A 72,089-nucleotide genomic window follows, 5' to 3' on the forward strand; every position below is an offset into this window, starting at 1 on the left:
TCTACCTCTTACTATCAAACCATTGTAGCTGAGAGGCAACTATACAGCATAGAAATGGGAAATGGGAAAGGACAGAAAATAATATAAAGCATGAAAAATAACAAAAATTTACAAAGAACTTTTTAGTAGATATTAACCCAGTATATGAGTTTGCTAGGAGTGCTATAGCTGCTATATCACAGACTGGGTAGCTTAAACAACAGAAATCTATTTTCTTATAGTTCTGGAGGTTGGAAATCCAAGATCCAGCTATTGGCAAAATTGGTTTCTTCCAAGGCCTCTCTCCTTGAATTGGTAAGTGGCCATCTTCTCTCTGTATCTCCACATCATTTTCCCTCTGTATGTGTCTGTGTCCAAACTCTCTCTTCTTATAAAGACACTCAGTCATATTGGATCAGAGCGTACCCAAATGATCTCCTTTTACTTAATTACCACTTTGAAGAGTCTGTCTTCAAATGCAGTCACTTTCTGAAGTACAGGGGGCTAGGACTTCAATGTATGAATTGGGTTGGGGGGAAGGGCACAATTCAGTCCATAACATCCAGCAAAACACAAAAAGCCTGAGAATTTTGAAGTATGAATTACTACAATTTCAAGTTACCTCTAGCTTTCTGACTAAAAAACAATGGAGCAAATATATTGAACCAACTTGTCCAAAGCCAATCTACCAAGCAGGTTCTTCGGTCCATAACAAAAGTAAATAACTCTTTGAGAAAGTTGACTCATACTGTGATTAGCTATTGATATTAACATACACGAGGCTATACTTTCATTTTGAGTTTTTTTTTTTTTGCTTTGTTTTTTTTTTTTTTTTTTCTTTTTTGCCAACCTTATTATTCAATAGGGTCATTTCTTGCATTAGGTTAAAAAAGAGAAGAAAAAGTTGATATACCTATTGACATATAGTCATTTTCTTTATGACATTTAAAATTCATTTTTTAATGCCAAAGTTAGTCATTGTACTATCTTAGGCATTTGATTTGACCTCTTTGTAGATAGCGAAACTCATCCTAATTGTATTGAAGGGCTAGGTGAAGAATGTAAGTGACATAAAACACTCAAGGAAATATGCCATGGAGGAGTAAGTGACACACCCTTTATATCTGGAAAAGAATTGACTCATGAGGCATGGTTTGTAGGAACAGAGCAATGAGTTCATCCTTTCTATGAGGTAATTTACTGATTATTTTAAAAATGGATTGCAAGAGTACAACTTTGAATGAGTCTTCCTGTAAGCTTTGAAAGCATAAATTTACTCAAAATTATACTAAATAATGATTTCTTATTTCAAAGTATAATCACTTCTTCCCAAATCATATCAGTGCTGAAAGATTACTTATAACTTGTAACTTTCCAAGATGTATCATTAAAGAAATTAGAGACAATTACATCTATAGTGTGTCAGAACATTAAAATGTAAAATCATCTTCAGATATTCTTAAATACATGAAAAAATTAATAAAATTGAGTTTTAAAAGGCAAATGACTTTCATCTTTCATATTTTTGTAGGCTGTATGTAATTATAAAATAGTTTGTTACTTTGGTAAACATCCATAGTTATGCCTCTCAGAATTAAGTATTCTTACCACCATAATTTTGACTCAATAACATACATTCAGAGATGCTTAAAAGGAGATGTTTCGTGGAACTGGGATGAGTTACATGTATACTTCACTTGAAGGCTTCAAGTCAAACCACTCTTGCCCAAATTTCTCCCTCAGCTCTTCTCATTTCCAATGGGATCCTGTCATCCTTCAAGGGGATATTTTAGACATTTTTTTCTTTTCCAAATTACCTCTTCCTCATGACATTTTAATACCACAGATATATTACAGCTAATTTACTATATGGATATCTGTGGATTATCTGCAAAAGATTTTTTTACCTCCCAAGATCAAATATTTACCCCATTGGAGGTGATCTTGCCTCCATTGGGAATGCATGCTACAGAGTAACAAACAGCACAATATCTGGCATATGGTCCCACAAGAAATACTTAATGTCAAAAACATTAAGAAAATAGTTTCTTAACATGGTGTCCCCAGAAACCTCACAGAATTCTGTGTGGGTTCACCAAAATCCCGTGGAAAAAATTAGTTTATCAAGAATTATTCTGGGGCTTCACTATATTCTCAAATTCTCTTTGAGAAAGAAATTAAGAACTACTGGTTTCAGACCAATATGCAAAGAGACATTTGTAAGCTGGAAATACTTCATTTCTTCAGGACTGGAAGTATTTTAATGCCATTAACTGAGGGGGGCCTGGGTGGCTCCATCAGTTAAGCATCTACCTTGGCTGAGGTCATGATCTCAGGGTGTGGTGTCAAGCACTGCCTTAGGCGCCCTGCTAAGCGGGGAGCCTGCTTCTGCCTCTCTCTCTGCCCCTTTCCCTCTCCCTGCTCATGCTCTCTCTCACATAAATAAACAAAATATTTAAAATAAAATAAAATAAAATAAAGCCATTAACTGAATTAATGCATTCTATATAATAGTCTCTGTTTTCCTTTGTGGAAATCTCCATATTCAAGTTAGGTCACCAGACTTTACAGAGCACTGACTTTGTGATAATGGCTACACATGTAAACAAAGTGGAACACTGTCCCTAAGCTTTCTTAGAACTAGAGTTTTTGTTAGATAGTTTGCACTGTTAGTCTGTGTTAGCCTCAATGTTGCTGGTGGGATTACTAGAGACCTGTATGTTCCTTTGGTTCTGTGTGGAAAACATTGGATCACAGTTATGAATTTACAAAGGCCTTTGAGGTCTCTGAGTGGAAGAGCTAGCAAAGAAGTCTTATAACTCGAGTGCTTCAGGAATGTTTAAATTTTTAGAAATGCAGTAAATAAGACAACTTATATAAAGCTAACATTGAACAAAGAGATTAACTCATATTAGTGTGCTTGCTGGTGAATTCTTTTAAGAAATCCTCCCAATTCCCCAGACCTTTGCCTGAGTTGAAAAGGCTTAGCATAAGCTGGAAATACAAAGGCAGGAAAAGTGCTTTAATAATATTTCTCAATTCAAATTTCCATGAGTCATCGAATAAATAAGCAAATGATCTTGCAGCAATGAAAATGATCTACAACTACACACAATAACATGAGCGGACCTCACAAATATAATAATCAACAAACAAAAAGCCAAAAACAATTTTCATGCTTTATAACTCCGTTTCTATAATTTCAAAACTAAGCAAAACTAACCCCTGGTGATAGAAGTCAGGATAGTAATAGCTGCATTTTGTATGGGGGGCAGTGACCGAGGGGGAAGTGAAAGGGAGTTCTAGGTTATTGAAAATAGTCTCTTTATCTAGGCAATTTGTACAGTAGTATATGCACTGTGTATATGCTTCACTTATGACAAAGGCCCATTACATGTGGATTACCCTTTAAAAATTTTACTTTAAAAAAATAAAAAGTATTCTATTGAAGTTTCCAGATATAGGCACTATATAGTTAATTGGGCCTTTTTGTGTTTTTATATTAATAAAATAATTTGTGTGTAACATGTTTATAAGAAGTATATGTTCTCTGTAAAGGGTACTGTAAAAGAGAGACCAATAGAGACCACAATTATAAAAACAAAAATATCAAGCACACTGGATCCTTCTCTTACTTGAAAATTACTCCTTTGTTACTGAATTTTATCCAGAATTTTGCGTTTCAAATAGATTTTGCAACTCCTGGAATGGCTCAACAAATCACACTAAAAAAGATGAGAACTTAAAGTCTGGACCAGAACCTAAGCAAATGATTTCACACCTCTAAATTTTAGTTAGTTTATTTGTAAAATGACAATTTACCTGATGTGATTGCCACAAATATCAAATCAGATAATATATATATAAAGTAATTAAGCCAGTACCTGGCACATTCTAGGAACTTCAGAGAGATGGCTATACTGAGCAACGTTGCTAATAGATTTTAATCAAAAGATTTAAAAGCTCCTAATCTTCCTCAATTCTTCATAAAAAGTGCCTATATCTACCTCATTTTGTTCCCAGTGTAAATCACATTTTAATTAGGTTTTACCTCCAAATCATATTCAATACCATAAAAAATGGACTGCTCCTGCCAATCCAGGAAACCCCAAGGAAGTTTACCTCCTTTCTTTCTAGTGTCTTCCTGGGTCATACACTAGTGATGTCACACCGGAGAAAACAGCTCGTGCTCTTCCCAATCATCTAAGTAACTGGGCTCAACTCTATGGTGTGTTTTCCAGTAGGCATGATCACCCAGGTGATTAAATTATTATCTCAATCACCCAGTCTCTCTCTTTCCCTCCCCCTTGATGCCTCCATCCTGGCTCATGAGTTGTTTCTATTTTGTTACATTGCTTTTCTTTTACCACACTGGTCCCTGAGGCTTTTCAGGTCAACTGGAGCAAATTGGTAAATGTTTAACAACTAGCTCTCCAGAGGAGAAGATACCCTGATTTGTAACATTTACTTATTTTTGCATGTAAATACTTTCACTGTAATCTTATTTGAAGCTACCTGCATGAGATCACTGCACACAGAGTTGGGAAGAGATCCACACAATAGCTCTGGAAAACCAGTATTAGCCAGCTCTAGCATACTATGTTAACTCAAATCTGGGCTGAAATATTGAATGAAAAAATTCACTTTGCTCTTCCTTTCCCTCATCCCTTCCTGCCTTTCCCCTTTGTTAATTCTCTTATCCTCTTACTCTTTCTTTCTTTTCTTTCTCCTTCGGTGGCTGGATCTTCACCTCCTTTGGAAGTCATCTTGAACTTGCTCAAGCTATGAAAATGCCCTTCCTCATTGCACCCTATGGGGACTGCATACGTCCACAACGTGGCAAAGTATCTCTGTTCCTTAACACTCAGGTCTACCATTGCAGGTCAGATCATTGAGAATACTATGGGTAATTTTCTTATAATAGATTGGTCAATTCACCAACAATTTTAAACTTTTGGTATGGAACTTGTCCTCATTAGAGACTAATGAAATAAATAGAAGCATATAACCTTCAGAAAAAAAAGGTTACATTCTGACAACATATGGTTGGCAAAACTGCCCAGTACACTGTTTCCACAGAGACAAATGCAAGGCTTTTGTTAGGAAAACTCTAGAGGACAAAGTATTTGTTTTGCTTTGTTTTTTGCTTCTCTTTCTCTCTCTCTTGCTTACTCTTTTTACTAGAACAGTGGGCATTGTCAGAAAAATCTCAAATATTTTCCTAGTGTAAAAAACATTTATTCTATTGTTTGATATCTGAAGAGTTATTTTTAAAGTGAGACAAATTCCCTTTGTGAATTATATATCAAAAAGTTAAAATCTAAATGAAATTTCTTTGCAGTACTAACTGAATGAAGGATTTATTTTAACTACGATGGTGAAGACAAATCTGTCTTTGCTTGTCTTCATTTTCTCAAATCTTCGTAAGTATTTGTCTGTAGTCCTTAGATCTGTTGCCAACATAACAAATTAGTCAGGACATTTCTATTTTTAAAATTAGGTCCCACACCAGCCTACATTCACCAGAATTGGTCCTACCTATTTGACATCATTCTCTATAGAAAGAAAACAGCTTTTCTGAGTGGTGCTCCAAGCACACCAGTTTGCCTGTCAGTGTGGTATACATCATACGCCAATTGAAAGGTTTTCAAATTTTAAAAATTTCCTGCTTAGACATAAAATGAACTAAAAGAATGGAGACTAGTCATCTTATATTTATTACCATTGCTCAGGGGGAAAAATCCTGCTATAATAAATCAATGTTAGGCTCCCAAGGGCAATGATTATACCCTAATTATCTATCTGTCTAGTTACTCCTAGGGAGGACCCCAATCAATGTGTAAGGAAGTTGGGTAAAAATTGCAATATTTAATATGTGTAAGGATGTAGACTTTATATATACCAAGTCATTTTCCACTAAAAGCAATTACCTAGGGTCAGTATTGGTAGCTTTGCCTTTTTGCATATTTGCTTGTTGAGAGACTTCATCAATGGATATGAAAGATGCTGAAGTATTTCTTTTTATCTAGGATTCTCTAGTTATAATGAACTAATGGCTATTAATTAAACAAATCCAGGACTAGGGTGGAGCAAGAAAGATACCTAGGGTGTAGAAGTCAAAGAAGCATGTACTTTCAGTTCAGGATCCTGATCGTGGCTCTGTAATTAAGTCACATTAACAGAAAAACTCAAATGATATTGGCTATTACCTCCAACACTTGTCAGTGCAGGCCATCACCACATGTCAAATGTCCCTCAATTACACTGCTGTGACTCCCAGAAGATGCATTACAAGTGGTCAAGAATAAACCTACTGCTGCAGGACTCTCAAAATTTCACTGTGCTTTGTTGTAATGTGGGGAAGAAGTTTTGATTGATAGTGTTTTCAGCACTGCTGCTTGTGTTCAAGTTTCACTGAAGTTTAATGAAACCACTCTTACAGTCATCATTCACAGCTCCCTGATATCTTCTGGATTTGGACATGAATTCAGTGCAGCCACTTGGGATGGGAAACAAATATCAGGGACAGATCTTTTGCTCACTAGAATGCTCCACCTTCTGCTACTCCAGAAATGGATTTCATAGTCATTTCTACTCCTGTCTATCATTCGCAATAAGTGCTTTCTCTTTTATCCATACACTCATCCATCCTGCCATTAACCTATTGATTCAACAAATATCTATGGAGAAAATTCTATGAGCCAGGCACAATGCAATTGGGGGTCTCAGTGTTGGACAAGGATTTTACAGCCTTCTTGGGATGCTGTTAGACTTCTACATCCTGTCCCAGTAACCATCCAGACATGTTTGAATCTTTACACTGAATTTGGGATCTCAATTCAGTTTTACAAAAGTTAAATAAAATGGCTATGTAAAAAAAAATCCATTTTTTTATTTCAAAAATCTCCTATCAGCTCAAAATTGGGAGATAGTATATTTACTTAAAGGAAAAGTTTTCCTCAATCTAAGGAAAAAAATATTTAGCAAACAGTGTATTTAGTTGATTAATTCTGCTTTAGATAAAAAGATCATGCCACAGTTTGTTTTTTCTTGGACTACATTTGAACAAATGCCTTGAGACAGACAAAAGGAAGCAACTAAACTCTAAGCAATGGAAGAAAAAGGAAAAGAATTTATATTTGGGAGATCCTGAGGAGAAGGGAAACAATTGGATTACACTGACTCTTAGAAACAAACAAAAGCATCAAATGCAAGTTATTGAAACTTAAGCAGGAAGTGAAATGGCTATTGTTTGTTCTCTGGTATACTGTGTGCTTATTAAATATTATTATATTTGAAATGAAATATAGTGCAAGCCTTAATTTTCACTCCTATTCACATGGTCCTAAGTACCACCTACCTGGTACCATTTGCAGGGAATTTGGCAAACTCATAGAGTAAAAAGTAACTTCCCCAAACCAGCCACTTCTTTTACAACCTGTAGAATTTTTCTTCTTTATTGAAATGGTAAAGTTTATATGATCTGAAATCTCAATTTGAAAAACTCTAATTTTGACCTTATTCTTGAAAAAAAAAGTATCCCCCTTCTAGTCAAGGCTATGCACCCCTTCCCAAAATACCGTAATCTCTCCCAGCCTTTCTCTGAGATTTGTTCTGTTAATTGTCCTTTATGTTTTTATCTTCAGTCTTTATTAGTTCTTTCATACATGCTGATATGAATCCCTCAGGCCACTAACCCAAGAGTTAAATATAAAATATTTACTAATTCTTAATTTTCATTTCAAGTGCACGTTCTGTGTACAAAAAAAAAATGAATTTACTTAATTATGAGGGGGTTGTCTGGTCACTGGCTGATGGCTTTTGCCTACTTGATCAGAACTAAAATGTACAGTTCTTTCTGGTCCTAAACTGTAGTTTCTTCCAAAGTTATTTCACACAACTGTCCCATGTGGTAGCCTCTTTTCATAACTTTTAGGCCCCTTCAGTATCCAACAGCAGCTCTCTCTCTTTTTTCACTTGGCCTTCTGGGTAGGCATGGGGAAATTATTCAATTCCTCCATGGAACTTTGAAGGCACAGGAATTCCAGTAGAGCTGCCCAAGTCATCTTGGTCTTTGATATGCCAAACAACCATCCATCTTCTAACCTCTGATTCTCACAGACCTAGGGGACCCTCAGGGTTGCAGATAGGAAACAGGGCACGAGTTCCATCAGGTCCAGGGCCACGAAATTATCAGAAGAGTTCTATTGTCCACAAACCCCCTATCTGTCAAGCAGCCTACCCAGGGAAGCCAACCGCTCCTCAGACACTCATCTCTTTCACTCTTCTCTTCTCTGACTTGGATCACTTCCTGTGAGAAGAAAAAGAAATGACATTTTCATATCTGAAATTTGCATTTTGAGGCTTTTGAATTTAAAAGTTGAGTATGCTAGATATCTGCTGTCTGGTTCCTATTTCATTAGGGGAATGATTCTCTAAGGGCAAAAAGTCTGAATGAGGTCTATTAGATAATAAAAGAATTATGGCTAAAGATTATCAGTAAATACTTGAAATATTTCAATCTTGATACACAATTTCTATGTCCTTTCCCTCTCTGAAATTTATTATTTATTTATTTATTTATTTATTTATTTATTTAGAGCAAATGTGCTAGCAAGTATGCCTATGTGTAAGCTGGGGGAAGGGCAGAGGAAGAAGGATAGAAAATCTTAAGCAGTCTTCATGCCTAGTGCAGAGCCCAGGGCCCAAGGTGGGACCCAATCCCAAGACTCTGAGATCATGACCTGAGCTGAAATCAAGAGGCTTAACCAACTGAGCCACCCAGGTGCCCCTCTGAAATTTATTTTATTAATATTTCTCCACGACTACTTCAATGTTTTTTTTACAACTTCTCTTCCCTTTATTAGCTGTAAATTTATTATTCTTCATTGCTAAACCTCTCAAGTTGTGATGATTAAATAAGAGAAAGACCAAATGAGAGGATTTGTTTCAGCTGCTAATAACAGAAAACCCCATGTAACAATAGCTTAAATACAGTATTGTATTCCTTTCTCATGTAATAGAATTGAGTTGTAGGCTGTGTAGGGCAAGAATGGTGGCTCCATGTTTATCAGTCTTCTTTTAGCGTCTTCAGTGCCAAGGTCATCTCAAGCTCAAAGATTCAAAGAATCTTGACTCCAAAGCCAACTGGCCACAGGAAAGAGGAAGGGGAAAGGAGGATGACACCAGCTTTCACTACAGCTTATCTAAAGAAACTCCATCATCTTGTCACACAAAACTACCAGCCACAATCTTTTGGTCTCAAGTTCCACAGATCAGAAACCTATCCAAGATGCCTCATTACTTTTGAGGAAGAGGGTCAGTTATCCACACACCCCCCCCCCTTGGGTGGGAGATGTGACTACACCAAAGAATTTTCCAAACTAGTTCTCATCAAATCCTGCTCAATCTCCAGCAAACTTACCATTTTAGATCCTTGTGTATGACTCATCCAGTAGGTTCACAGACATGTTCTTTGAAATTTCAGCTTGTTAATCTGACTCATAGCACATGGTATCTTGGAGTTCAGTCAAAGCTTCCAACTTAACATCCTGTTATACTAGTATAAAAGGAAAGCCTGAATTTTTTTGTAGCCAGCCATCTTAATAAATTTTCCTTTTAGTTCAAATAGATTTTTAGTTCTGTTTCTTAGGTATTCAATATCACCTGAAAGCAAAACTTTACTTTATTTCTTCCACATAGTATTTTGTTTCATTACCATGTCAAATTATCACAGTGCCCATTAAAATTCTTGCCATGATCTTCATTTTAAAATGTGGAGGTTTTTAACATTTTACCATATATGTTTACTTTTGTTTTTTTTAAATATATTATTTATCTATTCACAAGACACACAGAGAGAGAAACAGAGACATAGGCAGAGGGAGAAGCAGGCTCCCTGCAGAGACCCTGGGATCATGGCCTGAGCAAAAGGCAGACACGCAACCACTGAGCCACCCAGGTATCCCTACCATTCATTTCTGAAAAGTTCTCTTAAGGGTGTTTAAGACCTTTACAGGCACTAATCATGTTCTATCTCCTTTTTTTCCCCATGAAATAAATTACCTTTCCTAATGTTGAGCTATCTTTATATAACTGGAATGTGGAAATTTCCCTTCCCTCCTACAACCACTTGCCCCCTTGCTTGAAAGTATTAACACTATTCACCCCCTCTTGCAACATACCTCATACTGCTCCTTACAAAGATCCCCAAAATTCTCCTCATTTTCAAATTCCTTTCTTAGTTCTCTTTCTCTTTCACCCTATAGGCATTTTGCTTGTCGGTTCGGTTGGTTGATTGGTTGGTTTGTTCAATTTATATGTCTGCATCACTGGGTAGATCCAGCTCTTTGAAACAAAAACTGATACATTTTTGCTATCCTCAGAAATTCTCCAGTGGGTTACAGAAGCTCAGGTGATGGAAGCAGAAGCATTAGCCAGGCAGCCCAGCTTTGAGAAGGCGTTGGGCCCTCAGGGTGCCACCGCCACAATGCCCTAGAGGAAGTTTAGCTCTATCCAGGAGGTGGCAAAGGAGGAGCCCAAGAGGAAATATGCAAGGTTGTGGGCCAAACCTGTTCTTGTGAAACTGGAAATGAAGCCAGAAAAGGCAACAGGACAGGATAAATCTTTAGACAAAAAAGTGCAAACATACAGCAGAGGGGAACAAAGAGAAGACAGGCTGATGTCGCTAACCACAAAACGAAGCAACACTTACTGCAGAAATGGAGAAACTAAAAATGAGGTGAGTCCAGCTTCTGATGCAGCAGGAGAGAAAGTAGTTGTCCCCCTTCTTGTACAATCCCAAGGAATATTTTTATCAACTATTGTGTATATGCAAGTTTTTTAGTAGCTCTAGAAACATTTTTAAGAAGGAGGGAATCCTACCTCAACCCATTTTTATAAGTGTAAATGCTTTTGGTTCTTAAGAGGCGACATCTTTTGCAGGTTGTGGGTTTTCTGGTACAACTAGAAAAGAGCTGGATACTGAATATGGGAGGCTTTGATTGCCTTGGGTGTCAGCTTGACATTCCACAGATGGGGTAGTTTTTCTATCCTATAATATTAGGCATACTAAAATGGCAGTTTGAACTCAATTGTGCATTTAATAGGTCTCATACATTTTAAATTGCTTCTATTTCTGTGTTGTTTTTGGTAAATTGTTTCCTAAAGAAACACACTCCTTGATTTTGGTTCTCCCTGTCGAAATATTGTGCACTCTGTAACCTCTTGGTTGTGGTATTCCAGTTTTCCAAAAACTTTGTTAATGTGCTGTGCAAAATTGAAAATTTGAGTATGTAATGTGTATGATATTAAATTGAGAATTAATGGGGCTTAACAATGTAACAGTGTATCAACCTCTGGATATACTGGTATTTGATAGACTGTTAAGGAAAACTTGCATCCACATTTTAAGCTGGAAGGTCACTGGCATAACTTTTAGAAAATAGTCACAACTACATGATTTTTTAAAGATTTTCTGTACATATATTAAGAATTGTATACAAATTGAAATGTCCGTATTGATCCTCAGAACAACCAATAAAAACTCAATTATGAAAGAAAAGAAAGAAATTATCATAATGCCTGGAATGTAATTGATGTTCAACAAATACCACAATGACTTCTGAACTTGGTGATGTTAAACAAACAATGGAAAATACAGGTCAATATCCATGATGAACATAGATGCAAAAATTCCCAACAAATTATCAGCAAACTCAATTCAACTACATATTAAAAGGATCATCTACAATGATCAAATGGGGCTTATCCCTGAGATACAAGGGTGGTTCAACATTTACAAGTCAGCAAGCATACAATACACCACATTCACATAATAAAGGATAAAAATCATATGATCATCTCCTTAAACGGGAAAGGCATTTTATAAAATTCAGTATCCTTTCATAATAAAAGCTCTCAACAAATTAAGTATAGAAGGAATGTAACTCAACATAATAAGGGCTGTGTATGACAAGCCCACAGTTAATACTATACTCAGTGGTGAAAAACTACAACCTTTTCCTTTAAGATAAGGAACAATACAAGGATACCCACTCTTCAAGAATCAACATAATATTTGAAGCCCTAACCAGAGTAATTAGGCAAAAAAAAAAAAAAAAAAAAAAAAAGAAATAAATAAAAGTTATCCACATTGGAAGCAAAGAAGCAGAATTAATTCTATGTATATCTGATACATAGATCTATTCCTTGCTTTTTTAGTAAGTATTTATATAGAATTATTTTTACTATGTCTTAGTTTCCAAACTTTCTTTTGTAAGGCATTATCATTTGCCAATAACACACAACTATTTATTTTTAAATCAAATCTGATAGTCTTGGTCTTCTAATAAGATAATTAACTTATTTATTCTGATTACTAATATATTTGTATTTATTCCTACATTTTATTCTAAGGTTTTTAGTTTACTATCCTTTTCTTAGCGTCTTATTTAGCTGGGTCTCCTACTATATACAAAATTGATGTTTGCATTATAGATCTTCATTTTGTTATTGTCATCATTTATTATACACCAAAATCAGATAGATTGTTTCGCTAAGCAAACCATGAGGATGAGTTAATTATACAGTGAAAACAATACTGGCATTCTGAATTCACGAATATGCTAATTTGTTTAGTTCAATTTATGTAAAGAATTTACTATAATCACATCTGGTAAACTTTGATGTTTAAGAAACAATTCTAAACATTTTTATTCAAATAATTGCTCAGCACCATGAGTACATCTGTCAATTACTTGTTAATTGACTGTAATAGGACTACGTAACTATGCCATCTGTCACTAACACTCATTCCAAATACCAGTTGATCCCGTGGTGTTAAATGAAAGTTGACCTGTTCATTGAACAAGTAAATTTTATGTGTTTGATTATGAATAATGCCACTTTGCCCCTTTTGTATGCCCACCACACATCTGGATTTATTTTTGCCATGGCAGTAATTATGTCAATAAACATCAAAATGTATATCATTCAACTACTATAGCCCTCTTCAATCTAAACATATCTTTAAAATAGATCAATTAGGTTTTAGCGCTATCATTTTTTTTACTATATCAATGCAATTCTTTATTATTTATAAATTTTAAAACCAGATTGATAGAAATATTTTTAAAAGCTAATATATGGTACCAACATCATTAATAATCTATTAGGAATAAAATAAAAATATGAAAAATCTTCAATGCCGTTTTGATAAAAGTTCTGAAAACAAAACAACTTAGTATTCATTTAAAGGATGAAATAAACAAAGGAAATGTTCAAAGCTTCCCATGTGGAGATGTTTTTAGTCTTTGTCTAACTCATGGGATTCTATACAAATTATTCTCATTAAAGCTAATGATAATCTTGATTGTAACTTCCCTAGGGTCTCAGTGGGAAATTAAAGGGGGGCATTTCTAGAGTTATCTAAAGATAAAGATAACATCCAAATTATTCTATAGCATGGTTATCCACTATTTACAAGCTATAGTTTACTTGAATGGTTTTAATGCTCCTGTATGTATAACACACAAGTAAATCATCATTCACAACTGGCATTACAAATGTCTTATCAAAAGTTAGGCATCTCATTATAGTGGATACTGTGCTGCGCTGCTCTGAAATCCTCCTCAGGACTTAAACACTCATTTCTTCCATTTCTGGAAATGTTGGTGGTCAACAGCTCTTGGATTATCTCTCTCCAGTAATTAGCCTCAGCCAAAGATGGCCCATGGTCAACCCCCTCCCCAAGGGTGGCCTGCATTCAAAGACTGGTAGTTACAGGAGATGAAATCCTGGCTTTTAGCCTCAAAACATAAAAACTCTGAAGGACCATTTCCAGATGGAGGGCTTTCTCTAGGATTGTCTGAAGCCACAGTTGCAACTGCTTCATATCTCACCTTGTTAATCTGCTCAATATTGCTCCAATAACATTTCCTAGTTATTCCTAAGAGTAATCCCCAATAAGCATCCAGCATGTAAATCTCAGAATCTCAGGGTCTGTCCACTGGAGAACCTGTTCTATGACACTTTATTTCCTTGATTTCCATGATGTTTCAGTAAAAGCAATGTAACATCTCATGTTTTATATGAAAAAAAAAAAAAGCTTCACAGTCAATAGAAGGAGCTAGAAAGAAAGAACTGAAAGACCTGTGTACAATAACCTGGTAAGCTGGGGACATTTTGAAACACATTTTCCATTATAAGCAGGAATTTGTTTTGGAAGTATTCATGAAACTTGTTTTCTCAAAACAGCAGGTGGAATTTCTACCAAAGAAATGTAGTAATACACCAAATAAACTGGAAATGAAGTTGGTGCATTTTGTAGTAGTGTTTAATTAGCTATATCATTTGCATTTACCCTGAATACAAGTGATAATTTGTCAGAGAAATACTTCATCATTAAAAAAAAAAAGAAAGGAAGGAAGAAATATCACATGTAGTATATTAATCAAAACATTTAGGGTAGGATAACTCTAACTCAGTTATATGAAAATGCACAAATACATAACAATTTGGGCCTTGGTCAGTGAAGTAGGATGAAGATAAAGAGAGTGAAATCAAATCTAAATCTACTCCATAACAATTTGATCTCCACCAAGGCTGTTGAAATGGTAGATTACTTTGCTGATATGACAGAGAAAAATAGCAGATCTATTAGAAATTCCATTTAAAGACCCCTAGATTCTGGGTCACTTCAACACCTCTCTCCTGCACAATTTGGGAATCTCTAAGGAAGTAGCTAATTTATACCAGCTAAGCATGGTTTCAGTCACAAATTATACAACTATAATTTCTTATATAAATAAGGTTGATCAAGCCCAGTATAAACATAGTTCCAGGTGTTTCAGATTTTAGTTATTGGGAAAACAAAAGCTCCCCATTAATGAATTGGAAACTGACAAATCAGCATTACATGTGTTCAAAATTTGTTTACTCAGATCACACACACACACACACACACACATCATTGCATTTTTGCTTTTCCAACAAGTAGAGAATAAACTCGCTAGCCAGTATCTGTGATGAGTCACCAACAGCTGTATATTATATAACTCTACCTGTGAACCAGAAGACACCAGTTCTAGGAATCCAGTGTCTTATTTACCATGCCTAAGGTTTGGGGGTATATTGATGAACACATTTATGTTGATGAACAAATATTACCTACTGAATTAATATTCTGCAGCTGAAGTTTGTCTTTTTCATCTTTAACAGTAGTGAAGACAAAAACACAGCTTTATAGAAAGCATTTGCCTACGAATTCATTTTATAAAGATAAGCAGTTATATTTTTGTAATAGATATATTCTATCTAGGTGTGTAGTACTATATTAAACCTTGGGTCTACCAAAATTGAAATGATACAAAGGCCTATAACTTATACTTGTCATTGACTTAATTTCTTATGTCAAGTTAGAAGGAGCAATCAGAGGCTTATTCTAGCGTCAACAGACAGCTAAATAAATGTTGCTAGCTACAATGGTAATCAGGCAAGAAATTATGATAGAGATTTATAGGTCCCCAATTACTAAAAAAGAACACAAAACCCAGACCACTGAAAATAAAGCATTAGATTCAAACTTGGTGACCAGATAACTAGTAAGGAGAGCAAATCTTGTGATAACAATCAGATCATATGATCTCATTTATAGCCCTAATTTTTAGACTTTATTTTTTTGGGTGGGGCATTGTCTTTGAATGATCATGATTTGCAAAGAAGTCATTCAAGAGGAATGTGTTTGCATCCCCCACTGTGTGTCAAGCATCACGCTGTTATGTGGAACACTAGGGTGATTAGGACAGAATCTTGCGTTCAAGGAGCTTCCAGTCTAAAGGAAGAAAGATAAGAAATAATGGCAATAATATAAGGGATACCTGGGTGACTCAGTGGTTGAGCATCTGCCTTTTGGCTCAGATTATGACCACAGGATCCTGGGATCAAGTCCTGTGTCAGGCTCTCTGCAGGGAACCTGCTTCTCCCTCTGCCTATGTTGCTGCCTCTCTGTGTCTCTCATGAATAAATAAATAAAACCATAAATAAATAAATAAATAAATAAATAAATAAATAAATAAATAAATAAAGTACTAACATAGGTAGTGATTTCTATAAGAGCACAGAAAGTAGGGGATTAGTTCTGCCAAGGTCAAGGGAATGCATGGATGTGGTTAAGACCTTTGAAAGGGAGAATAAACAGAAAATTTCAAGACAAGATATGGAAGGGAATTCCAGAAAAAGAAGCATGAGGGGCTAAATCACAGAGGCCTGAAGTATACACCGAGTTGTAGAATGAACCACAGAACAGTGACAGGAAAGGAGGCTAGAAAAGCCTGTATTAAAGTATAGTAATATCTACTCTCATACATCCCATGCTATCTTTTAATTTTTCATGACCTTCATATTAAAAATATCATTTCAAACAATTAATTAGTAATGACAGCTCCAAGTCAACCTGGTCACTAAATCCTCCCCTCCAAGAAATCGTCAATCAGCTTCACAATTGCTTGATCTCTGAATGTCTCATTAAGATCCATTGTACCACAGAATTCCACTGAGTTGAGAATTAGGAGACATGGGTCCCTCCCATAGTCTAGATAAATCATGTCACTTCACTGAATGTCAGTTTTTTACCCATCAGTAAAATGCTGGTTTGAAGTAAAATTTTGCCTGAAGGTCTCTTGCAGCTCCAAGAGGCCGATTACTATTGAACTGAGTTTCAACCCTAAAAGAAAATCCATTAAAGGGATATTGTTTTTCTAAAAATGAAAAAAAGGCAAGGTAAATGAAAATACAACAGGCAAGGACTCAGAGGTCAAATGGAGAACACACTGAACGTGAGTTGGAAATGCCATACATCTTAAAAAGTTACAATTTCTGTTAAATGGCAAATCCTGCTTTTTTCCGAAGGCTACATGTAGAAAGTTCTTTGAAGGTAATTTGAAGTATATTCTTATTCTTACATTTCCTTTTCATAAAAACAAACAAACAAACAACCAAAAAAACAGAGAAAGAGGGATTAAGGGATAAACTCTCTGGGGGATTTTGATAAACAAGAGTGCTAAAAGTTGGTAACAAGTTCTTATGAAAGGCAACATGGGATGAAAAAAATAGATACACTACCATTGTCTCCTGGCTCCATGACTTCTTAGTTGTATGATCTTGGACAAATATTACACCATCTTTCTACACTGCAGTTCTTTGATATGTAACAATGGGATATCAATGCAGAACCCACTCCATTGAGTTGTAAGTGAGGAATACAAGGGACAGTCTGTGTAATCCATTAGCACCTCCGGCAAAGGGGTGGGTACTTGCTAAATACTAATTCATAATGATCCATAATGATGAATAAATTCTAATTCATAATGATTCATATGCTTCATACAATAAAGCATAAAGACTAACATGCTTTCTATCATGCTGTATTAGGCTTCATCTTAAATCAGTAATTACTGTCTTCTTTAGATGAGGCCTAATTTAGGTTCTTCAAAAATAATTTTAAAATTTGAAACTTAAAAACACTGATAAGTTTAGAGATAGGCTAAAAATATTTTCCTATTGCCCTCCCATTTTTTATTCAAAACATTATACAACTTCTAGTATTTATTACTACATTGATTTTAAACTTCTGCTTGTGAGAGATAAATATATATTGATCTGAATACTTCCTCATCTTTTCTAGCTGCAAACAGGATTTCTCTCACAGTTGAGTGTTTCCTTCAAAGGAGAAATATATTCCAACATCGCTCTAAAAAAAAAAAAAAAGTTACATACCAGAGTTTAGGCTAATAAGGCTCTATCACAGTGCCATAAAAATGATAGACAAAGACAGAATTACTCATAGGTTTGATATTGTATAAAACTATCTTTTGTGGAGTATTTAATTCATGAGCAATCAATCATGATTTGGAAGAGATTTCTTTTTCTAGTTCCATAAGTGATAACAATTTAGTCACCTCCTAATTACCACAACTGTCATTATAGAGAAACACGGGTATAATCTTAATCTTAAAAAGGTAACTATCCAAAAATATCATATCTTGTATGACAATGTCTTTTAGAGGCACTTGCGTGGGTCAGTTGATTAAGTGTCTACTTTCAGCTCAGGTCATGATCCTGGAGTCCCAGGAATGAGCCCAACTGGGGGGGGGGGGGCTCCCCACCCAGCAGGGAGTCTGCTTTGCCCTCTGCTCCTCCCCCTGCTCATACTCTCTCTCACTCTTTCTCTCAAGTAAATAAATAAAATCTTTAGAAGGAAAGAAAGGAAGACAAAAGAAAGAAAATGTCTTTTCAGTCATTTTTGAGTAAGCAGGATATGCAAGAGACCATGTAAGGAACACTAAAGTTTAAGAGTCAATCACTTTGCCTGACAGCTTATCATGCAATAGGATATATAAGACCTTTACTAAAGGGAAGGGCAATACAAGACAGTAGGATAGAAAGCCTCTGAGTGGAATTGGTAATAAATGTTATGAGAGAGCAGAGATAGAAGATACCTGTCAGGCTGTATGATCAATACAGTCTTCATCAATGTGATGGGGCTTGAACTTGATCTGAAATGATAGGTAGGATACTGATAGTGCAGAGGACAAGCGGCAAGAAAAACAGGTAGTCATAAAACAGCTTCTGCTATCCAAGAGGAAAACCATAAATTAAAAAAGAGATTTGTATTAAAACCAAGGCAGCTGATTAAATCTTCTGAAGTTCTCAACACAGGGAACTTCTAAAGGAATTCAGAACAGTGCTAAGCACTTATAAAACTCCAACATGCTGATATATGATTGAAACCACACATTTTAGATAGGAATCACAAGACTTAACTTACGATATTCCATCACACACCAAAACATCTTAACAGAGTATTCAGTTGCTTGGGGGGAAAACAGTTTTCTGATTATAGAATGGAGTAAACACATTGGATTATCTAAGGGATACATGCAATATATATGTGTTAACATCTTCCTACAAATTCTGCATAGACCTAAATAAGTAGATAAGTAGGCATTTGGTACTCTGCCAAAAACATGCCTTTCCATTCCAAAAACAAATGAGCATGTTGTTTTGAAACTTTCTCATCCTTTCTTTCCTCTTTAAATATTTCCTAACTGCCACATTTTAGGCAGGTCTTGCTATGGAGTACATTAACTAGAGAATTTTCAAGGGAATGTGATTTCTTTCAGTCAACCTAAAAAAAAAAAAAGCTTACTTTACAAGTAAATATGCACTTCAAAGAAACTCTTTTGAAATCTTCTCTTAAATAACAGAACCTCTTTCTTTTTTACTTTATGTCAGGTTGATATCAAAAGCATAAGATTATTGAATTGTTTTTCCTGTTTGGAGCAACTTAGCTGGCAGTCACTAATATAGTTTCTTTCAAAGACTTATGAGACAAATAAAAAATTTATTTAGGCTAATTTCCTCCTCCAAGGACAATCTAAGAGAGTCTTGCCTGGGGACAATGGGCAGTGCCTACGTAAGACAATGTCCATCTAACTGGAGGGCAAGACAATGAGTGTGCCCATGCCGAAATAATCCATCTGTAACCTGCTGTTTTAATTACTGGGAACTGCAGTACAAATGACACAAATAACAATGTTATAACTTAAGAAGGGGAAAATTATCTTAATTGACCTTGGTAGAATTTCTCTGTCTTAAAATAGATGAAGTACATGAATTTTTGCAGGTAGTATTAACTCTGTTCTGCTTAAAATGTTTTTTTCCGAGAAATTGATAGTAAACAATGGCATGATAAGAAAATTTAAAAACAAGTTATTCAACATATTGATAGTTACTTATAAAAAATATTTTTATTCGTTCTGCTCATTATTTTATTTCATCTTTTGTCAATGTTCCCTTTATCCTATAAAAGATTCCTATATATTTTACCTTTTTGTCTTTAATGCACAATTAAAATTTCCATTTCCTTTTTATTTTTTATTATTTTAAAGATTTTATTTAGTTATTCATGAGGGACACAGACTGAGAAAGAGAAGCAGAGACACAGGCAGAGGGAGAAGCAGGCTCCATGCAGGGAGCCTGACGTGGGACTTGATCCCAGGTCTCCAGGATCAGGCCCTGGGCTGAAGGCAGTGCTAAACCACTGAGCCACCCGAGCTGCCCTCCATTTCCTTTTTAAATGTATGTTGTAAAAGGTTTAATATGTAACATATAACCTGTTTCGGCATTATCTAAGAATAAATGATAAATAATAACATTATATAAGCCAATAAAATTGCGCTAAGTAGCATCACTTAAAATCAGGGATTGGCGAAGTTTTTCCGGACCCAGAAAAAAAAAAAATATATTAGATTTTGTAGGCTACACAGTTTCTGCTGCTACCATCCAATTCTGTTGCAGTACAAAAGCGACCACAGATAAATGGGAGTGGCTCTATTCTAATAAAATGTATTGACAAAGTCAGATGACAGGCTTGATTTGGTGGTGCCAGTAGTAGCTTGCTGATCCCAGATGTAGGTAATTAAAAATCATTCTGTAGATCTAAAAATCCCTTAGAAATAAGTCATACAAGATCTAAGGATTCCTTAAAAATAAATCGTGCCATAGGAAAGAAATTCAAATGTAAAGGTTTTCTTCAATAACAATGAAACTCAATGCAGTACTGACTCATTTTCTTACAGCGCTCTTTTATATATTTTTTTCTTGTGAATAGAAAACCCTGACCAAGTATAAGTACTTCAAGATTTTAAAATGTATTCTTAATAAATGTCAGGTTAGGTGTGAAGGAAGAACTAGAGGAGGTGGATACTACACCAACTTCCTTTTTAGTAGAGAAAAAGGTTGCCAACGTTCAACATCAACAACCCCAGTGCAGAGTCAACTAATGAGATTCTTCAAAAAATACTGGTTAACAGGTAGAGTAATACTAAAAAGAACACAAGTCTATTTCAAGGTCCTAGTAGTGAAAGTAACCATCACAGAGCTGTGCTTTGACTCCTCTGTTGCATGTTTAGTCCACGTAATCACCCACTGCTGTACCTCAAGGAACAAAGTGGACAGAATTGGCTTCCTCTGAAAAGAGGTGCCAAGAGATCAAACATGCTCAGTCTGAATCTGTGTTTTCATGGCTTGAAGCATATCCGAAGAAACAGATAACCTTCTTCTGCTTTTCATCTCAAGTGTTAACAAGACTCAAGAGCCTGCTGGAGATAGCCATTACCCTCCCTTCAATGGTGCTTAATTCAGTAATACTTTTAGTAAGGAGAAAGGTATTTCCCTTTGAAGAAAAGAGCTTTAAGTGAGAAGACGAAGATAAAAGCAATTGTCTTAAGTAAATCTAGTACAAATTTGTTCCAAACACCATTTCATGGACAACGTTTGAGGAATGAGAAATCTATTTTTTTAGATTTAAATATGAAACAAAATATAAAACATTCAGGATAATAATAAACTAATATTGCATGAATTATTTATATTAAAACACCTTAATCTGAAGTTAACCTGTCCTCCTTTAGTATGAAAAAAAGACCTAAATAGTCCTGACACTTATAATTATTTCAATAGATATTTCTTCCCCTGAAGCTCTTCCTCCATTCACTGAGCCAACACAAATCTATTCAATGCCAACTATTTCTGGGCACTGTCCTGGGTCCTGCATAGAAACAGAAAGGCCTTGCATTCACAGCTTAGTCGAGAGTCAGAGGTCCAAAGATATAATGGCTGTCAAAGAAATGAGTATTTTTGTTATATTGTAATTTCAAGTGTGCCAATTGTCTTGTTGTATAGACAGACACAAACCAGCACGGAGGAAGGGGATGTAACCTCAGACTGAGGGAACAGCTTGTGCTAAGGCCTGAGGTTTCCCTAAAATGCCAAGTCATGGAAAATGGGAGAAGTTTGGTATGACTGAGCCAGGAAAGAGAAGGCTGGGGTGGTGGATGAAGATTGATCACGAGTGGTCTCCCAGACCCTGCACATGAGTTAGACCATGGACTCAGAGAGCAGTCCAATCAGGAGGAAGAAAATCAGATGGGAGGGAAGGAGACCAGTTAGAAGTTTCCAGTCTGTTTCATTTCCCATACAAATTTAAATGGAGACTCAGACTCCATCCTGCAGAGAACGGGAAACCAAAGCTCAAAATCCAGAATCTTACTTTTTCTTTCTCTAACACACGGATGCTATCAAGATGGAAGACAAGAGCAGCCGTGTTACTGGAACACTGGCAAATGTCTATGAACATAATGGTTGACTTGTGTTAACTCCCTTTGGGCAGTACTGTAAGGGCCATAAAATATAATTAAGTGTATCATTGTATTGGTTTTTTTTTTCCCATTTTTAATAGTTTTGTAATACTCCCTTGTTTCCTGCCTTACAAAAGCACCAAACACACAAACATTTCATTGAATACACCCATATTATTCAGTGTTCCTCTTCCTCCAACTAAGACATGCCTCATTCTCTACTGTCCCTTCTCACTAGTTTAAAAAAAAAAAATTCAATGTGCCAAGCTACTGCAAGAGGAAAGGGGAAACAAACAAAACAACAACAAAAACAATAAAGAAGGAAAGAGAGGGGACAAGAAGTTTGCGAGAAAATATGAGATTTTTATTTTTATAATCCACTCCCATTTTTAATTGTTTTTCAGATCATTGCATGGTTTGTTTGGTTTTTTTTTTAATGTGGTTTGGACACCAGTTAGGGAAACTCTATTTTCATATGGTTAAGTATTAAAACAACTGATAACAAGAATATTTCAACCTTACCTTTTTCCTCACCTCAATATAAAATAATCAAGGCTGTATTTACTGATTTCATTTCATGTATAGCAAGCAAAACTCTTAGCTTATGTTAGCGGTCCAGGCAAATTCCCCCATCCACTTGTGATCATTCCTGATAGGCTGTATCCCCTTCTGGCTCAGGGCTTTTCTTTGCTCCCTTCACATTCCTTCTCTTTCATAAAACATTGCCCTCCTCTCTGCACCTTTCACTATACCTGCCTTTCTGTCCTCCACACCTAGTTCACATGTCTGCTCTTAGGTGAATCTTCTCTGATTCTTTCTTAGTTACCACTTCTGGGGCCTCCTAGCCCTTACTATTAATCATCTTTCAAATGTAGCATTTATAAAGTTGATTATAATTCTTTGCCTTCTTTCTTGCAGTAAATCATAAATTCCTTGAGAACAGTGATCATGTGTGATTGCAATTTTTATGTATGCTATCTTTTAGTAAAACTACAGGCATATAATAGGCTTTCAGTAATATTCAATTAAATAAGTCACATGAAAAAATACAAGGACCTATGAAATTAGACAATTGTTACTCAAATTATGTAGGCAAGTTGTTTTTTTCTAAATTGATGCAAAACTTTTGCTTGGTTTTGCTTTCCAATGATTTTGAATAAGCCAAGGAATTAACATACATTGTCTCTTAACCTTAAAATTTAAAGGCAAAAATCAGAATTTTTACATATTTATAATATATGCATAACATATGCATAAATATATGTCAACAATGTAAATGATAGTGAATTTTTCTTTTATGTAATATTGATAAGAAGTTTTTAATCCTTGCAATTAGCATCAGAAGCTCCCTAACAAACTAAAATGATTAAACAATGAATCAATACTAAATATAAAATTATATATATTTTAACTATTCTGCATTTGAAGGTTTGGTTTTTTTTTTTCATTAGGTTTTCTTTGCCTGAATTTTATCTAGGAGAAGTGGTAAGCCATAAGGCTACAGAACACTCCTCTGTGGAGATGCAGCCATTATAGGTCCTTTGAAGACCTCTGGTGGTAAAAAGGCAGCACTGTTCACCTCCCACATCACTATTTATGAAGTTGAATTTCTCCTAATCCACTTTCTTTCTAATGTTTCATTTCTATTTTGCATAGGAAAAGTTCACAAACTAATAAAGCTTCCCAAGATTTGTACTCCTATTCTAATAATTACTTGAATCGTAACCTTTCCAACTATAAACTGAACAAACAAAAACATCAGCAGCAACAACAAAAACCCAAGCAATTAAAGCATAGTGAGGTCACTCTACTAATTGAGACATCTTCAGAATATGGAGATACAACCTTTCAAAAGAGGCAAATTTATTCAATATTGCTCTGGAGTAGCAGTTGGACCAGAAAGAGGGAAAGTTTTCTGGTTCCACATGATAATGCTTACCACCAAACATGGAAGGGAATATTCCCTAGGTTGAATTTTTAAGCTCTAGCTGAATAACCATTTGTCAAGCAAGCTATAGAAGGGAGCTTTACGTGTGATAAAGTGACCTCTGAATTTTCCATCTATAATTCAGCCCACTTTGGCAAACAGAGTCATATCAATAACTTTGCATTTATATGAGCTGTATACTATTACAAACTGTTTTACATGTAAATTTAGGTAAGTTCCCTTCTCAATCTGAGACTCAGTTTTCTCCTATGCAGAGATGTAGGGGTGGTGGTTGATTAAAATTCTGAGCATCATAAGGTGGGTACAATGCCATACTCATTGGCCTTGACATAGACTTGGTTTTGAGTACTAGCTCTGATTCAATTTGTATAGCTATTCAAATTCCCTGAGGTTCACATACATCGTCCTTCTACATTAACACCTGAAGTTATGGTAAACACTCAAAATGATTGCTATAAAGTTATTCTTAGTATACTCCTGAAATTCACCTTCCTGCAATTTTTATCCATCATCATATGTAACTCTGACAAGACAGATGTCTACTCTTCTTTTGTTTCATATCTCTCCGAAACCACTTATGCTTCTCCCAGTTAGCTAAAATTCCTTCCACTCTCCTCATAGGATATTTTTTCAAGTTTTCTTGCTGCTCTCACTCACCTATGAGCTTCCTGCAATAGAGAGCTAATATAAATTTAGAAGAGAGCAAACAGCAAGGTGAGAGGTTGATGGAGTTAGTAAAAGACTGTGAACTTTCTTTAATAGCCTTTAAACTCCATCCACCTTGAATGGTCCAACCAAAGTGAGAAGAAGGAATAAGAATAGATAACCTTTTATAATTTATTTTAGCCTCACATTACAATCACATGAATCTTCCATATAGAGTCCCCACTATTACAGTCTGAATTAGAAGAAACAATTTGGGTCATAAATGCAAAATAGATGTGCAGATTCACCTCACACATTGTCAGTGGCCTGGAAAAATTCTTGTGAAATCATTTTTAGAGAAAACTCAATTTCCCAAGGTTTTACTGATTTCATAGTTTCCAGTAAGTGAAATAAAAATGATCATATTTTTTATCCCTCTGCACACAGAGGATCTCTTTTGTATTCCTTTCTTTTTTTTTTCTTTTGTATTCCAATATTTTACTACAGGCAATATTCAGTTTGGAATTTTTTATTCCACTACTACTTATACATAAAATCTCTATCAAACTAAAAATTAGATGTTAATTTCATATTTCTAAGTTTATCATACAGACAATATTATTAGTGGATGGATAATTACAGAACACAAGCTGAAACTGGATTATAAAATGAGATTCTAGAGAAAATGTGACATAGTCAAGAAAAGGCCATTGGTTACTTCAACAAGGAATATTTATACCTTCTGGGCAAGATTCACTCTCAATACAGGGTTTCCCAGAAATAGTTGTCTGGTACCATATTAATAAGGCATATAAAATAAGTCTCCAAAAGGGCTGATTTAAAAACTCAATCAATGTAAACATTAAAAACCTTTATTCTGGGGTAAAACCAAGCTAACCAGCATTATAGCTAGGGCTTTGTCTTGAGCACTCATTATAAGAAAGACAACAGATATATAGAGTATAGCTTGAACTGAAGAGTCAGTATGGGAAAAATAACATTTTTGCACTTTAGCCACCCTATTATTACCTTGAAGATTTTCTGTGAGGGTTAAAAGAGATATCATAAGTAAGATGCCCATCACATCGTAATTATTATTCTTTATTCCTTCCACCACCTCCCCCAGATAGAAAACACCCTGTGGAACTCTACCTTTTTCCTTTGGGTTGTTTCAAAATCTGGACTAGTAACCACCAGATAAGTTTGGTTTTCTCAGACCAGAGAGAGCATACCTGTGCTCCTTCTGGCTTCCTGGGTTAAGCAGGGTTAGGTGTTCTGCTTTCCAGGGCCTTCGGTTTCTTCTTTGACAATTGGCTCTGGCACTTGGGTCCTGTGGTTATTCTTCTGGAGGGCTGGGCATCCAGGAGGGATTTTTATGTATTGCAGGGGCTCCACCATATGGCTTATCAGCTGTTCCTACTTTGAGGCTGCTGGGCTAGCCTTGGTTGTGCAGCTTCCCGGCCCCAGGTGCAACTTACCTCTGAGAGTGGTAAGTGAGCCTTCCGGTACTGGAGAGGTTTCAGCTGAGCTTCTCTGCCCCAGTCTACAGGATCTACTGTTTGCACACAGCCTCCGGGGCAAGGTTTCCCAAGTGTCATTGATTGTTAGGATCTTCTGGGGATCCAAGTAAACATGAAGATTCCCAGGATCATCTCCTAGACCTTTGTCTGCAGTAGGTCAAGGGTAACATCAAGGATCTGATTTGATTAACTATCATCACCAATGAGACTCATGATTAGCAAGTTGAAGAATCATCACTCTAGAAAAATATCTGTCAGAGTAGGGTCTGTGGAACAAATACAGAAATATCAGCCAGGGAGCTTGTTAAAAATCTAAATATCTGGACTCCATCCTGTGCTTATAACTGTAAAAATCACACTAGTCTTGCTAAGATGACACTCAGTACCTAGAAGAGCACCCTTCACCTTACTAGAAGGAGGGAGAAGATCTAGGTAAAAGCCCAGAGATAATGGTGACCAGCAGTGTAATGGTAAGATAGCAGTAGAAATGGTAAGAAGGAAATGGGTTTTGCTATCCCTCTTGAAAATATGCACAAAACACTTGACTTGGGTTTAAACATGTAAAATATGGGGTTTTTCTTCCTTTATATTAACATCATTGTTAGAGGCCATCTTTCTTTCCTTTTTACAATTGTAGGATATGTTTTACAAGTAAAATTTTATTTAACTCTTTGTTTTTCAAAATAAAGTTACACTCAGAATCATAAATAACAAAAAAATGCTAATAATGAAAAGAAACTGTTGTCATTATAATGTGTAATATATACAAAAATCATTCCTATAAACAAACATTATAAATATTAGGATTTGGGTAAATGCTGTAAAAAATAGACTGCAAACAATAAATCTTAGACTAATGCACATCTCAATTTCTTATTTCTCATTTATGAGAAATAAACATTGTTTACTGTTCATAAAATAGTAAGAGTAGATAAATTTATTTAAATTGAATATATAGCATCATCCAAAAATTGCCATCACCTAACAACTTATATCCCCTCAAAATTGGCATCTGTTATACAATTAGATTGTCTTTCCTGCAAGCAAATGTAACAATTCAGGAATGAATATAGAAATTTTCCTATTATACAGATCACAATGTTCAAAAGCTGTTATTTTAAAACTTAAAGGCCTTGATAAAAAAAAAAATGTTTGTGTTAAAAGGGCACCTGGGTGGTTCAGTCAGTTAAGTGGCTGACTTTGACTCAGGTCATGATCTCAGGGTCCTGGGATCAAGCCCCAGGTTGGGCTTCCCACTCAGTGGGGAGTGCTTATCCCTCTGCCCTCATCCTGTTCATTCTCTCTCTCTCTCTCTCTCTCTCTAATAAATAAACAAAATATTTTTTAAAAAATGTTTGGGTTAAGATGTTCTACCAAAACAATAAAGCAAAACAAAACACCTGACTAAGCTGCACATATATAAAGATTACTCTTTGGGTTATAGAGATGGATGCACGTATTATAGCTAAATCTTATTTATGGCTTTGGCTGTTAGCTTCATGGTTTGTCTGATTATGCCTAATAAAATGAGTCATGTTGTGTAATGGGTGCTAACACTGCTGAAACACTACAGATTTAAATATATTAGACTAAGATTTAGAAATGTGTATGCTTCATCCACTAGGCCTGCAATTGTGAGATTATGTAGTAGAATGCCACTATGATTACCTTCATTAGTTCCCTTAAATTCAAGTGACCTGCTTGGGAAGCACACTTTTTCCCATTTACTCAAACCTGAGTCTCTATTGAAATAATTAGACATGGGGGTACCTGGCTGGCCCAGTCAGTAGAGCATCTGACTCCTGATCTCAGGATCATGAGTGTTGGCCCCACATTGGATGTAGAGGTTACTTTTAATAAGTAGACATGGATATTTCTGATTTCCAAATGGAATTAAAATGAATATTTAGCTACTTGAGAAGACACAAAGAAAAGCAAAATTTAAAGAAACGTAGAACTTTTAATATGAAAGGGTTACCTTTATACTGAGTAATGTATAAAGGAAAAAAGGTTGCCTTTTAAATAATCCTTAAATATACATTAATAAAACATAATACATTTTCAAAGATCACACAAAATTGGCAAAATAACTATTATCCCAAATTTCAAGTGAGAAAATAGGAGTTCAGAGAAGTTAGTATCTAGTCATAAGTCACATTCTTAGTGAGGGGCAGGGTTGGAATTGGCACCCAGGTCTCCTGGCTCCAAAATCATAAGATGATTCTTCAGGGAAAAATTTATAGTAGGCTACTACAGACATGTTGTTAAAAATAAAGCCCATAGAATTCTATTATTCAATATTCCACTTGTGTCCTTTAACAATTTAGTGAATTTCAGGGCTTCCAGCAACCTCACAAAAGATTCAAACATCTACAACTTTGTTTCTCTCTTTTCAATATTTAGCTTCATAGTACAGACCAGAGCCATCCAAGAGAACTGTCTAAAATGATAGAAATATTCTATACCTGCACTATCCATGATGGTAGCTAAAAGCCTCATGGAACTATTGAGAAGTGAAAATATGGCTAGTATGACTGAGGAAAATTCAGCAATTTTCATTTTTTAGTTAATTTTAATGGATTTCTACTTAAATTGTCAAATGCAGTTAATGGCCACCATTTTGAATAATGTTGCTATAGACAGTATAGTGTTATAGTTCTGTTTCAAGACCCATTTCTTCTAAGTACAATCATCGGAAATAAAATTTAATAAACAATTTTTAATTACAAGAAATAGTTGAAATCTAAATAAGACAACCATCTCTGTAGCACAAGAATGGAGTCAAAACACAACACCATGGCAGAACTACAACCATGCGCCAGCCAAACTTGTAGTCTTTAAGAAAGCAGGTCAGCTGGGAATTCCCAACTCAGGAAGTAAGAGAAACTAAAGAGATCCATGCCCGCTTGGGCCATGAAATAAATTATATCATAAAATAAATTTCTAAGACAGTCAATTGTCCCAAACTGTGACCAAACTCCAAACTCTGTCTGAGCTAAAGCTTAGACTAAATAAGAAAAACAGATGGAAACACAGCCTAGAGGTCAGGACATAGGCCAATTATCAGTGGGCTCAGTAACTGGACTTTCCACGTTGCCAATATCTCTGAGGAACAAGAGCCTTGAGTTACAAATACAAGATCTAGTTCTGGTCTGGAAATCCTGAAGAGTTTGTAAAACTGCCAAATAAGAAGAGATAAAAGCAGAGGAGATAGAAAAACAAAAGGTCCTCTTAATATAAGCCAATAAATAATGAATAGGAAGATAGTTTACAAAAAAAAAGAAAAAAACCTGATTTACTACTGATAAAATGAAAACAAAGCAATCTGAAAATAGTTTTTAAATAAATATGTTTAGCATCCTTAAAGAGCACAGGAGAGATAGCATTCATCAAAGTGTAACAAGAATTTATGAAAAAAAAACTTGAAGAAATATTGCAAGAATGGGAGAATTTAGACAACAAATTAGAGATCCTAAGAAACAAATAATTTCACTGAACTTGAAAACTTAAAAATGAGGCAAACCCCAATCCAAAGTATCATGAAGAGAAAATTAATAAATTCAAAGCTGATACAGAAAAATGCAACCAAATGTAGACTAAAAGGATAACAAAATGCAAACTTGAAAAAGCACGTCAACGACAATAACTTGCGAGGCTCCAACATACACATAACAGTCATTCCAGAACAGAAGGAATTAAGTAAAACATAAAATGATGTATATGTTTGTTTGTTTTAATCAGTATACAACAAATAATGGTGTGTGCTCCAATAGATATGCCTTAAAAATGATGTGAGCAATTTGATGGGGAAGATTGAAAAATATTCTTCAAGAATATAATAATCAACAACTACCTTAATAAAAATGGAATGGAATTAGAGGCAAAGATTATTAATAATGAAGGAATTCATGTAATGAAATAATAAAAGAACATGAGAGAAAAATAATTTACATGGAAGTTCATAAATTACAAGAATAATTTACAAGAAATTGATAGAATTCACAAATTTAATTGAAGATTTAAATGTATTTCTTTAATCAGTGATTAGACTAGAAGTCAATTACTAACAAAGAGAATTTAAAGAACACAATTAATAAGCTCAATTACACATACCATGGAGACTCTTATAACCCAAAAATAATCTTTTTCAAGCTTGCATGAAATATTTTCAATATTTAGCTGCATTATCAAAAGATGATTTATATTCACTTATAAATTATCAAAATGAGATACCCTAAATTAATCTTTTCTCTGCTCAGCTTATAATAAAACAAAAACTATTCTGCCAAATAACACTGCTCTTTTCTGTGGATACTGATAATTTTAGTTTTCCTCTACTACAAAATACTGACTTTTGAATGTTAACAGAAATTTGCTTCTCTTTGGAAGATGGGGAAGGGGAAAAAATATCTTGCAGGCGGAAAATTCTCATCCCAAACTAGGAACTCTTCTGACAAAATCCTTGGTCTAAAATATCAGTAACATTTCATTTCTATTCTCATTTCTATTCTGAAAAATAAAGAATTTAGGTAAATTCTGATGGTAAGAAATATCCAGCCTCTTCTTGCCATCCACACACTTATCCCAGTTTCCCTAAGGATATTTAAGATTCTTCCCTACTGTCAGCATATTATTGACTAAAAGAAAGAAAGTTTATGGCCAAAGTAACCAAGAGTTTTCAGTGCTACTTAAAATTGTATTAGCATCATCAATATCCATCTTCTTTTAGAAATGACTCATTGGGATGAGAGATGCAGAGCCTTGACTGTGATGAGTTGGTACTTGGCTAGTTGGTTGGTTGGTTGGTTGGTATTTTTATCTTTGTATAAAGACAACAACTTATGTTGAGGACATAATCTACTTACATATTAGGCTGGTACTAAAGTACATTTTCAGTACACCGTTCCTGTATTGTACCTTTCACAATCCATTCTTGTATAACCAAAAGATGTATAACTACACTTAGCCTAATCACTGTATGATGTTTTTTTTCCAGTAGCAGATGTAATCACATTTTGAAATTAATTGATGATGTAGCAATATGAAAAAATATATATCTGAAGCTTGCTACCTTCTTCACTTACTGTTTTACTTATTACTCTGATACAGAGGGACACATATTTATCCTAAACTAATTGTGCCTTGCTCATTACATTTATACCAAAATATATGCCAAGTCAGTGTGCACAAATTTTTTCTAATTAGATTTTCATTTTAATCATATTGAGGTCCCAATCAATTCAAAATCTGCTGAAAATCCTAAACAGACACTAGAACCTTATGCCGTTATACCACAAATAGCATAACAAAATTGAGAAATAAATATATCCATAAATGTACTTTTATGGAAGGATTTTCTTCCAGATTTGGACTTGCCTTGTTCTTCACTCCATTTTTCTGTGTGCTGGAGTCTTGTGGCTGCACCTCAGTCCCTGTGGGTTGGCTCTCTCTACTTCTTAAATTCCCTCACTACCTGCCTTGCTAATATGTCAAAATGTATGATCTATCATGTGTGAAATCATAAGACCCTGGCAATGGTCAGTTACTGTTGCCTGAATCACCTCTGGCAGCTAGTGAGGAGGCTGATCTCCTGAGCAGCCTTCAATACCACCCACCCTCCCCTTGTCCTTTCATCAGCTGCCCCCAAAACCTGTCCCGGATTCTTGACCTGTTACGGTTCTTCTGTGCTACTTGCCAGGCCTAGCAACCCACCAGGCCTCTTCATGAATCCCAGTATGGACAAAAGTCTATTCAATCTGCTTTGTCATAGAAAACAGCATGGGAGGAGTTGTTTTGTTTTGTTGGTCTTCTAAGAACAGGTTTTTATTTTCAGAATGCTCTCCTTTTCTCCCAAAACAAAGCGAGTTGTGTTTAATAAAGAAGAGGGAAGAGGAAGAGGAAAAGGAGGAATTGGGGAAGCAGAAATTAAAAGAAAGTTATGTTAAAGGCTGTTTGTCATTGGAGGTGAACTTACAGAATATTCTCTGAAAAAGATGAATTAAAACTTCTAGTTTGCATATTTAGTGAATGATCCTGCCCTCCTTGAGGAGGCAAACGGGAAATGAGATATCATAATTTTTCCCTAGCAATTCAAGGAGCTTGCATTGTTTACTCGTGATTTATTGATGAAAAGATCAATAGCACTTTCTCTGTTTCCAGCTATTATTTCAACTAATAACAGTGTAACCTTGCTTGGATTCAGTGCTCCAGACACAAAAGAAAATGCAATTCATCAGTCTACTTTTCATTGACATTGTGTCCCAGACTGGTCCTTTTGTGGACAGATTGCAGAGTAAGTAAGATACAGAATTGGTTCCCACTATTCTTTTTCCTGGAATTTACTTTATACCTCACATGAAAATATTCAATCTCATGCATTTACCAAAATATAATCACATAATTCAAATTAGGAAAACTACTATTTTCATATAACATTTACCATTTAGTTATAAAACTTTTCAGATAATTTTGAAATTGGTCATTAATAAATATCAATTTTTAAAGTATCAAATCAATTATATCTAGTATTATTTCTCCAAATCATATAGCAATATAAGCTACAATAAGAATATCAATTTCCATTACCTAATCTAGATAACTACACCTAGCTTCATTTGAGAAAAATTTTGTTCTAAAGTTTGTTTATAGGCTCTATTTCCCTAAGGATTGAACTGTCTTGGCTAACACATAGAGTCATAGAGAAATGCAACATGTCTGTGTCAGAAATAGCTAAAGCTGTGCAAAAGCTAATGAAAGATCAGGCATTGTTTAACTGTCCAATCATAGAGGAATTATGGGGTGAATTATGGGGCATCAGCCCAACGAAATATTTTGCAGATCTTTAAAGAATTATGTTTGTGAGAAATTTATAATAATAGAGGAAAAATGTGATGTGTGCTGATTAAAAAAACAGTTAAATATTGTTTATTCACAATTGAAAATTTCTAGGGTAGGTATAGATAAAACCCCAGAAGGAGATTATTGAAAGCTAAAAGACATTGCCTAAAAATGGTAAAATTTAGAGTGTTTTTTTCCTCCTATTTTTCCTTTTTTGTATTTACTTTTTTAAATTTTCTGTTATAAAAAAGTAAAATATGTTTGAAAGATGAGAACCTATACAGCTCTTCTTCCTTTCAGCCAGATCTCTCAAGAGGGCTTTCCTATTTTATAACAATGGCATTCTCTAACATACAAAAAAAGGCAAAACTTGGAAGTCATATGACTTTTTATATAAATCCAACATAGAGTGCTCAGTGGGTAGCATGAAGAGTGTTATTTTGAAATCATGTTGTTTATTTTAAATTATGTTGCTGTTTTTAAAGGGCCAAACCACCAAATGAAAATAAAGAAATGTCCCAGAAAAAAAGCCATTACTAATATTGCTACATGGGAAAATAGCAGATTTTGCTCTGCAAAGACTAGACAAGTGATTTATATGTTTAATGAATTTACACAGGGAACAAGTTATTTATAGAACTATAGTTTAGCTGAATATGCTAAATTTTACTTCTATTAAAATTATTGTAACATAGTTATCATTTTCATTTTTTAAATTTATTATCCCTTTAATAATAATCACTTTTTGAGAAACTACCCTTCAGAATATATCTTATAATCTTCTTCCATGTAAAACATACGACACCTAATATCATGTGAGCTCTTAATTTGATCATATGAGAAATAATACAGTGTAATTACCTGCCATTTTCAATCTAAGTCATTTCCAAATATTCATGACCATAACTTACAATTTAAAAACAACAACAATTTAAAAAGGACTGACAAACCATATATCAGTTCTTAATAGAATATAAGGATAACAAAGAATAGAGTGAATTTTCCAAATAGTTTACACAGCTGGTGGCCCATCCCCAAAGTACTAGACAGATTAAATGCAAATCATTGTTATTTGGTACAACAAAACCGAAGTAGCTCTTTCAAAATAAAGCAAATCTCCCATGAACTGAATGTGAAACATCTTGGCCTCTATCTATGATAGAGATTACCATGAAAAGAGAATGTAATATATAGCACATTCTTGTTCAAGGACCTAGAGTTCATACTTGTTTATGTATATATTTGTTTGATTTATTTAAAGTAATAGACTTAAAACAAGAGGTGTACTGTCAAATACATACTACGTGGCCTAAGACAATTCATGTGTTGATATCCTGGATAATAATTGAAAGCAAAATATGATTTATCATAACCATGTTTGGAAAGACTTCTAATTTGTACCTAATTTAATTTCCCATAATGCGCTGACATCTCATTTTCTAATCAAAGGTTCAATTATCTTCGTCCATGTTCTACAACTTTTGAAGTCAAAAGCAGTCTCAGAAATATATAGATACTTGTTCAGAGAAACACTGATGCACTCTAAGGGAAACAGTTTAGAGTGTACATTGGGGTGGAGGTGGGAGTGAGAGCAACAGGAAGAAAAGTAGGAGAAAAAAATAGATATCTAGATGGATTTAAACTACATGGAAAAATATGCATACACAAATAAAAGACCACAGGAAATATTCCAAAAATCCTTGAAAAATCTCTTAGCATTATCTGGGGGTGAAGTAATCAACTAAATTCTATATGGTTAGCTTGCTTTCTTTGATGGTTAAGAGTTTAAAGTCTAGTGATCTTCATTTTGAACATGAACATTCCTCCTTTAGGGTGTAGAAATTGAAGGAGACTGAGCATTTAGACTTCTGACTACAAGATGCCTTCCAGAAGTGATTTTACTACATGCACATCTTCTCTACATACATTCATTTTCAGATGATTTGCCTCTTACCTTCAAAGAGGAATACAGAAAATAAAATCACTTTTGAAATAGTTTTATTGAACTTGTATGATAACACATATAGAGCTAAATCTAAATATCCTACTAACTGGCTTATATTAGGAATTCCAAAATGTGAATTTTTTGTTCCTCAGGACAAATCAGATGCCTTTAAAATGAGAAATTAAGATGCTGAATAAAGAAAAGTTAGAAGTAGTGAAGTAACAATAAATCCAATGTTATGGTTGGCTATGTAGTAAAATGAAGTTACTCCCACTCCCCTAGAGAGTTGGCAGTCAATTGAAAGATTACCTGAGGTCATTTTTATCACCAGGCAAATTTGGCAAATGCTATATTAAAGGAAATTGGATCCCAAGTCTGAAGCTCAGAGGAGTCTTCTTCCTAAAGGTGAAAGGCAAAAATGAGAGATCTCTTTCACTCCATAGCCCCTAATATTTTACTACACCAAACAGAACCCCATTACTGCCCACCTCCAACTCCTTCCAGTGCCAAAATCATCTAACTAAATTCAGTTAAGGATACCACACAGAATAGTAGTGGTTATTTACATTATAATGAAATGATGCCCTTGTCTGTGGAATTACAATTTGCAATTCTATCTCCATTTTCATTATAGTGACTTTTCTTAGACTAAATGGAAACTGTCTTGCCTCTGAAAATGCAGTTAATAAGCTATACTATTTGAATTTTAGGATGCCTTTGAAAAAGTATGCAGGCAATAGAGAACATATTTAAATTTGATATTGCTTTTAAAAAGCAAAAAAACCAGAAAAATTTTTGCCCTAATGTGCAATTGGACCCTTCAACATGAATCACAACAAAGAAATAATTTCCTCTTTTTCTCAAAGCTAAGTTGCTCTGAAGCCATGCTTCTGAGTCTTAGCTTAAGGCTTTTAAAAGACTTGGAAAAGATGTCATTACATAGATCCATTTTAAATATCATAAGACTTTATGGCTTATTCACTATAGTTACTCACAGGTTCCTAATCAACAGTCTAAAGGCCAATGGAGTTCACTAATCCCCCATGACAATTTTAAACAGATTGCAGATTTCAGTACTCAGTAGAAATTTAATGATATACCTTGAAAAGATCAGGAAGTGTTTCTTTTGGGGTCTCTAATCTGACCAACATAAAGCATAAAGAAACTTCCCACTTACTTTTTTATATTCACTCAGGCAGTGAGGAAAGTATATGGACAACTTCCATCTTCTGGCTTTATCTCAGCTGGACAATCTTACCTCACAGCAATTTCTTTTTAGCCTATCCTGTTCCAGACATGCTGTTCCTTTTTGTTTCTGAATCCTTCTTACCCTTAAGATTCCAACCCCAGTGATATATCCATGGAGAGGACTTCTCTGATAACTATAAAATACCCACTTCTGTTTATTTTCTATCATAGCACACATTTTTCTCCCATAGGACAGAGGATTTGTCTGTCTTGTGTACATCTAAATACCCAGAACATTTAACAGTCCCTGGATCACCGAAGATGCTAATAGAAAGTGAATGAATGGATAAATGAGTGAATTAGTAAATCTATCCTATATCCAGCATTCACCTAGACGTTAGAGATACAAAGTTGAATCAAACATGGTAAACTCGTGGAACTTACTGTACCAAAAGAATGCTAGACAAATTTAAAACCCAATGTTTATGCTTTAGAAAGATCACTGTGGATGGATAAAGTACAAAAAAATTGATCGGAAAAAAAGCCAGACTGGAGGTGGGCTGAATATTTTGGAGACTATTGCAGTAAAATAAACAAAATATTAAGAGGCCCTGAAGCAAGGCAGTGATATAGGGAAAGAAAGAAGGACTGATCCTAAAGACGTTAATGAGAGTGAATTAATTATTTGTAAGATATAAAGAAGTTGGAGTTTTGATTTAGATTATAGTCTTAGGTAGCTACATAAAGATGACATTGACTGAAATAAGGATACGGTAAAAGGCCATGTTGTGAAAACATAAAAAGAGGGAAGATATTATGTGTTAAGATTCTAATATATTGTGTTTTGAGCTCTGCAGTATGTGTGTTTTTTCCACACCATCAAGCAATTAATTCAATTCTCCATGGACACTGACAAAGAGTCCCACAGATTTAACTCCATTCTGACACTGTGGATCTGGAGTTAGCCATCCAATCCCACAGGTTAAGGACTCACGCTCAGAAGGCTGCCCTCCCCCCACCCACTTCAGACATCAATTCCCATGTACAGATTGTCAACTAGTTCTCTGACCAACAGGCTGTACGTTGGAGGTTGCAACTGTTGCCAGGTAAACTGGGGAAGCCTCATCTAACCCATCAAAAAGATATCACTGGAGGCTTTTGGTCTCATCCTCACAAGAAAGAATTCAAGGACATACACAGCATAGCGAGGAAGCAATGCAAGCAAGAAAGTTTATTAAAGGGAGAGTACACTTCCAAGATGTGAGAGCAGGTGAGTTCAAGGGAGAAGTGTACCCCCTGGGGTTTCCATTTCTATCTTTTATTGACAGCTGTTAATAAAGTGGATGCAATATTCATTACTTGAGGAGGGGAGTTTTTGGAAGAAGGATAGTCTCTTCAGGAATGGGGGTTATACATTTTTTTTCATTATTTGGTCAGAGGTTTCCCACCATGGCACTCTTAGAGAGGAGATTTTAGCATGATAATACAGTATAATGAAGGAATAATGTGAACTTTGGTCTACTTTGTCAGCTATCTTGGGCCTGCCAGGTTCAATCCAGTTTCTGGTGGTTTTGTTTTGGAGTGCTGCCAGGACAGGCTCTGACTTTCCCATGTTGGCCATGGTTGCCTCTTTGCTGGCCTCCATGCCTCCTGTTTTACAACCTAACTAACTGCCTACTCTAACACAGCAACCCCCACGTGGTGTTCAATTTGTTAGAGCAGCTCACAGAACTTGGAAAAACATTTACTTACTAGACCACTGGTTTATTATAAAGGATACCGATGAACGGTCAGAAGGAAAAGATAAGTCAAGGATGGAGAAAGGGATGTGGAGCTTCCATTTTCTCAAGTTGTAGCATTTTATCCAAATCTCCACATGCTCACCAGCCTGGAAACTCTCTGAAGCCAGTCCGTTGGGTTTTTATGGAGGCTTTGTTTCTCAAGATTACTGATTAAATCATTTGCCATATGTGATTGAACTTAACCTCCAGGGCCCTCCCCTCCCTGAAAGTACAGGTTTGGGGTGGAGACTGAAAGTTCAAACCCTCTAATCAGATGGAGGTTGGTTCCCCTGGCAACCAGCACCCATCATCTGGTAAGCCAGACTGGTTTCCCAAAGTCACCTCATTAACATAACAAAAGACACGCAAGCATTGCTAACAGCGTTTAGGAAACCCCAAGGGTATATATAAACTCTGTGCCAAGAATGAAGACAGACAAAATACTGTTTCTTTTTGTAAACCTTGATAACACAGCTGTCGGTTGGATATAGAAGTTGAGATATTCAAGAAACATTTAGGTATACGTATCTGAGTATTCAGGACAGAGATATGGGTTAGAAATTTAAATTAAGTATCTTTGGTACATAGAGAGCTAGAACTAGAAACCACAGGAAGAAAAATGTATTGATGCAAAAAGCATCAATAGAACAGGAAGGTCAAGGACAAAATCTAAAACTGTACGTGTAAACTGGCACTCAGAAACACATGCAACCTATGCGTGTGGGAGTAGCTATCTTAGCATTCATGAAAGGAGTAAAAAAATCCCATAGCACCTGGCTAATGCAGTTGCACATAACAGCATAATTATAAAGTAGAACAGTCCCCTTGGGAAAGCCATGCACTGAATGGAGTGTTGGAATAAAGCCAGAAACTATCTTCTGAGTAGAACAGTACCAATATATCATAGCCTTTGGTAACTGTTGGCCTTTAAGAAAGTGAAACAAAACAAACCTGACATTTACCCCAAATGTAAAATATTTTCCTTAGGAAAGTCAGAATTGTCAATATAGTTTGGTGGACTAGAAAAATAGAAAATGAGGTGACACAAGTTTTCATTCCGTGTGCTAATGTGTATCTGATCCTCCTCCTCCCAAAGGAGTCTTCTTACTCTATAACACTGTACAACTGAGCTACAAAATTATAAGGGTAACATGTTTACCATGTATGTGCAAATTTAAAAGCCCCATGATTAAACATTATGGTTTTTAATATCCAATAAAGGCTTAGTTTCACACCCATCACCTTGCTGTATTCTAAATCACCACATAAGAGACATGGATAGTCATAATGATGGTTTGAAATGATACCTGGAATAATTTCCTAAATGCAGAATTGTGAGTGAAAGCAAAAAAAATTAAAACTTAATTAAAATTTAAAAGCAGCAGCCTGTTTTACTTTATATAGAACTACTTATTTAATGACATTTTATTTTAGTGAATATAGTTTAGCATAGACTTTTGAACTTCCATACGACTTAGCTTTGCATATTCCCCTTCATTCTTTCATCTGTTCAAATCAAATAACCAAGTCAATTAGTAAACAACTCAGTAGCCCTGAGTTAGGCGGTGGGGTCATAGCAGTGAGCTAGATTGTGTGTCTGCCCATGTATAGCTCATTGTCAAGTTTTATAGCCCAGCTCCTGTGCGATTTCTGTGCTGCTTCACTCCATTATGGTTTACTTTGGCAGATCCTTGCTTTGCTTAGGGCTCTCACCTCTCCTACCTTCTAACAAAAGAGCACTATCCTGACCCAGGATGCTATACCACCTGATCCACCCATCCCTGAGAGTAGGCAAACTCACAAATCCACTGGCCTCTTCTGGTTCTATAACTAGGTCTGCTTAGCATTTGTGTTTTTCCTCATTACTGTTGGCTCCAGAGCAGGAGAAAGTCTTTTCAGGGGAGGTAACATTTGAGCTGGGACTTGGAAAAAAAGTATAGGGAAAAGAGCACGAAGAAAGGCATAGAGGCCCCAGAATTACATGGATAATTTTTCGACATTACCAATGTCCAGGCTCCCAAAAGGAATGGGATATAATAATGACATCATAAATACATTGAGAATCTATTTTGCTAGAATTTATTACAGTGGTAGATAACAATGTCTTCTTTTCTATTGAGCAATATTTGCTTAGAGGCATGCACTATACTTAATAATCTATTATCCCCATTTAATCCACACGGACTCAGTGAAGTGAGGCCTGTAATTAGCACCATTTTATAGAGGAGGAAACTAACATTTAGAGAACTGGAATTTGAATCTTGCTCTTTCTTACCCCAGAGCACTTGCTTTTGCATTAAATTTATTGGGCAAGCCATGACACCTTTTAGCACCCTGGGAATCTAAGTCCTATTTCTCACGTTGCTTCCAGAGGAAAATAGGTTAAAACTCCAAAAAATTAACTTTCAAATGAACTTCTAGAACACAACCTATTAATAACTAAATGGAATTGTCTATATAATTTAAAATTTCCTGTCTCCTTATGCAAGATATTTCCTACAAGTATAGCAAAATTGCTAGATATGTGAAGTCTTAAGGGAGAACATGTGAACTCAATATTTACTAATCCTAACCTTTTTGGAAGATGTAATTAAGCATTGTTTACTTATTGAGCACTGCTTGCTACTTGTTTACTTTTTCTTTTCCAGTAATTCATATTTATCTAAGGCATCTTGTGGTAACAGTAGACTTCTACAAATAAATTTTCCCAAAGAAGGTATTAAATGATAGTTAACACTGCGTGGACTTATTAACCATTCACACCCAAGTTTGAGTTCTGAATTCCTAATAACCTTTTCCTTCAAAGCCTTTGCCACTTAACACTTCATTTACAAACTTTTCTCTACTTGATAATGCATGAATGAGTCTCTCCCATCTAAAAACCATACCACCACCACCACCCCACATACAAAAATCACATTTATAATACTTACGTTAATCAGTCAGAGCTCACTCATCTAATAAATATTGAGATCATCTTATGTGTTAGACATTGTTCGGGTCCAGTGCTCTGTGCAGGATGCAGGATGTAGTTAATACATATGTGCTTCAATAGAATCACAAGTCCTCTTTAAGTTAAGGATTGAGACAATTGTGATTGAGACAATTGTCTCCTAAGGCGCAGAACTTACCAGGTTACAGTACACTGCTTAAAATGTAAGGGACTTCACGTTTCTCCTTTTTCCTGTGGGTACTTTACAGTTACTGATTTCAATACACACTCCAAAACAGTAAATGTTGGGAATGTAGAATTAGAAATTGTGAACCCCCAACTACTTCTAAAAACAAATAATATTGCCAGATATTGTCAAAAGAACTGTGAAGCATAAATCTTCACATTTCAAAGGGAAAAATATGCAAATCCAATATTGTCCCTTAATTTATTATCATTATAATATTTTGTCTGACTATAATTTATATAAGAGCTTTAGTGGGGATCCCTGGGTGGCGCAGCGGTTTGGCGCCTGCCTTTGGCCCAGGGCGCGATCCTGGAGACCTGGGATCGAATCCCACGTCGGGCTCCAGGTGCATGGAGCCTGCTTCTCCCTCTGCCTGTGTCTCTGCCTCTCTCTCTCTCTCTCTATCTCTGTGACTATCATAAATAAATAAAAATTAAAAAAAAAGAGCTTTAGTGAAATTTTAACCATAATTCTTTTATGATGGCTGTTTCTCTAGCACTAGGGATAAGTATTAAATTTTGAGACATGTGTATTAATAAAATCAAAGGGATTCTGGTTTTTCCATTCAAAACATTCATAACTTTGTGAAGTTGTCCATCAGATCAAGATTTTTTATTGCAACAATAAAGGGAAAAAAAGAGTAATTGATTTCTATATTGTTAAATAAGAAAGCTTTTAGTATACCAGAAAATTCTGTTGAAAACATGGCAGAAATATGTTTGGAAGGAAAGAAGACCAAGTCACTGAGAAGCATTATGTCCAAACTGAGAAATAGTATGGCTAACAATTGGGAAACTAGAACAAAACTAGTGAAGGTCAAATACTGTCATTACCATTTACTAGCTCTATGACCACAGCACCACCTTTAAAATGAGAATTCTTGGGATCCCTGGGTGACGCAGCGGTTTGGCGCCTGCCTTTGGTCCAGGGCATGATCCTGGAGACCTGGGATCGAATCCCACGTCGGGCTCCCGGTGCATGGAGCCTGCTTCTCCCTCTGCCTATGTCTCTGCCTCTCTCTCTCTCTCTGTGACTATCATAAATAAATAAAAATTTGAAAAAAAATAAAAAAATTAAAAAAAATAAAATGAGAATTCTTGTTAAGATATCTTGGCCAGTCTCTGGCAAAAACAAGTGCTAAATAGAAACAAATAACTCATCACAAGATAGACTGGCATATTTGACAGCATGCTGAGTCCCTGATACAGTTATCTCATTTAATCTTCTCAACAACACCCAAAGGTAGATTCTATTATTATCTTCATCCTACATATAGCCAGTATTATGTTAAAGGAAGAAAGAGGGAAAAGAGAGACAAAAAGATTAAGCTTCCTTAAAAAAAAAAAAAAAAAGATTTATTTATTTTAGACAAAAGACGGGGAGGAGGCAGGAAGGAGCAGAGGGAGAGGGACAAGCAGACTCCACCTGAGCCCGAAGTGAGCTTCTATTCCAAGACTTTGGGATCATGACCTGAGTTGAAATCAAGAGCCATATACTTAACCAACTGAGCCACACAGGTGTCCCAAAAGATTAAGCTTCTTAAAATGAAAAGATGATAACATGGAGAACTTATGTTACCTGTATTTAAGAATTCTGGATATTATAAAAATATGTTAACTAATTAGCTAGATATTTAGAAGCAACTCTATTTAATTTCTCAATTATCCAGTGCCTAAAATGAGATATATTTATTATCTGAGAATTTTATTGCTTTTTCCCTTTTCCATCCATTTCATGACACCTAGAGTTATTGCCAGGAAAATAAATCTAAGTCAAACTTTAGGTCAATAGCACATATTTAATGAGTAGTTCATACAAGCATGGCACTGTGAGGGTCCCTGTTTGGGAGGGGAGGGATAATTGAACTAAGAAATAATATTGTTAAGGATGTTAGAGAGACTGAGCCAACAAAGTCTGGTGGGGGAAATTAAGGATTCATACCCCATAATTATGAATAATCAAGAGATTTTTAAACAATAATAGTTAAAGCTTAAAAGTAAATGAAAACTTCCATTTAAATAACCATTCCCAGATTAAATACGTTTTTTCAATTATGACTTTTGTGAGCATTTTTTTTCCTCACGATTCCTCTGACCTCCTTAAAATTTGCCTGAAATTTTTGTTTCTTAAAATTGCTCCTTAGGCAAATTTCCTGTGCTACATCTCCAAAGACAAATAGAGGTGAAGAATATGTCTCCTGGTAAAATAATAATTTCACCAGCATTGCTAGGTAATCTCTGCTCACGTTGATTGTATTTAACATTGTGGATTGCCTTGGCTCATTCATGCATTTGACCGATTTAGCAATATAATTGTAAAAGAGAATTAGTATATTTGTATAGTGCACACATGATTCTTTTGCTATTCAGATGGACCCCATTTAGTATATTTCCAAAGTTGGAAGCCATTTTTCAGTCCAGGACCAAAAGTTCTCATTTCAGAATTTCCCAAGATACATTGTTCTAAAAACTTATTGAAAATTCTTTATTTTTGTTTTTTGATATTCCATTTAGCAGCAAAATGTGTTTTGTAATTTTAAGTAGCTAGGTATAGGGAGCTTATTAATTATGGTTCCATTTTATTTGTATAAACTGGAAAGTGTTAATTTATTCCTAGAATCCTCCCTCAGTAAGGAAGATATAATGGGCTGCCATAATTTCTTTTTGTAACAGGAGGAAAAATGTTAGTGAGTGAATGTTCACAGCCTCCTTCACTTCCCTACCCTTGCTTGGTGTCTGAGCTCTTTATTATATTGGTCTTTATGTCAGCAGGATTATAGTCAGGTCTAGACATAGTAAAAAACAAAAACAGGAAAACATTACTTATATATGACAGTTAAAATCCATTCTTTGGAGAAAATGATGAATTTGGAAAAGAAGCAGTTTTGAAAAAGAAACACAGAAGACAAAAAGTGGTTTGAATATTCAAGGACAGTTTGGGGGGAGAGAGAGAGAATGAAAGAGGAAGTTTGGGATAAAAGCAAATAAATGAAGAGCATGTGACAGCAACTTTACTGTGATGAGTGACTATTTGCATGTAGCAGGTTTTTAGGATATTTTGCAGGGCTTCATGTGATAATCACTTTTGGCATTTTTCAAGAATACATACAAAAATAATTGAAATTGATTTTCAATTTTTAGATTAAATTCCTCAAGCATGCCATCCCCTGTGGGACATCATCCTGTTGAAATGGACCGTGTGGTAGCTCAGCTTTATTCAGGTTACCCACTATGATACATACCATTATTGTAATTATGTCTTTAGTGGCCTGTCTCTCTTATTAACTATTACCCCAAGAAGACAGGAATTCTGTCTTAATCATTTTTGTAACCCTACCATCTATAGCAATATCTGGTAAGTACTAGGTGTTCAATGAACATTAATTAATCAATAAGAGGCTGGAAGTTTTGTGCCAACTTTAGGCACTAAACATGGAGAAAAAATGTCTTAAAATAGAAAAGTTCTTCAAGGGGTGCCTGGGTTGCTCAGTTGGTTAAAGTGTCTGCCTTCTGCTCAGGTCAATATAGTTGCAACTCTGAAGTTTGTAAGTCAAATTTTATTGTAAGATAAATTATATTTTAATTGCCACCATCAAGAATTTTAATTAAGGAAATTCATTCATTCATTAGCCAGATATTTATGGAGCATTACTATGTACCAGGCACTGCTCAATGCACTAGAGATTGAAAAAGGGACAGTTACAATTCATACACTAAAAAGCCTATGAACAATAAGATACAATACAATGACAATATAATGGAAATGCACATGGGGTAAATGAAAGAGCCTCAGTTTGTGGAAGAGCCAGGGAAGTCTTCACGGATAAAGACAAATCTGAAGCTATTCCATGAACCAATTCTCTATGCAGGTGAAAACAAACAAAGAAATATAAAGACAAGGAGCTGAGGGCCATCTTGGTGTATTTTGTGAAACACAACTTTTCCAGTATTGTGAACCCTTAGGAAATGAAAAATGAGGGGACTTGAGGCTAGAAGGAAAACCAGAGACGTGGATTAGAGAGTGACTCTGCAGGCAGGGGGAATTAGAGAACCCATGGAACTGTCCAGGGAAGGAGTGATGAGGATCTGACACAGGTCAGAATTGGTAGGGGAAGAAATGAATGATGAATAGGAAATGCCTTTAGGAATTTGCAAGACTTGGTATCTGATAGTCTGGGGAGAGGAATAAATGTAAAAAAAATGACTCCAAGCTTTCCAAATGTGAGACTGTGTAAACAACAATGCCAAGGCCGGGATTTGAGAATACTGAAAAGGACAGGAAGCTAATGAGTCCAGTTCAGGAGATATTGAATTTGAGCGTATTTGGGAATCCAGATGGTGATGTCTAGAAATGTGCTCAGGAGCAAACTTATGGCTGAACAAAGAGATTTGAGGGTTTTTAGGGTCCAAATGGCCATTGAAGATAAGAGAACACCACAGGTGTTTTGAATATCCTAGCAAAGCTGTTACCTCCAATTTGTCTACAGTCTAAATCTAGATTTTCACATATGAAAGTTTGTTGAAAACAGTGGTTCACAGACTTTTGTTTTCTGCTGCAAAACATTCAGGAAATGTGAAGCACTCTTTTTAAATTTAATTTTATTTATTTTAGAGAGAGCATAAGCATAACAGTGAAGGAAGAGGGAGAAGCAGGCTCTCTGCTGAGCAGGACCAATGTGGAACTTGATCCCCAGACCCTGGGATCATGACCCTAAAGGAAGATGCTAAACCAACTGAACCAACCAGGCACCCCAGTGTGAAACACTCTTAAGAGTACTGGAAGCTTACTACAGCAGGATTTTCCCAAACAAAAGCCCTAGAAGAAATGGTGAAGTATACTCTGAATAGAAATGAAAGACTATGAAGAGTAAGGAAACTAGGAAGCACAAAAACAGAAGAAAAAAATATGTCTGTAAAAATCAGTCAAGGGACTCACAAAATAAAAGAATATAAAGTATGACACTATATACCTAAAACATGGAGAGGAAAGGAGTAAAGAATGGGTTCAAATTTAAGCGACTGTCAACTTAATATAGACTGCTATACAAAGAAGATGTTATACACAAACTGAAGGGTAATTACAAATAAAAAAACAGTAATAAATACGCAAAAAAGGAGAGAGTGAGATGGGAACCCAAGTATACCACTAAAGAAACCCAACTTATCATGAGAGAAGAGAGCAAAGAAAGGAGTGAACAGAAAAGAACTATAAAACAACCACAAGACAATACGATTGCAATAAAGACAAACCTATCAACAATAACTTTGATGTAAATGGACTAAATCAAAAGGCACAGGGTGACAGTATGGATTAAAAACAAAATCCATCTATATATACTGCTTACAAGATCCACATGTCAGAACTAAAGACACATGCAGATTGAAAGGGATGGATAAGCATTTATCATGCAAATGGATATAAAACAAAACTGTAAAAAGAGAAAAAAGAAGGACACTATATAATCATTCAGGGAACAATCCAACAAGAAGATATAACAGTTGTAAATATTTATTCACCAAACACAGGAGCACACAAATACTTAAAGCAGTTAATATCAAATATAAAGGAAATAAATGATAGTAAAACAATAATAGTAGGGGACTTTAACACCCTACTTACAACAAGGGATAGATCTTCCCAACAGAAAGTCAACATGGAAACAGTGGCTTTAAATGACACATTGGACAGATATATTCAGAAAACTCCATCATATAATAGCAGAACACACATTCATTTCAAGTGTATATGGAACATTTTCCAGAATAGATTATATTTGAGGACACAAAACAAGTCTAACAAATCCAAAAAGATCAGAGTCATTCCATGCATCTTTTCTGACAACAACTCTATAAAGCTAGAAATCAACCACACACAGACACACACACACACACACACACACACACACACACACACACACAAACTGGAAAGAGCATAAATACATGGAAGTTAAATAATATGCTACTAAACAATGAATGAGCCAACCAAGAAAACAATGAGTAAATAAAAAATTACATGGAGATATGGGGTACCTGGCTGGCTCAATAGCTTGACATGGGGCTCCATCCCAGGACCCTGGGATCATGACCTAAGCCAAAGGCAGACACTGAGCCACCCAGGGACCCAAGCCTCTTTTTAAAAAGAAAAATGTTTGGAGACAAATGAAAATAAAAACACAATGATGCAAAATCTTTGGGATGCAGCAAAAGTAGTTCAGAGGAGGAAGTTCATAGCAACACAGGCCTATCTCAAGAACAAGAAAAATAGCAAATAAATAATCTTACACCTAAAAGAAATATAAAAAGAAAAAAAAAACAAAGCCATTGGAAGAAAGGAAATAATAAAGATTAAAGCAGAAATAAGATAGAAATTAGGGGTGCCTGAGTGGCTCAGTTAGTTAAGCACATGCCTTCAGCTCAGGTATGATCTCAGAGTCCTGGGATCGAGCTCTGCATCAGGCTCCCTGCTCAGGAGGGACTCTGCTTCTCCCTCTCCCTCTGCCCCTCCCCTGGCTTGTGTGCTCTCTCATGCTCTCTCTTTCTCTCTTGCTCTCTCTCTCAAGTAAATAAAAAGTAAATAAAATCTTAAAAAAAAAAAAAGAAGATAGAAGCTAAAAAAACAATAGAGCATTTCAGTGAAACCAGGAGCTGGTTCTTTAAAAGGATCAAAAAAATTGATAAACCTTAAGGCAGACTCATCAAAAAAAAAAAAAAAAAAAAAAAGCAGGACTCAAACAGAAACAGAAATGAAAGAGGAGAAATAACAACTGATACCACAGAAATGCAAAGGATTGTAAGAAAATATAAAAAATTATATGCCAATAAATTGGACATCCTAGGAAAAAAATGGATAAATTACTAGAAACATATTACCTCCTAAAATTGAATTTATAGAAAACCCTAGAGACCCTACCAAAAACTACTAGAATTGATAAATGAATTCAGTAAGGTCATAGGATACAAAATCTATGTACAGAAATTTTTTGCATATCTATACACTAATAATGAAGCAACAGAAGGAGAAATTAAGAAAGCAATTCCATGTACAATTTAACCAAGAAAATAAAATATCTAGGAATAAGCCTACCCAAGGAGGTAAAAGACATACTCTGTAAACTAAAACACATTGATCGGGCAGCCCAGGTGGCTCAGTGGTTTAGTGCCACCTTCAGCCCAGGGTATGACCCTGGAGACCTGGGATCGAGTCCCACATCGGGCTCCTGGTGAGGAGCCTGCTTCTCCCTCTGCTTGTGTCTCTGCCTCTCTTTCTCTCTGTGTCTCTCATGATTAAATAAATTAAATCTTTATTAAAAATAAAATAAAAACACATTGATGGAAGAAATTGAAGGCGACACAAACAAATGGAAAGATATTCCATGCTCATGGATTGGAAGAACAAATATTGTTTAAATGTCAATACTACCCAAAGCAATCTACAGATCTAATACAATCCTTATCAAAATACCAACAGCATTTTTCACAGAACTAAAACAAATAATCCTAAAGTTTATATGAAACCACAAAAGACCTCAAATAGCCAAAGCAATCTTGAAAAAGAAAAGCAGGGGATCCCTGGGTGGCTCAGCAGTTTAGCGCCTGCCTTTGGCCCAGGGCCCGATCCTGGAGTCCAGGGATCAAGTCCCACCTCGGGCTCCTGGCTTTGGAGCCTACTTCCCCTTCCTCCTGTGTCTCTGCCTCTCTCTCTCTCTCTCATTCTGTGACTATCATAAAATAAATAAATAAATGATAGTCACAGAGAGAGAGAGAGAGAGGCAGAGACACAGGCAGAGGGAGAAGCAGGCTCCATGCACTGGGAGCCCAACGTGGGATTCCATCCCGGGTCTCCAGGATCGCGCCCTGGGCCAAAGGCAGGCACTAAACCGCTGTGCCACCCAGGGATCCCTAAATAAATATTAAAAAAAAAAAAGAAAAAGAAAAGCAAAACTGGACATATTACAATTCGATTTCAAGTTATATCACAAAGCTATAGTAATCAAAACAGTATGGTACTGGCACAAAAACAGACACATAAATCAATAGAACAAGACAGAAAGTCTAGAAACAAACCCATGATTATGTGGCCAATTAATCTTTGACAAAAAGAGGCAAGAATATACAATGGGAAAAAGATAGTCTCTTCAATAAATGCTGTCGGGAAAACTGAAGCACTACATGCAAAAGAACAAAATTGGATCACTTTCTTACACCATACACATAAATAAACTCAAAATGGGTTGAAGACCTAAATGTGAGACCTGAAGCCACAAAATCCTGGAAGAAAATATAGGCTGTAATTTTTTTGACACCAACTATAGCAATATTTTTCTAAATATGCCCCCTAAGGCAAAGGAAATACAAATAAACTACTGGGACTACATCAAAACAAAAAGCTGCTGCACAGCAAAGGAAGCAATCTAAAAGCAAACTGAAAGATGACCTACTGAATGAGAGAAGACATTTGCAAATGGCATATCTGGTAAAAGATTAATATCCAAAATACATAAAGAACTTACACAATTCAATGCCAACCCCCTCCCCAAATAATCCAATTAAAAATAGGCAGAAAACCTGAACAGATATTTCTTCAAAGAAGACACACATATGGCCAACAGACACATGTAAATATGGTCAATATTACTCATCATCAGGGAAATGCAAGTCAAAATTACAATGAGATATCACCTCACACCTGTCAGAATGTTAAAATCAATAACACAAGAAACAACAGGCATTGGAAAGGATGAGGAGAAAAGGGAACATTTCTGCACTATTGGTGGCAATGAAAACTGGTGCAGCCAATATGGAAGACAGTGTGGAGGTTCCTCAAAAACTTAAAAATAGATCTACCCTATGATCTAGCAATTGTACTACTGAGCGTTTACCCAAAGAATACAAAAACACTAATTTGAAAGGTTATATGCACCCCTATGTTAATTACAGCATTATTTACAACAGTCAAATTATGGAAATGTACATAGTGTGCACTCATAGATGAATGGATAAAGATATAACATGCACACAATGGAATATTATTCAGCCATAAACAATGAAATCTTGCAATTTGTAACAAAATAGATAGATCTAGGGAGTATAACGCTAAGCAAACTAAGCCAGTCAGAGAAAGACAGATATCATACGATTTCACTCATATGCGGAATTTAAGAAACAAAACAAAGGGAAAAAGAGAGAGAGAGAGACAAACCGAAACAGGCTCTTAGCTATGTAGAACAAACTGATGGTTACCAGAGCGGAGATGGGGGGTGAGGGCGAAATAGATGATGGAGATTAAAGAGCACACTTCTAATGATGAGAATTGAGTAATATATAGAATTGTTAAATGACTATATTGTATATCTGAAACTATTATAACATTGCATGCTAACTCTACTGGAATTAAAATTAAAAAACTTAAAAAAATTTAGACATGATTACAAAGTTCATGTAATTTAACTAAAAGCATTTTAAGAATATTATTTCTAAGACTAGAAGAATTTTGTGGCCTTGTTTCTATTATATGAATTCTCATTTTACACACACACACACGGCCTTGTTTCTATTATATGAATTCCCATTTTACACACACACACACACACACACACATGCATGCACACATGCACACATGCACACACACGTAGTTTGCATTAACAAAACATTTCCCTCTTTCTTTTTACACTCTAATTCGTATTTTGTATCAAATGCTAGAAGTATCAATTATAGCTCTCTGGCTATAATTTGTTTTAAATTACTTTGCTGGAAGGGTGATTATTTTGGTGTTTTTGTTTTTAAGACATTTGTGCTTAATGTGTTATGGCAAAAATAATAACACTATCTTATGTTTAATTTTAATTATATTTGCTTCATATAAATAATAATAAGATCTCAGAAATAGGGATCCCTGGGTGGCGCAGCGGTTTGGCGCCTGCCTTTGGCCCAGGGCGCGATCCTGGAGACCCGGGATCGAATCCCACATCGGGCTCCCGGTGCTTGGAGCCTGCTTCTCCCTCTGCCTATGTCTCTGCCTCTCTCTCTCTCTCTGTGACTATCATAAATAATAAATAAAAGAAAAAAAATTTTAAAAAAAGATCTCAGAAATAAACAAGGAGGCATTGGACTGATATTCTCAAAATCGATATCTTTCTAAAAATATCTTAATCCTTTACTATTTTTTTAATTAGGAAAAGTAGAGGTGAGCGGGGGGTTGAAAGCTACAGGTAGCAGCCGTGGAAGCTGGAATATTCCGATGCTGGTTATTTTTACTGACCTACAGCAACTCTGCGGCCCAAGCATCACCGGCGAGGGAAACTCAACATGCGCCGAAATCCGAGAGGAGGTTGAGCCCTTGCCCGGCACAGAGGCTCCCTCCTCCTCCTACGGACCTCAACCCCGCCGCCCGCCTCGAGGAGGCTTCCTTAGGGACCCGTCGTGGTTGGATAGAAGCTTATCCCACGCCCTGAGACGGCGGACGTCGTGGCCACGGTCCTTAGGGACACATCATTCCCGGTTTGGGGCTGCCGCGAACCCTCCAGTCGGACAACGCGCCCGCCTTCACATCCAGCATAACCCGGCAAGTGGCTGAGAGTCTGCGCATCTCCTGGCAACTACGCATCCGTTACCATCCGCGGCATCGCGCCCTCCGGAGAGCTCACGCTGACTCAGTCACCCCGGCCCCGAACCACCTGGAGGACCAGGAGATTCCTCCCCAGAAACTGCTCCCGGGTGACCAGGTTCTCCTCAGGAGTCGCAGCCCCGGCCCCTTGCAAACGCGGTGGACGGGACCCCACACCGTCATCCTCCCTACCCCAACTGCGGCTAAATTCCTGGGCCACCAGCCACGGGGACACATCAACAAGCTTAAAGGGCCCCCGCCGACAGCAAACGGGCCTCCCAGATGGTGGGCGCCACCAAGCTCCGCTCGGTTAAGTCTCCTCCTAATACTCCTCCTGAGCCCCCCCCCCATCCAGGCGGAGTCACGTGACTGCCTGAGGGGCTCGGGTACCTCCAGCTACTTCTCGGCTTATACCTCTATGCCAGAATCTTGCTACCAGGGAAAAACGCCAACCCTCTGCACGTCGCCCTATGCCCCGGGAAGGACCTCTTGGACCTCTGAGCTGTCTCAAACCTTTCGATCCCCCTGCACTAAGTACCCCAAATCTGGAAAGGTCTGCTGGACCTATTTGGCCCAAATAGGACTCTCTGATGGGGGAGGGGTCCAGGACCAGGCCTCCCGCAACCACGCCCCCAAGAGAGTACAACACCTGTACAAGCACAACCCGGATATAAAGGGATCCATCTCGACTCCTCACGGGGAGCGCCCTCCACTAAACCTCTCACCCTAACCCTCCTAAATTCCAGTTACAACCTCTGGAAAAATGCTTCTGGAGGACAAGATTGCTGGATCTGCTTTCCTTTTTCTTCCCTCACTAACATCATCGGGATCCCAATTCCTAATCCTGGCCTATACCCAATTTCTCCAATAAAACGGTCCACATTGGATCTATCGGTGCTCCCATACCGATCCTGAACCTCATCTCCTCCACCCCTCATATCACCAGCAACATCTCCACTCTCCCCTACTGCGCCCCCTCGGGAATCTTTCTCTCCTGCCCCACAGGCCTCTTGTTGCTTAACCGCCAATGACTCTTTAAACTGCGCTCTGATCCTTCTGCCTCTGACCACAAGCATCGATTCCTCTGAACAACTCTCGTCTCAAGTATTCCCTACCCCTACCCCTCGGAGAAAAACGGCTGTTTTCCTCCCCTTCTTAATAGGGGCAGGACTAACAACTGGGGTGGCAACTGGGGGGGCGGGACTGGGAACCTCCATTAACTTCTATTACGAGCTCTCCCAGGCACTCAACGAAGACATGGAATGTATAGCCGACTCCCTCACCGCCCTACAGACTCAAGTCACCAGCTTAGCTGCCGTCACCCTGCGGAACTGACGGGCCCTGGACCTCCTCACCGCCGAGAAAGGGGGAACATGCCTCTACCTGAACAAGGAGTGCTGCTATTTTGTCAACCAGTCAGGCATAGTCACCTCCAAAGTCAAGGAGCTCAGAGATCGGATCCGAGCAAGGTGTCCAGATGACTCTATTTGGGGCTTAACCCCTCAAGCCTGGGTGACCTAGGCTCTCCCCTTGGCAGGGCCCCTCTGTATACTCCTCCTGTTAATCTTAATCGGTCCCTGCCTTATACGTTATGTACAAGAGCACCTGCAAGAAAGCAGAATGTCAGTTAACCAACTCCTCCTACAGCCCTATTCCCGCCTGCCCACCTCCGATGGCCTCTACGACCGTGCCCCACTGCCTGCAGGAAGTAGCCAGAGAAAAGTCAACGCCCCCTGACACCAGTATATAAAAGAGGCCGGAATGATGGGCCGGCAGGGAAGTCAGGGCACTGAAATGGTGGACCTCCCACCAACCGTCTCTAAGATGACAGACTTTCCCGCCACCCTCACAACGGGCCTTCTGGGCACCATCGGGAGACCGACACTCTCCACCCAGGAACTTCCCATTTGGGAAGTGCCAATCACCTACTCCTCGCCCCGTGTGCCCTGAGCACTACGTACCTTACAGATATGAACTCGGACCCATACCTTGGCGATAATCCGACACACTTCCCCCGCCCCATGCTCACTAACCACCACATACCTCGCCTTTTTGGGGCACAAGCCAGGGCCCTACCCCGACCCAATAAAAGAACATCACCAATTCCTTCCCAGTGTGACTTCCCTGACTCACTTCTCCCCCCCCCCCCCCCAACGCGAGTCGTGGAACCTCGCCCGAGGGTGCTTGCAATAAAGTTCATCTGGGATCCAAAAAAAAAAAAAAAAAAAGGAAAAGTAAACCCAAATATCAAGAATTATGAACTTATCCTCTGAAAGCCCATTATGTCTGAGCTGTTTCCAAACAGGCCTACCACTTTCACTAAATTTGATCTTCATAGATTTAATTTAAGAACCAATCAAAACATCTCCACATCTTCCTTTACTATGATCCTTTAGCTTCCCACTTTCCCTTCCCCTTTCTTGGCCCCCACATCCAAGCTTGAAGACATTGGAGTATAAGGAAGAGAGGGAGAGTGGGTGGTACACAGAGTTTTCAGTGTCTGGAGAGGCAGAATGGTGACAGAGGTGGGGTACTCAAGAGAACAGTTACCATAGACACCGCAAGTGGCCATAAGAATCAGCGGATGGTGGTGGTGGCCAGAATGGATGAGGGGAAAAGGTGGAGGAGTCAGCTGTAGTGGTTGGAGAAACAGTTGTCTCCTTGAGTAAATAAAGTGATTTATAGAATAAAGAAGTGCATATAAGAAAAGCCAGTTTTCTCACCATTCAGAAAGGATTTACAAAGAAGAGGGGAAGACTAGTGTAGAAAAAAATCTGTGAAAGACTTTGAAATGGATCAAAAATACAATGGATGTTTTTGGAGGAAAATTACCACACTAAATACACTCTTCTGAGAGTACTTGGTTTCTAAGGGGTCTTTGTGCCTTTCATTTCCTTTGAGCTACTTTACAGCTCTATAAGCTGTAGATAACAGATGTCAGTGCAAATTTTCTTGCTTATAAACATGCAAAGGAGTTTTGTCAAATGGAAACAATTGATCTACCCCCTACCCTCACCCAGTCATTACCCATGGAATAAGCCAGTTTTGCATCTACCTTTAAAGTTGTTTAAGCATTCCTTATCTGCCTATATGTATGTGTGGTTCTTTGACTTCTCTTTTTAGCCAGTTGCAATATCTTGTTATTCACTCATTAATTTGAGTTAAATAAAATATTTGGGTAGTGTTCATCTTATATCTGTTTGAGACTTCCAATTTTACTCTTAAAATCTTTTTTTTTTCTTAAAATCTTTTAACACTATTAAACCATCCTGAAGGGTTGAATTAGAATTCAAAGTATTTGCATGTACTCATTGAGTTTGAAAAATATTCACATAGGTTTAGAAATAGTGATGAAAGTAGGTACTTAATGTCTCTCTCTCTCTTGCTCACATTCTCCACTGAATGGAACCTGGGCTTTCTGGAGACATGGCTGACTCAAGGGAGAAACAGGGAAAGAAGATAAACTTGGGACATTTTTTATACAATAAAATAAAAATATTTTGAAAAGAGTCAGCCTGAAGGCTCTCTTGCAGGTCAAAACTTCTATAATTTGAACATCAAAATAAATAATGAGTATATAGAATTTCAACCTCCTGAATAAAATAAGAACCTATTGTTCTATACTGATATAAACAAATGAACAAACATTTCTTTCTTATTTCTACTAAATAAAAAATAATACAAATGAATAATCAGTTTTGTACAACTGTTTTAGTGCTAACTGATAAAGACAGAAGCTATCAATAAACCCTAAAATTGATATTTGAGGTAGACAGTGTATTAGGGTAGTAGCAGAATAAATTGACACAACGTATGAATCAAATTCAGAGGGAAAATGATGGCTTTACATTGACAAAATTTGGCAAATGACAAATTGACCAGTGATGGAAATTAGCTGAAATTGTGGGTGCTCTGATGTGGTACATGGAGAATGAGAACATTTGTTTGTCCTTGTTTTTTTTTTTTTTTTTTTTTTTTAATCTTCTTGCCAAGAATGCAGGAATACATTCTTGGATAGAGTTAGGTCATGAGAAAATAGCAATCAGACTCAGGATAAGAGTCACCCCATAAAAGGAAAGGCCTGTACTCTTTAAGACTGTCAAGGGAAGGGGAGACAGGAGAAATGAGGAACTATTTTCAGTTGCAGGAGACTGAGGACACCTAGAAACTAAATGCAGTCTGTTTGTGGATTGGATCCCAACCCAGAAAGGAAAAAGATGTTGATATGATGTTTGGTAAAATTTGAATGGGATTCCTAGATTGTATGATAGGATCATATTACTGTTGATTTGCTCATTTGAAAGCCTGTATAGTGATAATGTAGAAGAGGTTTTATGTCTTAGGACATTATGTCCTGGAATTTAAATATAAACTACATGCCAAAGAAAAGCCTTACATAAATATGAAAAAATAACAAGAAGACCATGTTACCTGGTGAATACTCTATGCATGAACTGATCCGGGTCTAGGAGGAAACAAATTTTCAATTGGCCAATTTAGGATAATTTAATAAAGGAATTCTTCTAAGTGATGCGGGCATTGTGTGGAGAGACCACAAGTAAGGGTGTGCAGTATTCTCAGACAGGGAATAGCAGGATTCCCTGTGGAGAGGTTCATTAGCAATTCAGGTGACATGAAGTGAATCAATAGCTTTTCTCATATTATTTCACTCCAGTGATTTCAGTTATATCCCACATTTCCCTGGTGCTGGTTAACTCCAAAATGTTCACTGCAGCATTCACTCTGAAGCCACAATGACAAATGATAGAACACTCTCTTTAGAACCCAAATCCTTGCTCTCTTTTGGTTGGCCAAGTCACCAGATAGTAAGACATTTTACTTCTTCCCTTTTCCTTGAGGCTGAGTATGCTATCCTTGATTAACCACTCAGTTTAGCCTGCCAAAATCAGACTGGTCTCGCATTGTTTCTGGCACTAAGCAACTTGGTTGACAAAAGATGATTTGAGTGACCACGCAGAAGCTTAAGAGATTCTAACTGTTGGCATCATTAACTTGTAATGCAGAAGCCAACATCTGTTCTGATAATCTGCATACAATTGCTGCTGAACTTTTCTGGCTGGAAGTGCTTAGTGATTGTGCAACCAACTCCGTCCATTGTTATTGCTGCAACAATCAACAGATAATACTACGATTTTTACCTTTGGGTTCGTGGATAATAATTTAAATTATGTCTCTTTTAGGAACATAATTGAATTTGAAGAAACTGGCCAGTGATATCAACACAATTGTTATGTATGGCTGTTGTCCAAACAACCCTCCAAGCAAGGGCTGTCGCTAACACATCAGCCTTCCTTTATTTCTATCATGTATTGCTCCTTATTACTTGTTAGGATTGGCCTCCAATTCTGATAAATGCCGAAATTCAAAAGTGGAGAACATGGCAAAGATACTGTAAATAAAATCAAGTCACCATTTTGCTGTAGTTTTCAACACTTGGTTCCCAACCTCAAGTATTTGAACGAACCTATGCTTCAAAGCAGGACTTTGAAGCTCATTATAATATAAATACTTGTCTTGGTTTAGATGAATCACCAAGGCATTTTGTTTCATTGCACTAATATTGCCTCATTTTTATTTCTGAATGCACATACACATGATGTGTGGTTGGTGGGGGGGTGATGTGTGTAATAGGATTAGGGGTGAGGAAGGGAAGTAAAGAGAAGAGAGAAAAAGAACAATGTTTAGGGATAGACATAGTATAAATAGATATATCCAAATATAACTGAGAATATGGTAGTCATCAAAAAATTAAGAACAAAAAAAATTAAGAACAAGACTATATTCACATCTTAAACTATATTAGTTTCATGTGGCCATTGTAACAAATTATCACAAATTTTGTGCCTTACAACATGGATATTTTTTCTGACAAACTTTGTGCCTTACAACATGGATATTTTTTCTGACAGCATTGGAGGCCAAAAGTCCAAAATCTGTTTCCCTGGGCCCAAATCATTGTGTCAGCAAAGGTTCTTTTTTTCCAACTAATGTAACATTCACAGATTCCAGGAGATGTGCCCCTTGGGGGCTATTTTTCAGCCTACCACACCCACTAACACACTGTTGCATCCACTCCTCTTCCACTATTACCAGTTGGTAAAGCTTGGAAACAGTTTTTTGGACGCAAAGAACTAGATCATCCTGGGAAAAAGACTGAGCCTGAAATGATGAGACAAATCTTTATTAACTATTTGTAGTAAATGAGCCATAACTGGAAATAGTCTTTCCTTTTCACTGCAGTCCAAGAGCCCCTTGAAAGTGGAGTCTGTCTTATTATTTCAGGATCTTCCATGATCAGCTCAGTATTTCCCACACAGTAGTATACAATAAGTGTCTATGCAGTACATAAGCAAATGCATGAATTATGGTCATCTATGATCTCGTAGTGATCATGCTTCCTTCTACATTAACGAGATCAATGATAGAGGTCTCAGTTACCATAAGGTTAACCGGTTGGTTCTTTTGTCCTGGGGCATTGCCCCTCTGATCCTTAGGGCCTGTCTTGGTCCTTTTCCCAGTCCAGTGTCATCTGGCTTTTTCTTTCTGTGTCTTCCTCACTCTTTCAACCATGGCAGCCAGCAACTGGCTCTTTTCCCAGTGCTGTCGCCTCCAGCAATGTAGCTCTTGAGTAGTGACCCAGCATGTGGCAATCCTTCAAGGGTAGACCACGAAAGGCCCTGCAGAGAGACACTGCTGTCGGCCAAGACACACCGTCAAAGCCCATGCTCTGTCATCATCTGTGCCCTGGTTTCTTTCTATTACATCCTTTTTGAAACTGAAGAAAAAGTCTTTTCTTCTATAAAACAGCAAATCACACTGAGTATATTTAGTCATAGAGGTTTTTTTCACTTTCTTTTCCCCCTACAATGAAAGCTTTTGCTCTGCTTTGAATGCTGTATTCAGAGAATTCCTCTGTTTTCTGCCATCATTCCACCCACTGACCATGACCCCCACACTCACCATGACCCCCACACTGGCATCCATACTCAGCCACATCATTCTTTCTCATACCTTATTTTTTATTCCTTTACTCTAAGAACTTCATCTTCAGACTTTGGTTTTTGATTTCTCATCTCTATTCACCCAGAAGAAATGTATTCAGCTATAGGACTGGGGGAAAGATAACCAAAGTGGAAATCATATCATGTTTGGGTCACACATGTTTGCACAAAAGGAAAGTTTCTCTCAGTCTTCCTTCCCAGAACATCATTGTACTGAAAGTGTTTGTGAATTTATTATAGGATTTGGGGTGCTAGCTGAGCCACTGCAGTCTTTTTACTTAGGTTCTGATTTCAACCCATGAAACTGTTCTAAACAGCTGTTGTTTCTTTCAACAATGGCTGCCAAACTGCATTTTCTTGTAGAAATTACAAGACAGACAAAATAGAAATCACCTAAATCCTCACTCAGAATATACAGGCATCTTGTAGGCAAGAAGAGACTGTCTATTAGATGATCTGCTTTGTTGATAGAAAAAGGACACCAAGGTCAGGATAATTAATGAAAAATATGAAAAACTATTTCATAGGGAGAAGAATGGCAGAGGAATAAGTGAGTAAATGGAGGAGAAGTGAGACCAAAGTAAGCACTAAATAATGAGGGCAACTGATTTGCCCAAGATCACATGACCAATGGTCGTAAAGATGGGGTTGGAATTCCAATCTCCAGAGCCCTAGTCCAGAGTTATTTCCTCTACCCAAGGTTTCTGAGTCAGCCTGTCAAGAGTGAGCTATAAGTACAGGAAATATTGATTCATTTTGTACAGCCAGATGGAGCTGGGATGGGAGGACTCCATAAGCCAGTTGCCATGGCCAAAAATAGCCCTGTTCTATTTACAACCGTGTGCTACGTAAATATAAATTTACTTGTATTGTATGATATAAAAAATGTTTAGAAGCACTGTTGAGTCTCAGCAAGACTTGCAAGGTATTGGGACACCTGGAGGGAAAGTTCTTGACTGAGATGGTAGGTAGGCATCTTCGCGAAAATGCCGTGTCTCATGAACCTGAGAATACACAGGATCTGGGTCAGGCAGGTGTCCTGAAGCCAAGTACCCCCAAGGTTCTGTGGTAGGAATAAGGGCAGGTAGTACTCCTGGAAGACAGTATTATATTGAGAAGACCTACACTAAGGAAGGAGATTACTTGAAATTGCACTAAAAAACAGACTGGACACATGACATCTTTTCACACATCTGTAATTGAGTCTTCTAATGTAGAATAAGTAGGCTGATGTGAAGACCAGGAAGTAAGCTTGTGGGAAGCTCCCATTTTTGGCTTCTCCCTTCTAGCAAGTAACAGAGACCACTTAATGTGACTGATATGAGGGGTTCTTACTCTCGTGCTATTGTAATGTTAGTGATAAGGGCTTCCTGAAACAAGAGAACCTCACCTCAGAAAAGACTCTAAAGGAACACATGGATAACCAGTACCAGCCACAGTTTAATTAGAGCCATTCCATCCACAGCAGCCTGAATGGGGCAAAGAGGGTAAAGTTTCTCATCATTATTTTTCTTTTGTGGGCATCTTTTCTGCTTTCAGCAGCCTTTAATTCACAAGGCCAATGTCAATCTCAAAACAGGAATCCAACTTACATTCAATGCCTCTCTTGAATGTTGGTAGACTTAGAACTGCTTTGACCAATTGATTATAGTCAAATGATGCTATTGGACCTGAAACTAAGTCAAAAAAGGCCACACAACCCCCATTCATTCTTTTAAGGAACTTGCTATGGAGCCCTGAGCCATCACATAAAAAGTCCAAGTACCCTAAAACCTCTGTGCTGTGAGGTGGCCACATAGAGTCCACATGGAGGCCAAGTGCATGTGTTCAGGTCAACCAGCACCAGCTGGGACCCCAGGCAACAGCTAGCATTAATTACCAGGCAAGTAAGTGAAGATGGCTCCAGATGATCCCAACATCTAGGTGTTAAGTCACTCCCAGTGGCTAAGTCTTACCAGGTGAATACCAGACACCCAAATCATTCCTGACATAGGCCTTTGTAACTTCCAAAATATATTATGTAAACTATAGTACTGCTCCATGTGTAAGGCCAATACTGATTCCAACTCCCTGCTGAAGCCAGCCCCAGTACAAATATTTTATTACTTTCTCAATGTCCAATGCCCCTCTGTTACAGATCTTTCACTATTTTCAAATGGTCAAACATTAATACTGAAGATTTGTAATAACTATATTTTATAGGTATTTATTATTAAGTTCTCATTCTGTCAATTATTTAGCATTAAAATCCATTTTCCTAGCAAAGAAATGACCTCTGGCAAATATCTGACTCAAGTGGAATTATCAGAATAACAAGAATCTACTTCCTAATACCCAACTCTGTTCCATGCCTAGGAAATGTTTTGTGACTACAAATATAGGCCAAAGAGGATGCATGCAATAAATGGACTCCATCTCTTGTTACTCATTTTAATGCTTCCATTTTCAGTATTTTCCTAGAGAAAATAATTCCTTTACTAAAAATACAACCCTTTCTCCACAGAATCTATGTGTTTCTATGAAGTATTTGACAACACTGAAGATATTCCATTTTGCTAGTCACAGGTTCATTTATCTAGGTTATCAAAGAAAAATAAGACAGTCTAAGTTCTAATATACTCATTGAACATTTGATTTTCTTTCTTTTCTTTTCTTTCTTTTCTTTTCTTTTTTTTTTTTTTTTACTAACTATAGTTAGAAAGAAACAATACATTAATCCAAAAGGTCGGGTAGCCAAACTCTTAGCTTACCTTTTCGTGTGACATGTTCATAAGTACTACTCTATGCTGGCTTGAAAAAACAGGAATAGGTCAATAACTAATTGATTTTACATTGTGAAAATTACCAAAAACTAATATCAGTTGAGTCTCAAGCTTAATTCTATCTAACTAGAAAATTCCTAAATGGAAGTAAATGGTACCATCAAAGAATTTTTCTGGCCACCCTGGCATTTTTTTTTAAAGATCTTATTTATTTATTCATGAGAGACACAGAGAGAAAGAGGCAGAGACATAGGCAGAGGGAGTAGCAGGCTCCATGAAAGGAGCTCGATGTGGGACTCGATTCCAGGACCCTAGGATCACGACCTGAGCTGAAGGCAGACGCTCAACCGCTGAGCCACCCAGGCACCCCGCCACCCTAGTATTAATACCACATCAAACATATATAAACATTTGACCTTGAGCAAATCTCTTAATCTCTCTTGTTTCTATTACTTTAAAACCAGAAAATTGTACTAGATTATCTTGTGGGAATGTGGATTCTCCGGTAAGTTTTTACATTTAGGTCAACTTATTCCTAGGATTGCTCCATGTTTATGCTACCCAGAAGTTTGTCCTGCCTATGTTTGCCTGTTTTGCACACACATACACATATACACAGAGCCTTTGCTATATACAACATGTTATTTATTTAGTTATATTTGTATAAATGTAATATAAACTCTGTTTTTTCTTTTTTTGTACTATGAGTGCCTTACTTATGCTTTGATTGCCTAGGCATCCACTTCAAAGACAGCTGTCTCTAATAAATGCCTTGTCAACTGCACAACTAGATAAAGAACCAGGCTTCTTCCCCCTGGACCTAAGTCTCTTTTGATTTAGAGATCTTTTTTGGCCATTTGTCTTGTTTTTTTTAAGAATTTTATTTATTATTTTTTTAATTTTTATTTATTTATGATAGGCACACACAGAGAGAGAGAGAGGCAGAGACACAGGCAGAGGGAGAAGCAGGCTCCATGCACCGGGAGCCCGACATGGGACTCGATACCGGATCTCCAGGATCACACCCTGGGCCAAAGGCAGGCGCCAAACCACTGCGCCACCCAAGGATCCCTGCTCTTATGTTTTAAATTTGCCAATAAAGAGTGAGCCTGGAACACCTGGCTGGCTCAGGTGGTAGAGCAAGTGACTCTTGATCTCAGGGTTGAGTTCAAGCCCCATGTCCTGCAGGCAGAGCCTACTTTAAAAAGAGAGAGAGAGAGAAAGTGGGCCCCTGAAACCCTAGGCCCCTACTCTCCACCCCAATAAAAGCAGAACCCCAGGCTCACACTTCCCTCCCCTTCAACCTCTCTGTGCGGTCCCAGGTATGCTGAGTAATTTCCATGACTTGCAGGTAATAAACCTTTTTTCCCCTAAAGTTTCCTGATGGTTATTGCTGAGGGTACCTTGCAATCATAAGAACCACACAACACTGGTTATCCTATCCCTATTTCCAAATAAGATTACATACTGAGATACTAGGAATTAGGACATGTCTTTTTGAGGACACAATTCAACATATACCACTATACAATTTTGATAATTTGCAAGAACGAGTGTTGTGGTGATAAACTTCTTAAAATAGGATTTTCCCAAACCATCAATGGGAACTAGTTCCTACAAGACATTATATGACCAAATGAGTATTTACACATTCATCATTTTAAGTAGTTTTATATAAATATTTGTCATGGGTTGAATGGTATCAATCTGAAATTCATGTCTATCTGGAACATCAGAATATTTCTTATTTGGAAATAGGGTCTTTGCAGGTATAATTAGTTAAAAACCTTGAGAGGAAATCATTCTAGATTAAGTGCTGACCTTAAATCCAATCACTGGCACACTTCTAGGAAACAGAGAGAGCACACACAGACACGAGGAAGGAGGCTGTGTGAAGACAAAGCAAAAATTGGAGTTACATTGACACAAACCAAGTGACGCCAGGAGCCACAAGATACTTGAAGAGACAGGGGAATATTCTTCCCTAGAATCGTCAGAAGGAGCATGACTCTGTCAGAACTATGATTTTAGACTTCTGGCCTCCAGAATTGTGCAAGAATAAATGTATGTCATTTGAAGCCACTGAGCATGTGGTAATTTGTCATGTCAACTCTAGGAAACGAATGCAGTATTCTTTTTATGTAGATTGAGGGAAGTTTAGTTCACCAACCACTTACCAGTGAACAATCAGGTTGTTACCAATTAGAAAATAACAGTTTTTATTTTTTTTGTGTAGGTTTTTCATTTTCATACTTATAAACAATAAATACTGTACATACTTCTTTATGCTGGTATCCAGAACTTTCACTGAGGACAAATTTCTGCACATGGAATTGCTGTTCAAAGGATTTTCAGACTCCTACATTTAGCGAAGGAGGTCTCCACAAAAGCCTCCAGCAATGTAGATTTCTAGAATATTCGAAAGTACCTCTTTTGTCATTCCCATGATATGGATATTCCTATTTTTCATCTTTGCAGAAGGTGAAAATTCTTTAATCATTGTTTTAATGATTATATTATAGTATATTCCTTCTCTTCAAAAATATTTAATATTTTTTATACATTCCTTCACCATTTGTAGTCCTCCCTAGGTGAAGGACCTATTTATACATTTAAGTCATTTTTCTATTCACTTAAAAGTCATATGTGTTGTAAAAATTATTTTCCAATTTTCTTGATTACCTTTAAATTTTGCTTATGAGGTTTTTCTAAATCCTCTGGATAGTTTTGATTTGTTTATGGTATCAGATTTCTTTATCTACCTCAAACTTTTATAAATTATATCACTTTTTCATTCTCGTGTTATTATATATATTTTTTACATTTTAATCAAGGTATTTTATTCTGCCGTGACTTGTGAGTTATATATCAAATTTTACTTTTTAATCTAAGTAGCTGGCCAATGTGACAGTATCATTTGCAGTGATTCTTTTCCCATTATTTTGAAATGATCCTTTATTATATACTATATTCATATATATAATCAGATCTTGTTTTGGACTTTCTTCTATATTCTATAGAATATCTGTTCTCATGTCACTGAAATGTCTTTTTTTAACTTGTAGTTTTATATTATGTTGGGAGAATGGGTCAAAGGGAAGAAATTCAAGAGACAAGAGGAACAGTTGGGAATATTTTGCAATGGTTTATACGATGAAGGCCTAAATTAGGAAAGTAGTCACAGGACAGAAAAAAAAAAAGATAGATTTTGAAAATATTTATGGAGTAAAATCAGCAAGACGTCTTGCTTAATTGGATGAGTGGGAGGTGAATAAAGAAAGGGAAACATCTAAGATGAACATGAAGTTTTCCACTTTGTTTTTGCCTTTTTTTAATATAAGTTGAATAAATGGTAATGTTATTAACTATTAAAATGAGTTTTAGAGAAGAAAGATAAGATTTCATTGTGAATATAATTATCTTGAAGTGCCTATAAGAAAAAATACTCATTAGGCATCAAAGCATATGATTGTGACTTGCTGGGTTAAGTACAGGGCTGGCAATCAGAATTCAACGGTCTTGATTAAGATTTTGATTATTAAGATCATGACAATGGACATAATTTCCCAAGGAAAAGACATAAAGCAGGAGTTCTCAAGCTTCATTGTCCATAATAGTCATTTGGAGATCTAGATAAAAATACAGGCTCTGCTCACAGAGATTCTCATTCACTGGGTCAAGGGTGAGGGCCAGAAATCTTCATTTTCATCAAGTGATCCAGGAGGTGCTGATGGAGGGTTGTGGTTCTTTTTTGAGATATACTTTTATAGAGTAAGTGAAACTATGGGCCAGAATAAAACACCGAAGAGCTAACAACACTTAATATAGTCCAGGAAAAATAGTCTAGGAGGGAGTGTATGAGGAATAATCAAAAAGGCAGAAAGGTGGTCAGAAAGAGGTAGAAAAGAGGAGGAAAAGGAGCACAGACTTTCGGGTACAAGGAGCGAGACCCAGCAGTGGTAAATGAAGCACAGGGGCCGAAGAGTTTAAGGAGAAGGAAGAAAAGTGCTGTTGAGTAAGTGACAGGTGGGGCTAGGTAGGAAGAGTTAGGTAGGGAGCCATGGGATCATGCTCACAGAAATCCCCAAAATGCAGAGGTGTAACCAGAGATAAGGGAACACATCAGATCCCCCTACCCTGGGGTAGGGGTAGATTTTTTTTTTTTTTAAATAACAGTCACCTGTGAACAACAAAGAATAACCAGACCCAAAGGAAGCCAGTAAAGATGTTATCACCAGTCCCTACTCAAACCAAGACATTACAAGAATGATAAGGCCACAAGCTCCCCAGTCAGCTCTAAATAAAAAACTGTCAGTGAAGGCCCACATTGGCAACCCTGTCAGGACCCCTCTCACTCCGGAGAGCTTTTTCTGTATTTTCAATTAATAAAACTCTATCATTTTACTCTCCTCTCGTGAGAGTCATTCTTCAACTCCATGAGACAAGAACCTCACTCTCCCGCTTCACTGTATTTAAGAAGACTTTCAAGACTTGAAGGGGAATAGGGTTTCATCAGAAGAAAAACCACTGTGGAAATTGTGGTATTTTATTCTCAGCATGATAGAACTCATATTCCATGCAAACCTGATGCAGGCAGGCCAGCTCCAGGGCCCCCCCTCTAGGTCCAGCCAAGAGGGTTCCTGATGGCATTTAGGATGGAAATAAAATGCCAGCCAGTGGGAAGTGAAAGCAGAGTTTATTGAAGATAGAGAGAGAGCAGATACAGACAATACAGAGTGTCCAGAAGACTCAAAAAGAAAAGGAGGGAGGCTCACCTTTGTTCATGGTTGGGGACTTTGTTTGAGGACAGTGGTCTGGTGTATGTATCGTCTCAGGCAACCAGGAACTAGTCAGAGTAAAGATGAGGGCCTGGATGTTATTCCTTGGAGCCAGGAGGTCTTGGTGTGGAGACATCTAGTGAGCGCCAGCAGTTGGAATGCGCATATAATGGCTTGGTCCAGGAGTTCTCTTCTGAGGTAGTTATCACATGTTAGTGAGGTCTGGAGCTGAGGACCAACAAAGTATTCTGGAGAAGTCTTTGGTGCAAAAAGGTGATTTTATTATATAGCACAGTGACCCGTGGGCAGAAAGAGCTGTTGACCCCGGGGTTGTGAGGGGTGGCTGATTATATACCTAGGAGTTGGGCAGGTTAAGGGAGAGGTCCAAAAGGACTTTGATATGCTAAAGAAGACTCTAAGGATCCTGGAGGTCTTGCTATTGACAAGCTAAGGTTGTTTTTCCTTCTAGCAAAGCACTAACGTTGACAGTTGGGAGGTGGGGCCCTTGGGTGGCCCAGTGGTTGAGCGTCCACATTTGCCTCAGGTCATGATCCTGGGGTCCTGGGATCAAGTCTCCCATCGGGCTCCCTGCAAGGAGTCTGCTTCTCCCTCTGCCTATGTCTCTGCCTCTATCTGTGTGTCTCTTCAATTAAAAAAAAAAAAAAAAAAAAGACACTTGAGTTTCCTGGAGGAATGTTATACTATGCCTAACTCAAATATTTGTTGATGGGCTACTGGTTAGAAGAAATTTATCTACATTTCCTTCTGCCTTTGTTTCCCACATTTCTCTGAAGGAGAAGGTGATGTTGTTAGGGCTCCAGAAAACTAAGTTATGTTCTCTGAAAGTTAGGCTTTGAGGAGAATGCTTTTCCTTCATAAATCATTAAGACAGGGAAGGTCAGCAGTTGAGCATCTGCCTTTGGCTCAGGGCATGATCCCGGGGTCCAGGATCGAGTCCCACATCGGGCTCCCTGTGAGGAGCCTGCTTCTCCCTCTGCCTGTGTCTCTGCCGCTCTCTCTCTCTCTCTCTCTCTCTCTGTATCTCTCAAGAATAAATAAAATCTTTAAAAATCAATCAATCAATCACAAAGATATTGGTAAACTGACGGAGACTTTTGTTTTGTTGGACTGTGATCTCTGTCAGTTAACCATTTGTTTTTCCCTTCCCTTAGTTTTAGGGTGGCCAGAAGAGCCTGAGGAATGCCACACGTATTCCATCTGGTTGGGGCACAGGGTTGAGGGGTGTCAGCTTGTGCTTTGTGCTCCCCACTTCTGCTTTTGGGCCTTCTCATCACTTCCTTAAATGTAACCTATTCTGTAGAAATAATTAACTCCTTGTCCTTTACAAGGAGGACATGTGCTATTTGCATTACAAGGCCTGTGTAAAGTAGGTGTAAAGTAGGGTAGGTGCAGGTCCTAGCAAAGAAGAGAAGCAGGAAAAGGTTTAAAAAGCAGATTATTAGGGACACCTGGGAAGCTCAGTCAGTTAAGGAACTGCCTTTGTCTCAGGTCATGATTTCAGGTTCCTGGGATGGACCTCTGCTCTCTGCTCAGTAGAGAGTCTGCTTCTCCCTCTCCTTCCTGCCCTTCCCCTCATTCCCCCCTCTTCTTGCTCTGCTCCACCCAAAATAAATAAATAAAATCTTAAAAAAAAAAAAGAAAGAAAACAGACTTTCATGGAGTCCTTCAGTTTCCCTGTCTCAGACAATGGGTTGTTTGTTTGGGTTCATATTCTATTTTTTTTTTTTTTTTTTTTTTTGCATCTTTAGAAAACACGGTGACCTCTTTGAGATGTGGAACACAGTTTGAAGAAATCTTCGTTTATCAAAAGTGTTTCGGTAGTTTTCAAGTTAGTAGATCAAATGTAGAATAAGAGAGTAAGAGCCATTCAGTTTTCTATTTCAACATGAGTTTGACACAAATGTGTACAAAACCAAGAAGTAGAAGTTTGATTTGAAATTAAGCTACAAGAATAATAATGAAGACTTTTCTTCCATATCAACAATTTAAAACTTATGCCAATCCTACTCTCCACAGACAGAAAAAAAATTCATTTTTTTGCTAAGTAACAAATGAATTTTTGCATGTAGAATAATAAAACAGATGCATTCATACAAATAACTAATTCATAAGAATATAGTAAAAAAGGAGAAGAATAAGCAGCAAGATTTTCTTTAATAACTTACTATAAAACAAATCAATAAAAATATTCACCTTACTTCTTTTTGTTTATTGGAGTTCAATTTGCCAACATATAGCATAACACCCAGTGCTCATCCCGCCAAGTGCCTCCCTCAGTGCCCATCACCCAGTCACCCCAACCCCCTGCCCACCTCCCCTTCCACTACCCCTTGTTCATTTCCCAGAGTTATCACCTTACTTCTTGAAAAGTATTTTTACCTTCATTCGATTGAATGTACATACCAAGTACTTAGTATTGCTTGAGATCTGACAGATATTATTATTGATACAAAGAACTCTGCAGTTGAGAAGCAAAAACAGGGACAGTGACATTTCCTCTGAAGAACTGCTTGGAAGAGTAAATAGCATTACTGCATGTGATTAAGTACCATGCACATAGTAGTTACTCAGTGACATTAGTGGCTCTCCTTTTTCATAAGGTAGAGGAAATAAGGGAAGAGCTGGAAAGAATGGAGGAGTTACCCAAATAACCATGAGTTAAAGCTAAGATGAATAGGAAGAAGCTACAAGAAAACAATTTCAATTCAAAGTAACTGAAGTTGTTTAGTAATCCGTAGACCATTCAAACCAGGAAAATGGCAGCCTTGGGAGAGATAATGAGTCTCCATCCTTTAGGCCCCGAGAGGGCTGAGTATTTGATGTGAGTGTTTAGAGGCTACTCAGGCATTGAATAGTGAGTTGAACTTGCTGACCATTAAGTTTCCTTTTATTCTAAAAGTTTGAGTCTAGCCTCTAGATTCTCCCTAGTGCCATAGGGAAGAAAAGTAGGCAAGAGTAATATCACAATGAAGGAACTCCATTGAAAGAATAAGCCAAACCCCACGCAACTCTCGAGCACATAAGCACATTACCACTTTGTCATTTAGAAAGAGGAGGTTTAAAAAAGAAATTTAAAAAAATAATGTTAATGGTAAATTACATCCGCCATGACAGGCTTAGAAAGACTGATTCATCATGCATCATGCTGGGGGGATTTGGCAGACCATCTCATCCAATTCCTTCAACGTATGAGATGCAGAAATGGAATTCAAAAAACAGTGACTGAGGGGCACCTGAGTGGCTCAGCTGGATAAGCATTCTACTCAAATTTGGCTCAGGTCATGATCAGGGTCCCAGGATGGAACCGGGTGTGGGCTCTGTGTGCAGCAGGGAGTCTGTCTCTCTGCCTCTCTCTCTGTCTCTCAACTTCCACCCCGCTGTGCTCCTTCACATGCACACACTCTCTAAAATGAATAAATAAATCTTAAAAGAAAAAAAAAAAAAAAAGAGAGAAAAGAAAGAGTGATTGGTCCTAAATGACTTGGCTAGTTAATGACAGAAACAAGACTTCAATCTAGGATCCAACTGCCAAACTGATTTCATTTTATTTATTTGTTTGTTTGTTTTTGCCAAACTGATTTTAAAACTTCTTTACATTTTCAGGTGACAGAATTAGCCTGAAAGAATTTTTTTGGCATTGTTCTTCAACTGACATTTAAAACTCTAGGTTCCAAAGGTTATAACAAATTACACTCTACCAATATAACTGTATAGATATTTTCACTTCTTTTAAGGCTTTCCAAATACACAGAACCTTTATTTTTCAATTATGAATCACACCCAGGTGGTGAGATATGGAAATCTTGCAAATATGTGGAAAGTCAGAATTTAATCATCTGCGTGCTTGTGAACTATTCCAACATTATATTTACACCCACATTAGCTAATCTTATATAATTATCATGTTGAAGTTTTTATAATAAAAAAATGTGTGATTCTTTTTCCCCTTGTAAATGAATGTGAACGAATATTATGGAAATGTCATGTTTGTGCATTTCTCTTTTAGTGTATATTACCGCTATTACTCAACCACCTTCAAAGTACCCCAAAAACTATTTACATAATACAGAAATTCATAGTAATTGGGAAAGTGATTATGAAATAAGAATCTAAAAACATGTATGATCTCAAAACCATAAAATATAAACAAAAATGCATGGATATAAGACAATAGATCAAAATGCTAACAGCATGAGATTTTCTACTCTGTTTTTCAAATTTTCTGTAATGATCATGCATTTCACAGCAATAATAAAAATATGTTCTACAGATTAAAATGAACTTAAAATGAAAACACAATGAAAATCTGATTTTGAAACTAAATCAAAAGCTCATCTATTCTCTACCTAAAGGGATAAAATTCCTTAATATGTAAAATATGATCTAATACATTCAAATACATTTCTAAATCTTATTGAATGCTTCTGTAGAGGGTTATTGTAAATAAGTATTTACCTATATGAACCCGTGAATAGTTCATGATAAATAATTGAACAATCTTATTAAGTTTTAAATGAATATGAATACTGAATGTGGAATGCTTTAATGTTAATGTAGTACCTGGCATTAAAAAATTTGTTCACCATATGCCTTCCTTTTCCTCCCTAGCTTCCTGTGCATTTATTCAGATTATGAAGAAAGTTTCTGGATCTTATTCAGCATGAATCCAGCTGGATATCATTTTCAAATTAATATGCAACTGATATGAACATTAAATTTATAAATTCTTTAAAAAAATAATTATAATGACTTAGTTTAGAGGTCTTTGTCTGTCAATGGTTATAGGTAACGTGGTTTTCTATATCATTGTTTCCCATCCAATTTTATTAATTGTAATTGGTCTTTCAGACATAGTAATGGTTTATTCTAAAGAAATTTAGAATTTTAGCTCTCAAATATTTGACTCTTTTGCAAGTCTTCAGTAACATTTTTAAAAATAATTTCCAGTTTTTTACTGAAATTTTCAATCTTGTATCTCCTTGAACATAGAAGCCGTATTAATTTTAAAGTCTATCTCACAATCCAAGTATTTGGTGCCACTTTTGGCCTGTTTCTATTATCTACTGTTTTCATTCCTGCTGTCTTTCTCCTCCTGTGATCAGTTATTATATGGAGCTATAACTCCATATAATATGTAGATACAACTTTGAAAAGTTATTTGTAAAAATAATTTGAGGCCTAGGAAGATGTTCTCTTTCTCCAGATTTGTATCTTTCAGATTCCTAGGGACATTAGAAATCACAGGTCACATTAAACTACTTTCAAAAGTTCAGATTTTTCTGAACTGTCTGGATGACTCGATTGTAAACTATATTCCATGTGGATGGTTTAATTCTGGCTCACCCTTACTGCTAGGACGTGGTTCTTCAGATCTCACACCAAAGAATTCTTTCAGAGTCTCACATTTAGGGGTCCTATATTCTAACTTTTGTCCTTCTGGCCTCAGAAAGCTATTAAAATGTTAATCCTCCCCTCAGCTTCCTCTTCTTGGTCAACAAATCCCCCTCCCCAAAGCAAAAGTATTCTCAATGCGAGGTTCATCTTTCTGGATTTCCATTTTCTTCCAGATATCAGCCTGAAAATTGCTCACTACCTTGTTAGCTCTCTAATGCCTCAAGAGGGTGTTATATCCAATTAGATGTTACAGCAGAAAGATCGGAATAATCTAGTGCACCAATTCTGG

The 72,089-nt window shown here is 36.8% G+C and overlaps 1 long non-coding RNA gene and 1 pseudogene across 2 annotated transcripts; one reads left to right on the forward strand and one right to left on the reverse strand.

The window, feature by feature from the left end:
- Positions 1 to 2,760: 2,760 nt before the first annotated feature.
- On the reverse strand, positions 2,761 to 44,226 carry LOC112651607 (uncharacterized). 2 transcript variants are annotated; one of them, XR_007410357.1, is made up of 5 exons: positions 42,055 to 44,226; positions 35,383 to 35,472; positions 26,250 to 26,557; positions 9,404 to 9,645; positions 2,761 to 8,290 (listed from the first exon to the last, which is right to left on the reverse strand). It is a non-coding gene; the product is annotated as an uncharacterized LOC112651607 (long non-coding RNA). The 2 variants fall into 2 exon arrangements; XR_007410356.1 differs by lacking the exon at positions 42,055 to 44,226 and adding an exon at positions 36,251 to 42,028.
- On the forward strand, positions 10,469 to 11,509 carry LOC112651606 (non-histone chromosomal protein HMG-14-like; annotated as a pseudogene).
- Positions 44,227 to 72,089: the final 27,863 nt, after the last annotated feature.

This window comes from Canis lupus, chromosome 4 (genome assembly GCF_003254725.2).
Source record: "Canis lupus dingo isolate Sandy chromosome 4, ASM325472v2, whole genome shotgun sequence".
NCBI lineage: Eukaryota > Metazoa > Chordata > Mammalia > Carnivora > Canidae > Canis > Canis lupus.